The 69406-nt window shown below is 43.2% G+C and overlaps 1 long non-coding RNA gene across 1 annotated transcript; it reads right to left on the bottom strand.

Annotated features, from left to right (window-relative positions):
* Nucleotides 1-27578: 27578 nt before the first annotated feature.
* LOC132868432 (uncharacterized) lies at nucleotides 27579-45110 on the bottom strand. The gene is made up of 2 exons (XR_009650832.1): nucleotides 40335-45110; nucleotides 27579-27704 (listed from the first exon to the last, which is right to left on the bottom strand). It is a non-coding gene; the product is annotated as an uncharacterized LOC132868432 (long non-coding RNA).
* Between the last annotated feature and the right edge of the window lie 24296 nt (nucleotides 45111-69406).

The following is a 69406-nucleotide window of genomic DNA, read 5'->3' as shown; positions in this document are numbered from 1 at the left end:
GTTAGCTTGAACAAGAAACTCAGCGGTATCGCCATTTGTACTGACTTCAGTTTTGCAGTTGTCACTTCGTAATTGTAATCACGACATTGTAAACATTCTAAGAAGCTAGCATGTTAGTAAATATGCTAACCCATACAGTAAGCCAGTGTTAAAATCAACAAGCCAAAACACAAGCTTATTGATCGTAAACTATAGCAAGGTAAATAAAAAAACGCGTATCGATGTCTTGCATAAAGAAACGAGCTTGTTTTAGCCAGATAGTAAGGCTAATGTGATGAACAACAAGATATAACAGTGCAATCGGTTCATTCTTGGACATGTGTACGCCTTCTAAAAATGGCCGTTTCCCTTTTGGTCAAACGAATACTCTATACAATCAAATGTTCAAATTGGAAAAGTGCTCTCACTGTAAATGCCATGAATGTATCACCTTTGTTTTGTTTTTTTATCACTGTGTAACTATTGTTTTTTGTTTTTAATATATTAAAACATTGTTTATGTGAATGACAGTATTGCAGATGACTGTAGTTCAGATTCCTGCTGTACACAGAAACGCACACTATTGCACAAATCGCATGTGATTAGTCTCTTTTACGTTTGTGCCTATATTTCTGTCTTTTAATAACATTCGATTTTACGATAGGAACATTTTTGTATATAAATATATGCGTACTTCCTTCACTAATGTGCGTTGTAGCATTGTTGTAAACTGTACAAACAGTTTGTGTCGATGTACCACACACATCCTAGCTAAAGAGCAAATGATTATTTTTCTGTTTTTTTTTTTTTTTAAGTTTTATGATATAAAAAAAGACGAGGCATTTTCATTAACATTATCACCATTTTATTGTTGCAAAGATGTAGTGATATCAGAGAAAAGCATACCGTAATTCTCTAAAATTCGTGTGTGTGTGTGTGTGTGTGTTTAGGCTGATCTATACAGCAAAGAGGATTTTGTAATTATAGCTGAATCCTTATATATTTAGATGAACAAAAGAGTGCTGTCATGAATTGAACTTATTATAGGCACTTAGAAATAATGTCACATCAGCACATGAGATATTTGCGCAAATGAAGTCCCGTGTTTGCACTAATAACTCAGCACATAGATTAATACAGGTAATTGTGGGGTTTTTTTTAGTTTGTTTTTGTAAATGCCAAACAAAACACACTTTCGCTAACTGATCATTTTAGCAGCGTTTGCTTTTTGTACTGATTTGATAGATGGTTGCTCACCTGTCACTACACGCAGGCTAAACTTTCTTTCGTTTTGGTTATAAAATAGAAAAAAGAAATCAATCAATGTTAATGATCTCGTGACAAACTGCAAATGAAAAACTATAATAAAGCATTTGCATTGGCATGATTTGGCATTTTAATTTTATTGAAGCGTCGTCTTTTTTTTCTATTGATGGTTTGTAAAATGCTGCTTTGTAAAACCTTATACGTTTCAGGTTGATCACAAATGTGTCTTCGGTTTAGAATGAATTGATTCAGATATCGGTAAGTGAATAATTCATTGGCTATGTCTTCTTCAGCATAACATTTCAGGTAAATAAATGTGAATGATCTTATTGGGTTGGACACCAAGTGACTGTCAGTGTTGTAATGTTTAAAACTTACCCTAGGTGGTGCTGCTGAAATATGATCTCTCTCTCTCTCTGGTTGCCACTATCACAAACCCATACATGTCAACCCCAAGTAGGCGTCACCTGTACTACAGTGTCTCAAAATCCTTACTTTCTCTACTCCGTCGTAACTACTCATGTAACCACGCATAAAATAAGGTAATCTTACTTCCATTTGTTTCAGCAATAACTATTAAACTGTGATTTGTTGCACACCTGCATTTAAGCCAAAATGATGTGCGATAAAATTGCAGAACACAACTTTGGATTTCACTACAATGTCACGACCAACTTTACTAGGTGGTTTCTGAGCAAAAAAAATTTACTGGCCACTGATTCCTTCTCTCGGTTACATTTTGCTGATGAAGCTTCAATTTCATATGTTCTTTTAGGTCGATGCCACAACCTTAACGTCCCGATTACAAAGTGAACAATTGGCGTAATCACTTCCTAGTTTCGATGGAAGAATAAGACCATCAAACATTTCCATCCATTCTGGAAGAAAATGACCCCCTGATTTTGTCTTCAATCGTTTCTTTGGTGGAACCTCCGCCATGATTTGCTTGAAAAACTGCGCATGTGTGGACATTCAGATCGATTCGTGTTATTCCGGATAAGCAGATCGAATAATTCTGAATGTAAATGAAGGCGTCTTCTGCGATGTTTGTTTGTGTACTAAAAGTTTGAAAATCATAATTTCCGTAGTATTTTGCCAACCTAATCTAGGCATCCTTCAGTCTCGAGAGACTATGGAGTTGCGCTCTGGGCGTTGATGCTGGTACAACGCCGGGATTTTGTCAACGCTGCATAGCGAAGCTGGAATGTCCTATCCGGTGCGCAAAGCCTGGGTAGGTTGATATGGAGGACAAGCTGTTACCCATGCAGCAAGTCCCCCCTCTCCATGTCACTAAAATACTCCAATGGAAAGGCGAATGCCAATACACATGGTTCCAGCACCGTCGCAGGAGTTGCCAGAATGTTGCTGCACACAGCCACGGACTGCCTTAGGGACGCCGGCTCTGGATTTTTCCTCAGGGTTGTCTTCCGAAGCTTTTCCCATGAGAGGGTATGGCCGCAAGGCAGCGGAGGTTTGGGATCAGGGTTTTCCTTCCCCTAGATGGATCACCTTCCAAGGCTGACGAGCCCCATCTACCCAAGACTCAGCAACAACAGTATCTGCCGCCAAATATTGGCAGACGCAGAGGTACTGCCGACTAGGCAGCTGCTGGATTCCAGAACAGACGCATACCTAGATTTGGGAGACTAAGAGGGTGCTAGGTACCAGCCTCCCATGGCACCACCCCCAGGCTGTGGTGGGGAGGAGTCGCCTTACTGCTCCTCAGGCTGGGAAACCAACTCCCACTACCCCATTTTTTGCCAATACCCGTATTAATTTCAAATGCCCAAAATCCAAACTAAATATGGATAAACTGTAGGGGTTGACATGTATGCGAACCATAGCCACATTTTCATCAGTCCATCCATAGGTTAAACTTCTTCATACCTCGCACAGGATGAATCTTAGAGAAATAACCAATGACTTACCTAATATTAAATAGATTATTCTAATCTTGATTATACGATAGCACTGATGAATACGCCATTCTGATTGGTCAGAAGATGTAGATTCATTTTCTGTAACAGAACTTCCCTGGTCACATTTCGTGACATTTTAGTCAAAAATTGAGTTTGATTCATTTTGGTACTTACAAGGTTTTGGCCCTTTATTAGCCTCAATAACATTGCAAAACGTCCCACAACATTCCAAGATATTGATCTGAAAGTATCTATTAAGTCACACAGTTTGATACTTCTGGTCAGGAAAAACCTAGTAATTCTTATAAGCCAATCAGGTTGAAGTATTTTGGTCATGTGACCTGCATACAATACAATGGTAGAGTCCATGAGGTACATGGCTATAAGTTTACCTCTGAGAAGTATGAATTATTGCATAAATACTTGCGATATGGATGGAATATTAGTGTAAGAACCTGAATTTGTTTAATTTTTCACTAGAAACTCGATCAAACGCACTGTCTGGGCTTCTGTTGTTAAAAGGTTGAACACTGAATGGATGATTTGGAAGATTTTTGTTTTTCTCACAATGACTAAAATGTGATCTGAGAGTTTTTTTCAGACCAGGGCAAGGCTCTGACAGGAGTTTGGACTGCAAGGTTTATATTAATGTTCTCATTCTGATATCATAGCTGTGGTCTAGCGGATATAAAAGCCTGGACACTCTTGTTAAACTTTTGAGGTTTTTGTAACGCAAGTTTAAAAAAAATCAATCATGTCAGATCTTTAATAACATTTTAGGGAGAAGAAAAGAAAAAACATGCAGCAATCTGGTTGTACAAATGTGCACAATTCTTAAGGAATACTTTGGAAAAGCCCTTTTTGTTTGTATTGTAATGCAGCACTCAGTCTTTTTGAGTATGGATCTACCAGCTTAGCACATCTTGACTTGGAAATTTTGCTCCAATGTTCCTTGCATAAATGCTCAAGATCTATCAAATTGCCAGAGGATTCTCTTGTGCACAGTCCTCTTCAAGTTATTCCACAGGTTTCTGATCGCATTTAGATCTGGGATCTGACTGAGCCGTTCCAAAACATCATCTTCTGAAGCCCTCTATTGGTTTGGATTTGTTATTTGAGTCATTAACATGCTGGATAATAAAAATTTTTTTCATCTTCAGGTGCAGGTTTTTGTGCCAAAATAGATTGGTATTTGGAGCTATTTAATTCAATTCATCCATCCATCCATTATCTGTAGCCGCTTATCCGGTTCTACAGGGTCGCAGGCAAGCTGGAGCCTATCCCAGCTGACTACGGGCGACAGGCAGGGTACACCCTGGACAAGTTGCCAGGTCATCACAGGGCTGACACATAGACACAGACAACCATTCACACTCGCATTCACACCTACGGTCAATTTAGAGTCACCAGTTAACCTAACCTGCATGTCTTTGGACTGTGGGGGAAACCGGAGCACCTGGAGGAAACCGACACAGACACGGGGAGAACATGCAAACTCCGCACAGAAAGGCCCTTACCAGCTACTGGGCTCGAACCCAGGACCTTCTTGCTGTGAGGCGACAGTGCTAACCACTACACCACCGTGCCGCCTAATTCAGTTTAATTTTTATTCGTGTGGTACTTTTAACAATGGACATTGGTACAAAGCAGCATTACAGCATTACAGACATAAAATTTCACCTTAAATTTACCCCTAATGGACAAGCCAGAGGTGATCTTCACTAAGAGCCCTGGTCCCTGGAAGAGAAACAGCCCCTATAACATAATGCTGCCACCACCATGCTTCACCATTCTTTGAGGGACAAGCTATCCTGTTTTTAGGCCTGACTTATCTTGATTTATCCTGGCTGTCATAAAAACCTGCATTTTCAACATGGGTGTGTAGGCTTTTCATGTCCACTGTAACAGTTTACTCACAAGGACTTGTACGGCAGACATCCCACATAAACAGCTCGAAAACAAATTTTTGATTTTGAAACAGTGGCATTTTCTTTGAGGAGGTGTTTATTTAGCATTTATAGAAGAAGTCTCCTTTTTCAGTATTTTGTTTCTCTTTGGCGTATTAACACAGTAGATCAGATTTCAAGTGCATTCTGAGGATTCAAGGGTTCTTCAGCTTGTCCCTCTCAGGGAACCTTGAATAACTGAATAATTAAGCCTCCACGCTGCTGGAGTGGAGGTTCAGCATCTGTTAGAATATGCATGTGACAAGAAAGTTACTGGAAACCCAACAGGCTCTTGTCAAAAAATTCCAGTGCTCATGTCACACCACCCAGTTCAGTCCCCGCAAATCACAACCCCCACCACCACCACTTCACATTTGGGTGTTTTTGGCAAGGATTTTAATCCCCCCCCCCCCCCCCCCCCCCCCCGTTAGCAAGAACACAAATACCAGGATCTGTTTCTGTTTTCAGGTTTGGACTGAAAAACAGATCGCATCCAAATGTCATTCCTCTCCATCCAACCAGAGAAGCAAAACACACACAACCATCCTGTAGTGTGCTCTACTTAGTCTAAAGGCCTAACCCAAGACTAAATATTTGTATATCTTAGCAATACACCTGCAATTTTTATGTTAATTCTTAAAATAATCTTCAATTGACTTCAAGGGAAAATAGACAAGATGTGAAGACAGGCGGGCGTACACAGATGCAAGTGGAAATAAGAGCTCAAAGGCAATTAACATTGTATTTCTCCTTCAGATTTACACATACCACCTATGTTAGACTGAACACGTTTATTCCTCCTTGGATAACTGGATCACATTATTTCGGTCATATTAATTAGAACACAAGCTGAGCTAATCGATTTCATGTTGGAAATTTTTAACTATTCCACTAATAGTAAAAAAGTATTTAAAAAGTGTGTGTGTTGGGAATCAGCCTTGCTTGATGTTTTCACATGAGCTAAAATTCCCCAACACGTTTCTATGAGTCATCATATGGGAAAAGAGAGAGTGTTGGAGCCATGCCTGGTCAGAATGGAGTTCCCCTTTACACACACACACACACACACACTGACAAAGGCACTATAGACTGTGCAGAAGGAAATCAGCAGAGCAGAGAGAACATTATTAACTGCGATCCAGAATCGGATGACGTTTGGCTTTCCCATGTAAACCCCAGAGGCACAGTAACAAAATCGAGCTGACATTTGAGGTGTCACCACTTCACTGCAGCCTTAAACAAGCGAACTACTTTAAGAGCGACTACTGTGCATGTGTGAAGTCATGCTGCTTCATTGAGGCTGCCGTTCAAGCCAGACTACCTCAAGACAAATAAAGGAGTGTGTTATTATAGCAGTGAGCTGAGCCGTATCGTCGATTTAAAACTAACCAGCATGAATTATCCTTTAAACCCTATTGAACTCCTAAAGTGTCAAATAAATCACAATTGCTGTTTTGAAGGATCTCTTGGCTTAAATGTGTCACAAATTCCCTTCGTTTGAGGTGTCATACTTGGGCCAGATTGAAATGAACTTAAATTCAAAAACAAAACATTAAAGCAATTGTAAAACCGTTCACTAAGCCTAACTAGCTTGTGCTAGCTTGCTATCTATTGTTACAGCATATACTCTCGTTGGAGTATGTTTGCTAAATATACATAGATAGCTCAAAAGTAAGGTATTAAATAGAGCTGGCTGGCTAGAGTTACACCAAATGGTCTTCATTTGGCCTTTTAAACATGGACAGCTTAATAGCTAGCTAGCTTGAGTTACACCAAGAGGCTATCACTATGTACAGCAGCGAAACATTAATTATGTAACCTAGATAGCATGATAATAACTCCTTAAAATATCATAAGCTATATAGATAACTGGTTTGTCATTGCAGGGAATTGTCACTGAAGTATTTACACATAAATAGCTAAACAGGTAGCTAGCTTTGTACTTTAACCTACGATCTATCTACTATCTAGTTAATGTCAATATGTAAATTATTAAGCAAAATATGGTATTAAATTAGGTATTATTATTATGTGCTGGCGCAAATTATTACTCTCACTCAGGATCTTTTGAATTTCTTCTTCTATTTCTTCTCTTTCTTCTTTTTATTTTTATTATTCTTGTAACATTTTTTGGGGATGCTATTTCTCCCTCAGTTTTCAACCAGTCATCACCAAATTTCACATGAGGAATACGTCTGGGCTGAATTATGTTGCTATGACTTGTGGTACTGATCTGGATCACTGAACCGGAATGGTCCATGAAAAACAGGCTTTTTTTTCCCAATCACTTTTACAACTCTGTCAATTTTCATGATTTTTTTCAATCACTTTTTTTTTATTTTGTGCAGGGCAGCCAGGCTCAACTTTTGGAACAAAGTATCCATTCTCTATCTTACTGTTCCGGATCTATAGGGTACGATGACCAGACGTCCCGGTTTGGAACAGCTAGGGCAAATTACTGTGACTTTAGCGACAATCTCTATCTTATTATTAGGGCCCGAGCCCTATGGGCGAAGGCCCTATTGTTCTTGTAAGAGTTCACTATTATTATTCTTCCGTCTTCTTCTTCTTCTTCTTCTTCTTCTTCTTCCGTCTTCTTCTTCTTCTTTATTTTTCTCCGCTGTTGGGCCATTTTCGGGGCGCTTGCCATGGGCGAAAACGCACGAAATTTGGCACCAGTTCCGAGAATTGCCACCGCTACTCAGAACCAGAAGCCCAAACTTGGCCGGAGCTCAGGGCCTCCATAGCGCCCCCTAAGTCGTTGTGATTTTGGCCTCCCGCATTAAGGTGCCTGGTTGCCTTATAGTTTGTAGTATTGGCATGCAATTTGGTACGCATATGTATCTCACTAAGCCAGACAAAAATGTAATGCCAATGCATTAGCCACGCCCAACAGGAAGTGAGGTAATTTCACTTTTGTGTGAAATGCATGGCCACGAAGATGGCGCAACTCCTCCTAGACCGTTCATAGGAATGTCACCAAAATTGATACACATCATCTACAGACATGGCTGACAAAAGTTACTAAATACGTTTCACGTACGATTAACCGTTCAGAAGTTATACGTCAATCAATTTTCGATGCAAAATTTTACATGCTTAAAAATTCATAACAAATCTTCTGATTGCTCAAAACTGCTCATACTTCACACGCAAATCACTCATTGGGCTTCTGACATGTTACCCAGTTTCTGTGATATTTCGCCACTGGGGGCGCTATTTTTGGGCAAAAACTCCAATCTTTCCTCAATTTTGGTCAAACTTCACGGCCACCCTCTTACTACCTCCCATGTCATGTATACCACGTTTTGGAAATTTTCGTCCATGGGGGGCGCTCTTTTTGGCCGACGCAATTGCTCCAAAACGGGTTTTTGGTAAATAATTCCATAATGCTTTTCCTTCACACCACTTCCTTGTGATAGTACGTTGCTGTTGTAGACACTTATTTTTCCAACTCATAATCGCTCATGTACAGCATAGCGCCACCTACTGACATGGGAAAAACCAAAAAATTTATTCTTCAAAAATCTATATCTCATCTTCTATTTAATCAATTGTCATCAAACTTCATACGCAAACTCTTCATAGCTCACCTGACGTCTACGCCAAATTTTGTGCACTTTCGCCCCTGGGGGTGCTGGTTATGGCAAAAATGATATTGCTGCTTCTGATTTGTCAAACTTGGCAAGCAAACTCTTTACAAGACCCTTATTGGGGCGCTTGCCATGGTCGACAACGCACGAAATTTGGCTCCTTTTTCTTAGACTGCCACCGCTACTGAGAACCTGAAGCCCAGATCCAGGCGGGCCTCAGGGCCTCTATAGCGCCCCCTAACTCGTTGTGATTTTGGCCTCCCGCATTAAGGTGCCTGGTTGCCATGTAGTTTGTACTAGTGGCATGCAATTTGGTACGCATATGTATCTCACTAAGCCGGACAAAAATGTACTGCCAATGCATTAGCCACGCCCAACAGGAAGTGAGGTAATTTCACTTTTGTGCGAAATGCATGGCCACGAAGGCGGCGCAACTCCTCCTAGACCGTTCATAGGAATGTCACCAAAATTGATACACATCATCTACAGACATGGCTGACAAAAGTTACTACATAGGTTTCACGTAGCATAAACTGTTCAGAAGTTTTACGTCAATCAATTTTCAATGCAACATTTTACATGCTTAAAAATTCATAACAAATCTTCTACTTGCTCAAAACTGCTCATACTTCACACGCAGATCACTCATTGGGCTTCTGACATGTTACCCACTTTCTGTGATATTTCGCCACTGGGGGCGCTATTTTTGGGCAAAAATTCCAGTCTTTCCTCAAATTTGGTCAAACTTCACGGCCACCCTCTTCCTACCTCCCATGTCATGTATACCACATTTTGGGAATTTTCGTCCTTGGGGGGCGCTGTTTTTGGCCGACGCAATTGCTCCAAAACGGGTTTTTGGTAAATAATTCCATAATGCTTTTCCTTCACACCACTACCTTGTGATAGTGCGTTGCTGTTGTAGACACTTATTTTGCCAACTCATAATCACTCATGTACAGCATAGCGCCACCTACTGACATGGGAAAAACCAAAAATTTTATTCTTCAAAAATCTATATCTCATCTTCTATTTACTCAATTGTCATCAAACTTCATACGCAAACTCTTCATAGCTCACCTGACATGTACGCCTAATTTTGTGCACTTTCGCCCCTGGGGGTGCTGGTTATGGCAAAAATGATATTGCAGCTTCTGATTTGTCAAACTTGGCTAGCAAACTCTTTACAAGACCCTTATTCGGGCGCTATTATTATTAGGGCCCGAGCACCGTACAGTGCGAGACCCTATCGTTGCCATGTGTCCAATTCTGTTCTTTGTCGCCATTGCGGGAGTAATGTCTCTTGCCGAAGAAGCTGTGGAAGGTATTTCGCGGGGACGCATGCCCCCGCCCCCCTTGGCCGCTGGCGCGAGGGCCCGTCGAGGCCGCTTGCGGCTTTAATTATTATTATTATTATTATTACAGTAGCTAAATCCTAGCTCAAGACTGCATCTTGGATTGGAGCAATGGAGAACCTTAAACGCCCTTGGCCATTTTAGAAGTAAGTCCAATTTCAAATGAAAATAGAAAAAGTAAATCTGAACCTTAAAGCTTTTTCACTGGCACCTTCAAGGCTTTTTCAAATTTGGCACTAGTCATGGTAGTTCAAATGATTTATTTAGAAGTGTATCCTTCGAAGTGAACTCTCACTGGCCACTTTGTTAGAAACACCCAGCCACCTGCTGTTTTATGCAGTTATCTCATCTGCAAATCCCTTGACAGCAGTACAATGCATAAAATCATACAGACACAAATCAAGAGCTTCAGTTAATGTTCACTTCAAACATCAGAATGGGGAAAATTGTGACCTCAAAGTGTAACTTTCACTGTGGCATGGGTGTTGGTTTGAGCCAGATGGACTGGTTAGAGTATTTCAGAAACTGCTGATCACCTGGGGTTTTCACACACAACAGTCTCTAGAGTTTACACAGAATGGTGCAAAAATACAAAAAAAATTAAGCTGAGTGAGTGACAGTTCTGTGGGTGGAAGCATTTTGTTGATAAGAGAGGTCAGAGGAAAATGGCCAGGTTGGTACGAGCTGCCAGGAAGGATATAGTAACTCATAGCAACTCTTTACAACCGCGGTGAGCAGAAAAGCATCTCAGCATGCAACAGCAGAAGACCACATTGGGTTCCACTCCTGCCAGCCAAGAACAGGGATCTTAGAATCAAGAACAACTTCCTATTAAAGTGGCCGGTCAGTGTATAACTTGTTTGTTCTTCGACTTTGGTCCTAATTACAAAACGTGTAAACTTGATCATGCCTGCAAAGAAAGTGCAAGCTGATTTACTAACTGGCTCCACAGATGATTACGTCTTGTCTGTTTTGAATGTGCAGTTTGGGCTGTTTATCCTAGAGGTGTGAAACACAGGGCTGTCACCTGAATAAGTAGGAACAGTGTACATACATATTGCAGGGCTGCAGTTGACTTGCTGACTTTGAGACTGCGGTTGTCGTGAACGGTTTTGCGCTCGGGTTTCCTTCAGTGGGGGGTTTATAGCATCAACGAAGCTGACTTTATATTAGGACTGTTAGTGTTATAGTCATGTTGTCCGTTGTTGCCCAAATGAGGATGGGTTCCCTTTTGAGTCTGGTTCCTCTCAAGGTTTCTTCCTCATGTCGTCTGAGGGAGTTTTTCCTTGCCACCGTCGCTGCAGGCTTGCTCATTGGGGATAGATTAGAGATAAAATTAGCTCATATTTTAAGTCGTTCAAATTCTGTAAAGCTGCTTTGCGACAACGTTTATTGTTAAAAGCGCTGTACAAATAAATGCGATTTGAAACTTGACTTGAGGGCTGTCAATGTGAACCGATTCATTTTGCATGGGTAAACTGAGCAGCCATTCCATGTGCAAATAAGGACATTTGCAGAGCATGTATTAAATTCGCAGCAGACAGCTGAAGACCAAATTACACTGTTCATGTTCACACCTCAGATGCCAACAGCGTTTAAACAAAGGCTTCGAAAAAGGTTTTCATTCACATTTCCCTCCTTAACATAAAATACAAATCATATCTACACCCTTTTATCATATTTTGAACAGCTTTTCTAATCTCATTGCCTTTAGTTGGCACTGTACTTGAAATTTCATGTTCAGTTTATGGCTATTGAAAACAAACCTTGTCAAATACATTACTAAAATATTGTTTCCTTGCCCTGTTTTCATCCTTTAAAAGAGTCATTTACAAAAGAATAAATTGTTCACAAACCCTCAGTCACTGTCGTGTTTCCTGTGCAACCACATGAGCTCCCAAAACCACAGACTAAAATGGCAGCCATAAATCAGAGCCCCAAGGATCCATTTTCGCCTTGGGCACTTATGAGGGAAACCCAACGCTGCTCTCCCGAGGATGGTTTCCTCATTCTGAAAATATTTATATGTATAAGAACATATTAGAAAAACGGTTGAATCAGCACGGGTCCGTTTACATCCTGATGGCACATCACTTGTAGAGGAAGGAAATAAACATAGAAGCAACAAGGCGATGTCATCCAGACATACAATGACGGGCTACATCCTAAACCGCATACTACTGTTTTGGCAGGAAAAGTCTCAAAAACTTTCAAAACAGTTTTGTTTTTGGTTTGACTAATATACAGTGTCCTGAAAAAAGGGCTGACTCAAAGATGAGGTTTGTAACAGCAAAGGATAGTAAAAATAACTTCTTCAGAAAGGGAAGAGGACAATGGAGGTTGATTTCCCACTTGTTGGACAATGAAAAACCTGAAATGAACAGTCATTCACGTTCACCTGTACCGTATAAGAGGATAGCATTCAGTTCACCAGTCGGAATCTGTGAAGAAAATCTACAGATGGCAGTTTTTCGCATGGCTTGGGAGGGGCTTATCGGAGAATTGTGTTGGGGGGAAAAAACGTACAGGTACAATTCAGAGTTTGACGTGCATGAACCAGCATGTTTCCTTATATACAGTAATGAAGAAATTTAGTGTGTTAGATCATACAGCTGTTCTGTCATTAGCACAAAAATGTATCGCTGACACAACTGGTCAAGTGTATATTTAAGCAATATTGCGTGAGCAAGAGCGCAGTTATACTGAATATCAGCTTGGCTGTGTTTTGCCGCAGTAAGTCGTCCGTATATGTCATAACCACATGATTATGCGTGTGATGTTGCTTTTATAGAACCGTTCTAAAAACAAGAAATGAATATTGAGTAAGTGGTCCGCTAGTGCTATTGCTCCGCTAGTGGAAACAGATCCCGAAGAAGCCATACTCACTTTATAGCCTATTGGATAGCTTGATAGCTAGCTCACATTGATTTTTACATTCCAGTGCTTCTGGGAAAAATTGACATTCCCTTCTTCCTTTTCATCTTCATTCCATGTACTTAGCAGACACACTTATCCAGAGCAATGTACAACATACCCAGAGCAGCCTGGAGAGCAGGTGCCTTGCTCAAGGGCACTTCAGCCATTCCTGCTGGTCCAGGGAATCAAACCAACAACCTTGTAGTCCCAAAGCTGATTCTCTAACCATTAGGCCACAGCAAAACTGCCATCTGTAGATTTTCTTCACAGATTCTGCTTGGTGAACTGAAGGCTGTTCTCTTACACAGGTGGGAGTGAATGACTATTCATTTAAAGTGCCATTCCACCATTGGATGTATTCTTTGGCATAAAATACAATATATTTTATGACAACATGACTAGACAGAGAAATCTTTTAGCTTCAAAATGATATATCAAACATAATTTTTTGACAACGACAAGTATATTAATTTTGCGACCAAAGTCACCTACCCTTTTAATTTCCGCGTGGTAGTGAAACGTGATGTCATCGGCAGGTTCCCCTTCTTGTGTACGCACAGATTATCAGCAATGGCGGATAGAACGCGATTTCCACTTGTCGATTGCTGTGCCGATATTCACCATCGACCGTCTCCTTTGGGCATCACTTGCTATTTTCCTTCGCTTCTTTTCTGAAGCTGACAATCGCGTTCTATCCGCCATTGCTGATAATCTGTGCCACGTCACACGTGACGTGGTACACAAGAAGGGGAACCTGTCGATGACATCACATTTCACTACCGCGCGGAAATTAAAAGGGTAGGTGACTTTGGTCGCAAAATTAATATACTCGTCGTTGTCAAAAAATTATATTTGATATATCATTTTGAAGCTAAAAGATTTCTCTGTCTAGTCATGTTGTCATAAAATATATTGTATTTTATGCCAAAAAAATACATCCAATGGTGGAATGGCACTTTAAGGCCTTTGGTTGTCCAACAAGTGGGAAATCAATTCATTTGGCAAGCTTTCATATTTTAAGCCAAAAGTTTTATTCCTGAAAATATCATTTGCCATGTCTGCTGATGATGTGACTATGTCTACTGTAGTCATGATTTCGAATGAGGAAGTGGAATTTTACATTGCGAACACAGAAGAGCAGAGTGATACAGTGATGCAGTGAAGTGTCCCAGTGCTGTTGTAAGAAATATAAGCACTTTGGGAACCAATCAAATCTTGACCAATCAAATTAGTGGATCGGAACTAACTGGCGTATCATAAAATATTAATCATGAAGAATGAAAATAATATCAAAAGTTTGTACCTTTCATTCTGAATGTAATGTACCGTATGTAATTTTTCACATCTTGTATGCCATGTTATCCCAGTGTCAGCGTGGGATTCCTTTGGGTTTTCTGGTTTCACAAAAACATGCCACTACACTAAGTGTGAATGTGTCTGTACTTGTGGACTGGTGTGAATCCTCCTGTCTTGCACCCAGTGTTCCCAAGGTAGGTTTCAGATCCATCCTGAGCTTGAAAATATTCGTGTTTATGAAAAATAAATAAATTATGCCGACCCTTAACTGCTTCCAACCTCATTTATAACCTCTGAGCTTTTACTTAGCAATATTCAACCCATGTGTAGGTGCAGAGTGGACACGTGTTCCAAGAAAGACTTTGCTAACTAGCATTGTACCACAACATTTGAATTCTCAATTCTGATTGGTCAGAAGGTGAAGGTTAATTTTCAAACTGCATCTCTGGCAGTGGCGGCACGGTGGTGTAGTGGTTAGCACTGTCGCCTCACAGCAAGAAGGTCTGGGTTCGAGCCCCGTGGCCGGCGAGGGCCTTTCTGTGCGGAGTTTGCATGTTCTCCCCGTGTCCGTGTGGGTTTCCTCCGGGTGCTCCGGTTTCCCCCACAGTCCAAAGACATGCAGGTTAGGTTAACTGGTGACTCTAAATTGACCGTAGGTGTGAATGCGAGTGTGAATGGTTGTCTGTGTCTATGTGTCAGCCCTGTGATGACCTGGCGACTTGTCCAGGGTGTACCCCGCCTTTCGCCCGTAGTCAGCTGGGATAGGCTCCAGCTTGCCTGCGACCCTGTAGAAGGATAAAGCGGCTAGAGATAATGAGATGAGATCTCTGGCAGTAGTTCTGGCTTTACTTCAAATCACAAGCTTATATTAATGCACTCATTGTAATATATTATTGTTTCGATAGTAACAACTTCAACAGGGATGCCATATTATCTAAGGCTAATAATAAATGGATTTTTTAAAAAATGTGAAAAACCTACAGTCATTGATATGGTGATATTTTATGTCAGAAGACATTTATTTAACATTTATTGACATTTTCTGCCCTGGGAAAGTCTTCGGCTCAGAGGACTTTGTGCTTCTGCTTTCTTGATAACATGATGAGCTGGATTTTTTTTTTTGTCTTATTTACTTTAATACAGAAAAAGAAAGAGAGCCTGGAGCGGGAACAATAATTATAGGTGTGAGCTTGTTTCAAGGACAGTCAATAACATTGAAGTTTGTGCCGTTCAATTAATAAATTGGAAATTGTAACTGTTGGCAAACTTCTGTGGTATAAGAGGAATGAAACACTTTGGGATGAATTACACCGTCATGTTGTTAATTATTTTCCGATAACAGCATGCTCTGTCGTGTTTTCTTCCTTACTTATAATATACAGACGAAGACATGAACTACCAATATTTGAACAAAGATCAAGAGACCCCCATGTCTGTCTCTTGAATTTTCAGGTGTTCTGCATTGTCCAAACCCACTTCAGGGAAGAGGAGGATAAATAAAGGAAAAGCAAAAGAGCAAAATTCCTTACTTTTGTTCAGTTAAACTTCAGGTGGCCCACATACAACTGAAAAAAGAGAGCAAGAGTCAAGATCGATATCTCTCTCTCTCTCTGAGCAGCCTGCCTTTGTCTCTGTTTGAGATTGCATATGTTGGAGAAACATCATTTGGTATTAGTTTACGATAAGCACAAATTTATATATATGACGGAATGACTTCCTCTTGGGATCCTGAGAACAACAAATGGACAAACCACACAATCATTAAGTTTTATGGAGAGTCCTTGTTCATATTCCAAGATTTGCTCATGTCTGGAAACACTCTGCTTTCTGGCACTCAGCCTGTTCACCCACTCACACACTCCACAACAACGAGACTCATAAGATAGGTTTCCATCCAAAAGTGTCTCAAATGTTAAGTACATTTATGAAAAATCGATAAATATGAAGGACAGAATTCTTCCATAGAGCAGCAGAGCAAACGCTAGCTTGATCTTGATTTCACAGACCGTGAGAGCGGGGCTTCACGATCCTTCTGACTTTTTGGGTTTTAAATGTCAGCTCCTGTTCTGTTGAATGTTCTGAAGAGGAATACAAAGAGGAGATCGTTACAGTCATTATACAAGCTCATCTCATCTCATTATCTCTAGCCGCTTTATCCTGTTCTACAGGGTCGCAGGCAAGCTGGAGCCTATCCCAGCTGACTACGGGCAAAAGGCGGGGTACACCCTGGACAAGTCGCCAGGTCATCACAGGGCTGACACATAGACACAGACAACCATTCACACCTACGGTCAATTTAGAGTCACCAGTTAACCTAACCTGCATGTCTTTGGACTGTGGGGGAAACCGGAGCACCCGGAGGAAACCCACGCGGACAACATGCAAACTCCACACAGAAAGGCCCTCGCCGGCCCCGGGGCTCGAACCCGGACCTTCTTGCTGTGAGGCGACAGCGCTAACCACTACACCATCGTGCCGCCCCATTATACAGGCTGTGTTTCGAAATTCATATACTGTGATCTAACACTTTAAAGTTAAAAGATGAGCAATTTAACATAGGCTTAGCTAAAGGCTTTCAAAATGATGGATGAATGAGTGAGTGATGACAGGATACTCAACATCAGTGTGCATGATAACATGCGAAAAATTGCACAGGCTGTAACTTTCAAAAATCCCTTCAGTTGTCAGCAACTTTGAAATGAAACATTAATAAAGAATTGAACATCATGAGCATTGAGTATCTAGTTACCTTAAAGTGCATATTCTGGACCAATTTCAGGGTTTTTTTATATGAAAGAATGTCCCTCTACACACTCATCCAGAAGGGTAATTTTGCACAAGGCCATCTGTCTCCAGCAGAAAAAAACAAAAAAAACAAAACACGTCTGGAAAAATCCCAAGGGAGTCTGGAGCCAGATTCGTGACATTATCTGCGGAAGCGCCAGCAGGCTGAGAGAGCTTTGCACGTTTTCAGTGCACAGCCCGTGTAGACCAAGCGCTCCCATTTCTCTCTCATTGTCCGGTCTTTTGGGAAACGATGAGTACGAATCCCATCATGATTGGTGTTGCTACACCCTCCTACGCTACATCTGTTAACCATTTTAATAATTACGTGATAACGTTGAAGAAATTTGCAAAAAACCACCAGGTCGTTTTCTCATAAACAAACCAGCGCTGACGTAGGATTCAGAGGGAGGCGTCCCACACGCGACGTCACGGAAATCAATGTTTGCTGGGAAATCCAAATGGCAATTTTTTTCAGAGGCGGACCAATTCAACTCAAATGGCTTGATTTCAACTGAATTTTTCTGGCATTGCACAAAATGCAAAATGTGACAGGTTTTTAACCAAAGTTTAATATAAAATAGGAGAATTACATTGATCTTGCTCCTGAATTTATGCACTTTAAGACCAGGTTTTGCAAACACTAAATCCTAAACAATAACTTGTCGATTTGATCTTGTACATTTTAGCTAATCAATGATCAAAGCTGTAGCTAATCATACGGTATATATGCAGAGGTTGGCTGAAGAATGGCTATCATACAGTAATACTTGTATGTATCTGTGTGGAACTGTAACACCAGCATTTCTCTCACCCATATACTTTCCTGCAGCACCAGGAGTGTGCATGCATGATACTTCCCTCACATACTGCTCCGCCCTCAAACATGCGTCCTGCTAAACCTATTTTCCGACAGCATACACAGCAGACGTTTTTGCCAGCATCTTAAAATAGCATCTTTAGCACACAGGGGGTCAGGTGGTTTTGAAATCCGTGACAAATGTCTCGGGTGTTTACAGTTCAAGCAGCGTGGGGGTGGGGAGAGATTACAAGAGCAATTTCACACAATCAGATAATGAGAGAGAGAGAGAAAGAGAGATGTGGAAATCACCTGCACACTTCTGATTAGGAAACACCACAAGTGCACTTATGGTCTGTGTACGCTTAGTGAGGGAGTGACAGAGTGGGGAAAAGATGGATGACCCAGGCCTGACAAATCATACATACTGCATCGACCTTTTTTTTGTTTTGACATTATCAGGATATTGTCATCCATGTTTGCCTTTAGCTGTACATATCAGATGACATTTTCAGCATTAACAAAAAACGACTGTATCTATTTTGGAATACACAACATACACTGCTTTCTGACGCGGGGATAAAATTAGCTCAAGTTTAAAGTCTTCAATTTTCTGTAAAGCTGCTTTGCGACAATGTCTGTTGTTGAAAGCGCTGTACAAATAAACATGACTTGACTTGACACTCACCGGCCGCTTTAATAGGAACTTGTTCTTGATTCTAAGATTCCTGTTCTTGGCTGCAGGAGTGGAACCCAATGTGGTCTTCTGCTGTTGCATGCTGAGATGCTTTTCTGCTCACCACGGTTGTAAAGAGTGATTATATGAATTACTATATCCTTCTGGCAGCTTGAACCAAACTGGCCATTTTCCTCTAACCTCGCTTATCAACAAGATGTTTCCACCCACAGAACTGTCGCTCACTCATTCAGTGTTTGTTTGTTTGTTTGTTTTTAGCACCATTTTGTGTAAACTCTAGAGACTGTTGTGTGTGAAAACCCCAGAAGATCAGCAGTTTCTGAAATACTCCAACCAGTCCATCTGGCTTAAACCAACACCCATGCCACAGTAAAAGAAAGTCACACTTTGAGATCACAATTTTCCCCATTCTGATGTTTGAAGTGAACGTTAACTGAAGCTCTTGATTCGTGTCTGTATGATTTTATGCATCGTGCTGCTGTCAAAAGATTGGCTGATTAGAGAACTGCATAAAACAGCAGGTGGATGGGTGTTCCTAATAAAGTGGCCAGTGATTGTATATTTTCTTCGAGCTCAAATACACAGCGAGGCTAAAGAGTTAGCTCTTACAGCAAATATTGAGCTGGCTAACTTCAGATAGCAAATGAATACTAGAGAGTAATTTATGCTTGATATACTGTATTAGCTGCTGTAGCAGGGGCGGCACGGTGGTGTAGTGGTTAGCGCTGTCGCCTCACAGCAAGAAGGTCCGGGTTCGAGCCCCGTGGCCGGCGAGGGCCTTTCTGCACGGAGTTTGCATGTTCTCCCCATGTCTGCGTGGGTTTCCTCTGGGTGCTCCGGTTTCCCCCACAGTCCAAAGACATGCAGGTTACGGTAGGTTAACTGGTGACTCTAAATTGACCGTAGGTGTGAATGTGAGTGTGAATGGTTGTCTGTGTCTATGTGTCAGCCCTGTGATGACCTGGCGACTTGTCCAGGGTGTACACCGCCTTTTCGCCCGTAGTCAGCTGGGATAGGCTCCAGCTTGCCTGCGACCCTGTAGAACAGGATAAAGCGGCTACAGATAATGAGAGAGATGAGATGAGCTGCTGTAGCGAAGACAATAGTAAGCTCGCTACCAGTGCTGCATATCTGGGAGTGTTACATTAGCTATCTAAACAGCTGAAGAGCTAAACTGACTGAAACACTTATCTGGGTGATCCCATGACTTAAATAAATCCTGCAAGAAATCAACTTTTTGCGATTTATTCATGAAAACTCAATCTGCGACAAGTGCCACACAAACACTTGATCAAGTCCTGCTAAATTGTACTAAATACAATGAGTGATTAATTCCTTGATTATTTCAGAACATGTAATAGAAATGTCATCACTTGTCATAACATATGATGTATTGCACTGCTATAATGATCTTAAGTGGCTGACCACTTCTGTCATGCATGGAGTTGTTTTGGAAAGATATCATTTTCTAACCTGATCAAAAGATATGTTCTTTTGATTCGACTTTTGGTGTCTGTCCACCAAGTATGAGGTGTGTGTGTGTGTGTGTGTGACCTGTGCTGAACTTCTCCACGTGTTTTCACTGGTCTTTAAGATAATTTGCTGTAATCTCAGTCTGCCATGTCAGCGGTTTTCTTATCGACTGCTCCCTATGGAGTTGTCTGTTCTACTGATATCCTACTTTGTTAAATCATCAATCCTCCATCACTGAGATATACACTGGATTATCAGGTCTGCTTAGGACACAAACGAGACCGTCAATGACGGCATAGCTCACTCCGGCCCCGTCTAGTCCAGAAGGAACGAGCTAAAGTGGGCCACCTTGTGCAATAAATGTTGCAAGCTACATACACTATATACAAGCTACTGTATATATAGAAGCTATATACACCCTAGGAATACCGATCTATTTGCCAGAAAGAATCCAGAATGGTGAAGAATTGGCAGAGAAGAAGTGATTTTTGTTGAAATGCCCAGTAAGGCTTAATTAGTCCATAACTTCATTAATAATTGTAATTAAGCAAATCTGGGTAGAAGTTATATGCACCCTAGGTACCCCTACCTTCATCAAAATCGGTGAAGAATTGAGGGAGAAGAAGCAATTTGTGTGGAAACTGCTCATTTGGGCTTAATTACTCCATATCTTCATTATTAATTGCAATTATGCAAATTTGGGTAGAAGCTATATGCACCCCAGGCAGACCTACCTTCCTGCCAAAAAGAATAAAAATCGGTGAAGAATTGAGAGAGAAGAAGCGATTTTTGTGAAATGTTGATGACAACGGACAGACGACGGACAACACATGATGGCATAAGCTCATCGCCTGTCGGTCAGATGAGCTAATAATGAAAATTCAAATGAATTCTGGAGCCAACACACACAGCCACTGAGTCATAATGAATAATGGGACGTCTGTGGTTTCTGGCACTGCATGACACACTTATCTACAAAAGATGAGCAAAGGACATCCACATTGCTGAAAACGTGTAATCTATAATGACATTCATTCAGTCAGTCAGTCATTCAGTCATTCATTCATTCATCTTCAGTAACTGCTTTATCCCTTTATTCAAATTTCAAACCCTTTGTACTTTGACATTTTGTACTTTTCAACAACTACAGGGTTTCTTGGACTGACATGTTTCCCATTCAAATGATTCTCAATCAGAAGTAAAGTTCTAGCATTTTAAAAGTCTACTTTCTCTGAAAAGTGACTGGACAGAAAATTACATTTAGATTTCTTTCCGTTTCATTGAAAGACACCACTACACCAACTGTCTAAAAGCTACTATTTATTGATTTCACTGGCATTTAAGGTAATATGCAATAAATCAGATACTGTGTCATGTAACTATCCACATCATGGCCGCCATGTACGCCAACCCCCATCGTCCATGTTCAAGTTTACCTGATTACTAATCACAGTCGCCTGCACTCAATTATACACCTACACAATTGAAAGACTCTCTCATCCATTCACAAACAGCAACAGATATGGATTCAAGTGCAGGGTAAGACAGCTTTATTAGAAAAGCTCAACAGCAAATCCAAATCTTCAGAGAAAACGATAAACAATGAATAAGCGAGGGTCAAGCGGTCAGCAAACAACATTAAGAAGAAGAACAATTTTATTTATCACTTAAGCACAGTGAAATTCCTCTCTGCCCTTAACCCATCTGAAACAGTGAACACACACATGAGCAATGAGCACAGACACATACCCAGAGCAGTGGGCAGCTATTCTACAGTGCCCGGAGAGCAATTGGAGGTTAGGTGCCTTGCTCAAGGACACTTCAGCCCAAGGTCGCCCCATGTTAACCTAACTGCCTGTCTTTGGACTGTGGGGGAAATCGGAGCACCTGGAGGAAACCCACGCAGACACAGGGAGAACATGCAAACTCCACACAGAAAGGCCCCCGTCGGTCACTGGGCTCGAACCCAGAACCTTCTTGCTGTGAGGCGACAGTGCTAACCACTACACCACTGTGCCACCCCATGAACAAAGTATCGACAATAAACAATGTTGTTATAAACCATGTAATCTAAAACAGAGTGAAAGGCTTGGCAATGACGGGTACAAAACCCAGAGCATATACCTGACAGTTTATGAATGGATGTGAGAGTCTTGACTTTGAGTCCAAGTGACTGTGATCAGTAATCAGATGATGGCGTTGGAGCCCTTGGCGACCGTGTTTGTAGGCTGTATTGTGTTAAAGGATGTGGAGTTTAACACCGTATCCAGTGTAGACATAACACACAACATGAAATAAAAACATTCCCAATGCAATTTTATGAAATAAGCTAATATTGGTCAAAACACGACTTTTTGTCATTTTTGATTTGACGTGAATTCACCCACAGCAACATCCACCAGATATATACACCTTGATCAGCATGCCCCCCCACACACACAGAGACACACACACAGTGCAGCTTATCCACCTACAGATTTCATTCATATGTCATAAGTTTTAAACTTTATATTTAGACTTTGAGGGCGGCACGGTGGTGTAGTGGTTAGCGCTGTCGCCTCACAGCAAGAAGGTCCGGGTTCGAGCCCCGTGGCCGGTGAGGGCCTTTCTGTGTGGAGTTTGCATGTTCTCCCCGTGTCCGCGTGGGTTTCCTCCGGGTGCTCCGGTTTCCCCCACAGTCCAAAGACATGCAGGTTAGGTTAACTGGTGACTCTAAATTGACCATAGGTGTGAATGGTTGTCTGTGTCTATGTGTCAGCCCTGTGATGACCTGGCGACTTGTCCAGGGTGTACCCCGCCTTTCGCCCGTAGTCAGCTGGGATAGGCTCCAGCTTGCCTGCGACCCTGTAGAACAGGATAAAGCGGCTAGAGATAATGAGATGAGATTTAGACTTTGACATTTGTTTGTTAGCATGAAATTTGTTAACCAAGTTAGCTTTGTAGCACCAGTGCAAAATGAACTAGAAGGGCATTTGGTAAAGTGTGTACCTCCGCCAAACCATGTACCGTATTTGGATTTGAATCAACATCTAATTAATTCTTCCTTGGCCCATGGTCCAACTTTTCTCAAAATTTCATCAAAATCCATTTACTACTTTTTGAGTTACGCTGCGAACAAACAAACAAATGGAGGCAAAAAACATAACCTCCTCCAGCAAAGTTGGTAGAGGTGAAGAAAGTTAGGAGGAAAAAAGATGATATCATTTGAATATTAATAATATTAATATTCCATCCATCCATCCATAGGCACTTATCCTGTACAGGGTCACAGGTAAACTGGAGCTGACTATGGGTGAGAGGCGGGATACACCCTGGACAAGTCGCCAGGTCATTGCAGGGCTGACACAGAGAGACAAACAACCATTCACACCTACGGTCAATCTAGAGCCACCAATGAACCTAACCCGCATGTCTTTGGACTGTGGGAGAAACCGGAGCACCCAGAGGAAACCCACGCAGACACATGCAAACTCCACACAGAAAGGCCCTCATCGACTGCTGGGCTCGAACCCAGGACCTTCTTGCTATGAGGTGACAGTGCTAACCACTATACCACCGTGCCGCCCAATATTATTATTATTCAATATAATAAATGTTAAAAATCAATATAAAAATGAACTGTTAAATTTGGCAAAATTTAATATTTCATTTGATTGTAAATATACAAGCCCCATTGACATTATATATAGCCAGTCTGATGACTACAATAATCTATACATTTAGATTATGTCTCAACAGATTGGCTAAATACAGTATAATACAATAAAGCTAATGGGCTCGAAAAGGCTTCTTTTTTATCTTTCCCCACTTCTCATGCAGTATTTGTGTTCACATGTATCTGTGTCTCTTCCTTTCCATTTTTTTCTAATTCTGTTTCTGCTTCTCTGACTTTCTCTGATATTCTTCCTCCCTCCCTTTACATCTATAATTCTCTCTCTTCCTCTTCTGTCTTACCCTATAAACTCTTGCTTCCCACCATTTTCATACTTGGCCCGATTGCTAGTCCTGCTTCTTCTTCTTCTTGACACTGATCAACAGTTTGGATGAATGAAGCCTTTCAGTCAAACCTACTTTCCTATACACAAAATTAATTCACTGTTGGAGTCATAATCACTTGCTCGTGAATCATTTCTTTTCACTCAATATATCTATTTTACCTCCACAATCCCTTTCTACACCATTGTGAAACTGTGGCTCTGGTATTGGATTCCTTTAACACATGGTGCTTTCACACGAATGCACTTACAATCAATCCCAGCCGGTCGTCTTTAGGTGGACTAGAGATATGTTCCTGATGACCTGCACTACACAATTCTTGGTGCAAACAACCTCAGACAAAAAAAAGGGGAAAAAAGAAAAAAAGGTGTAAAAATGCTTATAATCTGCAGACAAATATTAATATATAAACACATTCACAATCCTACAGATCATATTTATAGCAGATATCCGTAACATTAGCAGCAGTGCTTATGAGTAACAGGAATCATTAAATTGCCTGGCTTTAGTATAAATAAATAATTATTAGTTAATTTAAAAAAAATTACTGTCCACTGAGCAGCAGTTGTGTGTGTGTGTGTGTGTGTGTGTAAATGCCTTGATGAGAGTTTTGAAAGCGTTCTGGCTACAAGAACTCAAATAACAACCCCTTACAACTATGGTAAGCAGTAAAACATCTCAGAATGCACAAGCTGAACTTTTTCAACTCATTAAAAAGCAAAACATTGCCTGATCTTCCCACTATAGCCTCAGATTCTTGTTCTTGGCTGACAGGAGTGGAGCCTGATCTGGTCTTGTGCTGTTGTAACTCATCCATCTCAAGGTTTGACATGTTGTGTATTTTGAGATGCATTTCTGCTCACCATGGTTGTACAAGAGTGCTTATTGGAGTTAGCATATGCTATTCTCTTCTGAACCTCTCTCATCAACAAGGTGTTTCCGTCCACAGAACTGCCACTCACTTTTTTGGTTTTCGCACCATTCTTTGTAAACTGTAGAGGGGTGTGTGTGTGTGTGTGAGAGAGAGAGAGAGAGAGAGAGAGAATCCCAAGAGATCAGCAGTTTCTGAAATAGTGTTTGCCCATTCTGGTGTTGGATGTGAACTGAAACGCTTGACTTATATCTGTATGATTATTTTAAACATCACACTTGCTCATTCAGCAGAGTGCAGGTGTTTGTGAATGTGTAGTGTATATATATATATATATATATATATATATATATATATATATATATATATATATATATATATTACACATAAAAGATCTTTGAAATATCAAGTAAACCCAGTTTAGGATTGAGCCATATTAACACCCTTACCACACTCATTCTACATATTAATTGAATAAATACATCTAACACATGTACAAAATCCTTTTAATTTGTCTATGTAGTTAAAATGTCTTTTCCTTTTCTTTTACATTCCTTTATACTTTCTAAATCTAATGTTGGCTTCTGAAGTAAATGAGAGCACACATTTAAAGCTTGGGTAGGTAATTTATTTTAGAAGCATTTTTTGTTGTCTCATTATCTCTAGCCGCTTTATCCTTCTACAGGGTCGCAGGCAAGCTGGAGCCTATCCCAGCTGACTACGGGCGAAAGGCGGGGTTTTTTGTTGTATTTCTTGAAAATTTGCTTTACATCCCGACAGCAATGAATAAATCAAATGCATGGACAAAAGAAAGAAGAAAAAAATCTGTCATCTCTGACAATCACAGGGCTGTAAAAAGCCTATCTGTCTGTGTACCTATCTACCTAAGCACACTCTGCCCATGCACTCGTTGCACATGACCGGAGTCTTCCACAAGGTTAGGCAGACATACTGCTAAAGCTAGCAAGCTAGTTGACAGCTGTGAGTACCAACAATAGCCATGTTTGTTGTTTACATTCATTGTGATCTGTGTTTTCTTACTTGTGAATGAGACATGTAAGACGTTTCTCTCCCCAATGCACACTCTCTCAAGGACTCATCCTCCAGCAGTAGTCAGGCAGTGCGCGTTCATGCGTTTGGAGGAGTGGCTTCGGAGGAAGGCCTGAAGCAGGGGGTTGATTTTTCGGTTGGACACTTTCAAAATCTCTTGCAGGTTACTTTAAAATTACCTACCCTGGCTTTAAATTACACCATGGGCAAAATGTACAGTTTGTTAGCACCTAACAGTGTTATCATCTGTCGTCTGAAACAGCACCAGAAAAGTTTAGTTTATTATGCCTGTTCATGTATAAAAATATGATTTCTATCTCATAAGCTACTCGTAAATGATCATCTGCAGTCTTTGAGCATGTAAGCAAAAATAATAGGGTCATCCAAAATGCCATAAATCACAATCACAATTTATTTTTTTCATCTACACTAACACTAGTGTGTATTCTGAGAATGACTTTTGTGTGTGTGTGTGTGTGTGTGTGTGTGCGCGCGCGCGTGAGTGAGTGTGTGTATGTGTGTGTAAAACAAGTGCAGGAAGGCCTGATGTTCCTGTGTGGGTGTTGTGGAGCTCAAACATATGCCAGCAATTGTTCTCACAACTGCACCTTTATTGTTAATGTCACTGAAAGAACAATAAAACAGATGCAATACTGAACAAGCCTCCGCTGCACCCCACACCTGTTAGGGCTTTTAAGGCAGAAAGTAAAATTTATATAAGCTCCTATAGAGTCTATGTGTATAGGCTACGTATCTGCACAGACAATAACAAGAGCTCAGGATTAAACTCTTAACTAAAATTTTTACCTTAATCAATAATTTCTAAGATATACCATAGATAGATAGATAGATAGATAGATAGATAGATAGATAGATAGATAGATAGATAGACAGACAGATAGATAGATCATAATGTACCATAGATAGTTGGATAGCTAGCTTTCTTGTTGGTTAAAAAAGATACATTTGGAGTATCCTAGCTAGCAAAGCTAATACAAGAAATTGAACCATTTACTTTCGTGATGAAAAACAAACTTCACCAAACTGCACCAAAAAGACCATTAAAGGACATCGTTTCTTTTTCAATAACACTAATAACACTGTGCAAACCAAAAGTACTTGACTCCTCCTCAATGCATGAAAAGTTACTTTGTAAGACACTTTTCTAGGCTCTGAGAAAAGTGATATTTGTGTGTTCGTAAATGTTAGCAGCTGTGGAAACAGAGCATTTCAAATAAATAATAAAATTGACATACAGTATCATCAAAAAAAGTACACAATACTTCATGAGGTACAAGACAAACATTTGTCTATAGTGTATAATGTTAGAAGGAAAGAACTTTTTGGACAGCTACTAAGCAGGGCTGTTACTAACAATGGAACTTTCTTGAACTTTGGAACTCATATGGAACTTTCATATTAGGACATGCTTCCATGCAGTGAAGCTAACTTTGCACTGTATCTGACTCCAGACACTTGATCTACCTCCCCAGTTTCCAACGGACTATTGGCTCAGGGGTCTTTAGGATAAGATTTATTGAGACATCACATTTAGAAATAGTTCTTCACCATCTCAATATCACTTCATAAAATGCTTGTCGCATTCTTGTGGGTTAGGGAATGAGAAACTGGGAGACAGGCTTGAGAAGTCAAGATGCATTTTATTCTTTGGTTGCTTTCACTTTTGAGTGACTTTAATGCACGCACGCACACACACAACCATGGCGCTCGGCAGCTTAGTTCTCTCTCTCTCTGGCTACTGGCCATCTGAAAGACACAAAGAGACACATATTAATAGACAGCCAATAATTAGATATAGGTGTAACTCATCACAGGTTACCTGCTGGTTCAACCTGACTCCTTGCTGTTCAACAGCCAACACTCAACAACACTCTTACTGCCACATAACCCCATTGCCTGACTCAGGCTGAGGAGCCATCTGGCCTGCAGCTGACTCCCCCCTGGCAGGAAAGGTAATCCACCAGCACCATCTGTGTCCCTGGCTTGTGAACCACCTCAAACTTGAAGTGCTAAAGAGCTAGATACCAACAAGTGATCCATGTGTTGGCATCCTTCATGTGGTGGAGCCACTGGAGTGGGGCACGATTGGATTAGAGGGTGAAAGGGCATCCTAGCAGGTAGTACCAGAGAGTGAGGACCATCCACTTGATGGCCAGACACTCCTCTATGGTTCTGTGCTTACTCTCTCACATCGAGAGCTTGCAGCTAATGTACAGCACTGGGTGCTCCTCCCCCTCAACCACCTGGAACAAACTGCCTCCAGCCTTCTGTCCACAAAACCACTTTAACCTGAGCAAAAGCCCATTCGCATGGCTCCATCCACTGGACCAAATCTGGTGCCCCCTTTTTAATGAGGTCAGTCAGTGGGCTGGTGACATCCAAGAAATTAGGCATGAACCTAGGATGCACCTGCCCATGACTCAAGTGAAAGCCCAGATATTGTACTTTCACCTGTTCAATTGCACACTTCCTTGGGTGTGCCATGAGTCCCGCGTGCCTCAGTGATCTCAGGACAGCCTTCAGATGCTGTTAATGCCACTTCCAGTAATTACTATAAATAATGATGTCATTGAAATAGGCAGCAGCATATGCACTGTGGGGATGGAGGATTCTGTCCATGAGATCCTGAAATGTTGCTGGGGCCCCAAACAACCCAAACAGAAAGGGGACAAATTGGTGTAACCCAAATGGAGTGGGAAAGGCTGTTTTTTTCACCGGATAATGGAGTCAGGGGAATCTGTCAATATCCCTTAGTCAAATCCAGTGTCGAATAAAAGCTAACCGCACCTAACTGATTGAGCAGTTCATCAATGCAAGGCATCAAATATGTGTCAAATATAGACACTGCATTGACTTTTCCATAGAACTGGATCATCCCATCGGTCTTGGGAACTAAGACCACCAGGCTGCTCAAGTCCCTGTGCAACTCCTCAATTACCCTTATGTCAGGCATTGCCTTGAGTTCATCCCAAATCACATTTTTCTTGTGCTCGTGGAGCTGATACAGGCGGCTACGCACCACAGTCCCTGGCGGAGTCCCTATGTGGTGCTCTATGAGGTCAGTGCAACCGGGAAGGGGCAAAAACACATCACAGAATCCCTCCTGCAGCCTGATAACCTGTGCTGTCTGTAACGGTAAGAGGTCACACTTTTTGGACATACCTCCGGTCTCAGCTCTACCCTCTTGGAAACTACCATTGCCAGATCCACAGGAACCTCCTCTCTCCAAGGTTTCAGGAGATTGAGTTGGTAAATTTGACATGCATCACCCTTATCTGTGCACCCAGCCTTATAGTTGACTTCCCCAATTTGCCGTGTGACCTCAGAGGGCCCTTGCCACTTGGCAAATAATTTTGAGCTCGACATGGTCAGTAAAATGAGCACTTTATCTCTGGTGCAAATTCACTGAGCTGTGTCCCTCTGTTGTACAGGTGGCATTGATGTTCTTGCACCTGCAGCAAATTCTCCTACAATATGTGACTCAGCGCCTGGAGTTTTGCTCTCAGGTCAAGAGGGTACTGAATAGCATTTGTGCTTTTAGAAGGCCCTCCTCCCAGTTTTCTCTAATGATGTCAAAGATGCCACAAGGCTTGCGCCCATATAACAATTCAAACAGGAAAAACACGGTGGAGGCTTGTGGAACCTCACGCATTGCAACAATGTCTAACCACTTATCCTGGTTTCTTGCCTCCCCATGAATGAACTTATGAATCATGTTTTTCAATGTTTAATTAAATCATTCATCCAGCCCATCCATTTGCAGATGGTAAACACTGGTACGAATCAATTTAATCCCCTTTAATTCGTACAGTTCAGGTAGTATACATGACATGAAAGAAGTACCTTGATCAGTCAGGGTTTCAAATCAAATCAAGTTTATTTGTATAGCGCTTTTAACAATAAACATTGTCGCAAAGCAGCTTTACAGAATTTGAACGACTTAAAACATGAGCTAATTTTATCCCTAATCTATCCCCAATGAGCAAGCCTGTGGCGATGGTGGCAAGGAAAAACTCCCTCAGACGACATGAGGAAGAAACCTCGAGAGGAACCAGACTCAAAAGGGAACCCATCCTCATTTGGGCAACAACAGACAGCCTGACTATAATATTAACAGTTTTAACAGGTATAGCCCTCAACTGTCCTCATGGGGCCGTCCTTCACAGGAGCGGTGCGATAAAACTCCGACCAGACACAGGGCACCAGGATGGATCAAGCAGGTCTGAGGGGCAGAAGAGGCCAGCATCTCAATCCCAGGATCAACATGTAACTCAGAGGGACAGATTGGGGGGGGGGGGGGGGGGAAGAGAAAGAAAACACAGGTTGTTAGGTATGCCCTAAAAATGACAAGTATTAAATCTGTGTGGTAGGCTCGCAGAGACGAGAGTCTTTACATCAGGCATAACACACAACAATGGCATGTTAATATGGTAAAAAATATATCATGACCTGCTCTGGCTGGATGCTTGATTGGGTGATGGGAGCACACTCCTCAGCAATGATGAGATGCAGATGGGACCCTTAGGGCTGGCCAAGACAATTCAGTTACATTTCACCGGGTCTGGGACATGCGACAGAATGTCTGACGGCCGATTCCCTGCAGGCTACGATAGCCAGTCAAGGTCTCCACCCTCTCCACCAAAAGATTTCCTGTTGACTCCATGTAACTCAGAGGGACAGATTTGGGGTGGAGGGGAGGGAAAGAAAACACAGGTTGTAAGGTATGCCCAATGTCACCTGAATAAGTAGGAGCAGTATACATATTGCACCGAGTACAAGCAGGGACTCCGGCAACTAACTATGACAGCATAACTAAAAGGAGAGAGCCAGAAGGTAACACAGGCATGAGGGAGCCCCGGGACATAAAGCAGCCAGCCACTACACCATCAACAAACTCGAGCGAGCAAGCGAGTGGGGACTGACAGCATCCATACATCCCAGTTTACCAAAACACTATGTCTGAGGACCCTCCAGATCTACTCCTTTACCTCATAAACACCATTAACAAAAGGCTTGACTAAACATATGTTTTCAGCCTAGACTTAAATGCTGAGACTGTGTCTGATTCCCGAACATTACTTGGAAGGCTGTTCCATAACTGTGGGGCTTTGTAAGAAAAGGCTCCGCCCCCTGATGTAGCCTTCACTATACGAGGTACCAGCAGATAGCCTGCACCTTTTGATCTAAGTAGGCGTGGCGGGTCATAGAGGAGCAGAAGTTCACTCAGGTACTGTGGTGCGAGACCATTTAGTGCTTTAAAGGTCAATAGTAGTATTTTATAATCAATACGAAATTTGATTGGGAGCCAATGCAGTGTGGATAAGACAGGCGTGATGTGGTCATATTTTCTAGTTCTAGTAAGGACTCTTGCTGCTGCATTTTGAACTAACTGGAGCTTGTTTATGCACTTATTGGAACATCCAGACAGTAAGGCATTACAGTAATCCAACCTGGAGGTAACGAAAGCATGGACTAGTTTTTCTGCATCATGCAATGACATTAAATTTCTTATCTTTGCAATATTTCTGAGATGAAAGAAAGCTATCCGGGTGATGTTATCAATGTGAGTTTCGAATAAAAGACTGGGGTCAATAATCACTCCGAGGTCTTTTACTGCTGCACGTGAAGAAACAGAAAGGCCATCCAGAGTCACTGTGTAATCAGAAAACTTACTTCTAGCTGTATGTGGTCCTAGCACAAGTACTTCAGTCTTGTCAGAGTTAAGCAGAAGGAAATTAATAAGCATCCAGTGTCTAATGTCCTTAACACATTCCTCAATTCTATTAAGCTGGTGTCTCTCATCAGGTTTTGCAGAGACATACAACTGTGTGTCATCAGCATAACAGTGGAAACTAATACAATGTTTACGAATAATATCGCCCAGAGGTAACATATATAGAGAAAAAAGCAGTGGACCCAAGACAGAACCTTGTGGAACACCAAACTTTACCTCGGTACGTCTAGAAATATCACCATTTATATCAACATACTGATAACGATCAGTTAGATAAGACCTGAGCCAGGAGAGGGCCATTCCCTTAACTCCCACAACATTTTCTAGTCTATCCAGAAGAATGGAATGATCAGTGGTATCAAATGCTGCACTAAGGTCAAGCAACACAAGTAGCGAGACACAGCCCTGATCAGACGCCAACAGTAGGTCGTTTACTACTTTAACCAGTGCTGTCTCTGTGCTATGATGAGGTCTAAATCCTGACTGATACATTTCATGGATGTTATTCCTATGTAAATATGAGCATAACTGCTGTGCCACAGCTTTTTCAAGGATCTTGGAGATAAAGGGGAGGTTTGATATTGGCCGATAATTGGACAGCTGACAGGGATCAAGGTCAGGTTTTTTAATCAGGGGTTTGATAACTGCTAGTTTAAAGGATTTGGGTACATAGCCAATCATAAGAGAAGAATTTATTATTTTTAGAAGCGGTTCAATTACTCCAGGCATTATCTGTTTGAATAGATGTGTAGGTAAGGGATCTAGTACGCAAGTTGAGGCTTTTGATGTAGAGATTAATGAAAGTAATTCAGTTTCTTTTAGGGGAGTAAAACATTCTAACTGATGATCTGATACAGTTATATTGTTAACTACAAGGTCACTTTCATTGTCTAACCTTAAATTAGTAGTTTTAATTTTTTGTCGGATATTCTCAATTTTGTCATTAAAAAAATTCATGAAGTTGTTGCTACTACATACTGCAGGTGTGCATGTGTTGATAGTGGACTTATTCCTGGTTAATTTTGCTACAGTATTAAATAGGAATCTAGGATTATTTTTGTTATCTTCTATTAGGGAGGAGAAATATGTTGATCTCGCAGCACTAAGAGCTTTTCTATACTTCAGGAAGCTCTCCTTCCAATCTAATTTGAACACTACCAATTTTGTTTGACGCCATTTACGTTCCAATTTTTGAGTGGTCTGTTTTAATGTGCGAGTGTCATCATTATACCAGGGTGCTAATTTTTTGTCTCTGACCATTTTCCTTTTTAGAGGAGCTACATTATCTAAAGTATGGCGGAATGCTGACTCTAAGCATTCAGTTGCCTGATCAAGTTCTGCAGGGGCTGACAGTGACCCAATCAAAGTTGACAGCTCTGGGAGATCATTTATAAAGCTCTGTGCAGTAGTTGACGTGAAAGTACATTTAATACAGTAGCGTGGTGAGGTGCATATATTATTACTCAGACATAGTTTGAATGAGATGAGACAATGATCTGAGATAACTTCAGACTGTGGAAGTATGACTATATTGTCTACGTTTAATCTGAATGTTAGTATTAGATCAAGGGTGTGACCACCATTATGGGTCGGTCCTATGACATTCTGCTTAATCCCGACTGAATCTAAGATGGACACAAACGCTGTTTTTCAAGGGTCTTCTGGGTTATCGAAGTGAATATTAAAATCTCCGACAACTAAAGCTTTGTCTAAGCAAATAACCAGATCTGAGATAAAATCTGCAAATTCAGAAAGAAACTCAGAATATGGCCCCGGGGGCCTGTAAATAATAAGCAATGGAATTAACTGGGTAGACTTATTTTTCGAGGCTACATACATTATATGGGTATGAAGAACTTCAAATGTATTAAATTTATAACCAGGTTTTGTGTTACACCTAGATAATCGTTATAAATAACCGCGATGCCTCCTCCTCTGCCAGTTAGACGAGGCTGGTGTATATAACTGTATCCAGGAGGACTCGCTTCATTTAATGCTATATATTCATTTGGCTTAATCCATGTTTCTGTTAAACACAGTACATTAAACTCCTGATCAGTAATAAGTTCATTAACCATTAGCGCTTTAGATGTAAGAGATCTAATATTTAATAGCCCGACCTTTAGATCAAAGGTGCTGGCAGCAGCTGTACAGTCAGTATGATCTAATTTTATATTGATTAGGTTACTGGAACAAACTCTCTGAAAATGTCTACCTTTTTGTTGAGCTCGGGGAACAGACACAGTCTTGATGTAGTGGACCCTGAGTGACGACTCTGTGCAGCTAGCAGACAGTTGGTTTAGCCTGTTCGTCTGCTCCCTGGCCTTGGCTCTGGATTGTCAGAAATTAACTAGACCTGTTCTGAGACTATGACCTATGCTGCAGGAAATGAGAGCAGCACCTTCCCGAGTGGGATGGATACCGTCCCACCCTAACAGGCCAGCAGTGCCCTCAAAATTAGCCCAATTATCTATAAAGCCCACACTGTTTTCAGAGCACCACCTGGACAGCCAGCAGTTCAGCGACCATAGCCTGCTGTAAGCTACATCGCCACGCCGCATTGGGATGGGGCCAGAGCATACTACAGCATCGGACATCGCCTTCGCTAATTTAAACACCTCTACAAAGTTACTCTTAGTAACCTCAGACTGACAAAGGCGTATATCATTAGCTCCTGCATGGATAACTATCTTTGAGAACCTGTGCTTGCCTAGGACCCTAAGATTACCTGCTATGTCCGGCACCCTGGCTCCCGGTATACACCTGACTAAAGCTGCTGGTGCCCCTAAAGGCTGAGCTAATTTCACGTGCCGTATGATAGAGTCCCCTATAACCAGAGCTCTTTCAGGTTTCTCAGTGGGTGCATCACTAAGGAGAGCAAACCTGTTTGACACGTGACGCGGAGAGGAGTGGTGCTCCCGTGAGCGAGCCTCAGCGGTAGCTTTGGCTCTACGCTTATGCCGCCGAGCCGTCACCCATTCGCCCCGCTGTAAGGGCTCTAATGCCGGAGTTGGGGGATTACTAACTCCACCTAGGGCGTCCAGACTTTCCCCTACAGAAACTACACTGTTCTCACGCTCACTAACCTGCTCTAAAGCCTGGACACGCGCTTCTAGCACTGTAATCTTCTCCGTCAGAGAGCTAACTAATCTGCACTTATCACAAATAAAGCTAATAAAGCTATCGCTAGCGATGGAGGAAGAATGACTAAACATCCTGCACTCAGCACACTGAGCAAGCTGAAGGTGTGCCATGATGAAAAGATTCACGTACCTTAAATGAAGATCTGTTGATATTAAAGCAGATCCGATGTGGATGGCCTCCGCTTGTGGTCTTTACACAGGAGGAGAGAAAAAGAAAGCTTCTGGTCTCGACGTTCTTCCGAAAAAAGAAAGAAAAAAAAACGGGAAAAAAAACCCGGAAAAAGGAAAGCGAAAGTGAAAAGTACAAAAATGAAAGCGACAGTACAATAAAAATGAAGAGGATACTGGAAATTTATTTGTAGAAAAAAAGTTAAAAAAGGATTAGTAATTAACGCCGGCACTCGCGGGAAAAAAGGACTCGGCGCGAACAACTCAGGAAGCAGGAAGTACGTAAAGGGTTTCTTTTTGAATCACAACTGGGGAGATAATGCGGAAGAGTGTCTCTGCAACACTACGTGCAGAGGTATTGTGAAGAGTAGGGCATCGTGTTGTATAATCCACTTTGACTAACCCAAAGTAATGCCCTCATTAAGATCGATCTAATGACCTGATGAGATCCATGCCAATTCTTTTGAAGGAGATCTCGATTAATGGTAATGGGTGCAATGGCATTTTATAGGGGTGGCATGGTGGTGTAGTGGTTAGCACTATCGCCTCACAGCAAAAAGGTCCTAGGTTTGAGCCCAGCGGCTGAGGAGGGCCTTTCAGTGTGGAGTTTGCATGTTCTCCCTGTGTCTGCATGGGTTTCCTCCAGGTGCTCCAGTTTCCCCCACAGTCCAAAGACATGCAGGTAAGGCTAATTGATGGCTCTAAATTGACCGTAGATGTGAGTATACTGTGCAAGATGGCGCCGCGGACGGTTGCCTTGGTACTTCGCTCTCTCATACTTTCTATGTTTTTGTGTATTTGTTGTGTTTCTTGCGCTTCTTCTCTGGTCACATACTCCAGAGAAGAACTCAAACATTGGAATAACCACCAGTAACGTTTTTTCATCGGTTTTCATCGATCCGGAAGGTTTTCCAGAGCTACTTGTTGGAGGAGCAGCAGCTCTCTATGGTCTCCGCCGAGGACACCGGAGACACTGGGGGAAGCGAGCCGGCGCGCTCGTCAGGTTGAGGCAGCGGGGGTTTCGCACTGTACTCCCGTCTATTCACCTGGCTAACGTCCGCTCTCTGGCCAACAAGATGGACGAACTGCTGCTCCTCAACACAATCAACATGGATTTTAACAGATCTGCTGCCTTGTGCTTCACCGAAACCTGGCTCGGTGAGCACATCCCGGACACTTCTCTCCACCTGCCTGGATTTCACCTGCACCGAGCGGACCGCGAAACGGAGCTCATGGGGAAAACAAGGGGAGGCGGAGTCTGCTTTTACATTAACGAAGGTTGGTGTACTAATGTCACAGTTCTAAACAAATCATGCAGTCCTCATCTGGAGACATTATTCATAAACTGCAAACCGTTTTATGCTCCGCGAGAGTCTTCCTCGTTTATTCTGGTTGGAGTCTACATCCCTCTTCAGGCTTGTGTTACTGAGGCATTACAACACCTGGCTGACCAGATAAACAATGTGGAGGAAAAACACCCGGACTCTTTGCTCATTGTTTTGGGGGACTTTAACAGAGCAAACCTCAGCCACAAACTGCCAAAATATAAACAGCACATTAAGTGTCCCACCAGGGACACTAACACTCTGGACCATTGTTGCACTGTTTTAAAGGACTCATACCACTCTGTCCCCCGTGCAGCCTTGGGACTATCTGATCACTGCATTGTTCATCTTATCCCGACCTACAGGCAGAAGCTGAAATCTGCTAAGCCAGTAGTCAAGACGGTGAGGAGATGGTCTGATAAGGCCAAAGTGGAACTACAAGCCTGCTTTGACTGCACTGACTGGAGTGTTTTTGAGGCTGCAGCTTCAGACCTGCATGAACTGACTGATACCGTGACATCTTACATCAATTTTTGTGAGGATATGTTTGTGCCCACCAAGACCTTCCACACATACAACAACAAACCCTGGTCCACTGCAAAACTTAGCCAGCTTCGCCAGGCCAAGGAGGAGGCCTACAGAAGTGGGGACAGAGTCCTGTACAAACAGGCCAGAAACACACTGACAAAAAAGGTGAAAGCAGCTAAGAGGAGCTATGCTGAAAGGATCAAAAACAGCCTTTCTGCCAACGATCCGGCGTCAGTGTGGAGAGGCCTAAAGAACATCACCAACTACAGGAGACCATCCCCCAGCACTGCAATGAACCATCAACTGGCTGAGGAGTTGAATGTGTTCTACTGCAGATTTGACACATTCACACCTCTCCCCCCCTCAGACATTAAAGACCCATTTACACCCCCTGCTATTCTGCCTCCTCTCACCTCTGACCCCACATCAGCACTCAAGATCTGTGAAGAGGATGTTTGCCAGCTTTTTCACAGACAGAAGATCAGGAAGGCACCCGGCCCAGACAGTGTGTCACCCTCCTGTCTGAAAGTCTGTGCTGATCGGCTGGCCCCCATCTTCACCCAGCTCTTCAATAGATCCCTGGAGCTGTGTGAAGTCCCCTCATGCTTCAAACGCTCCACAATAATTCCAGTTCCCAAGAAAACCACCATCACAGGACTGAATGACTACAGGCCTGTAGCCCTCACATCTGTAGTCATGAAGTCCTTCGAGAGACTGGTGTTGTCACACCTGAAGGACATCACAGACCCCCTGCTGGACCCCCTGCAGTTTGCCTACCAGGCAAACAGGTCAGCGGATGATGCAATCAATATGGGACTGCACTACATCCTGCAACACCTTGACTCTGCAGGGACGTATGCCAGGATCCTGTTCGTGGACTTCAGTTCGGCGTTCAACACCATCGTTCCAGACATCCTCCACACCAAGCTCACCCAGCTCACTGTGCCCTCCTCCACCTGTCAGTGGATTATAAACTTCCTGACTGACAGGAAGCAGCAGGTGAGGCTGGGGAGCATCACATCCAGCACCCGGACTATCAGCACTGGCGCCCCCCAGGGGTGTGTGCTCTCCCCACTGCTATTCTCCCTTTACACCAATGACTGCACCTCAAGAGACCTGTCTGTTAAACTCCTGAAATTTGCAGACGACACAATGGTCATCGGCCTCATCCGAGATGGTGACGAGTCTGCATACAGACGGAAGGTTGAACAGCTGGTCTGTTGGTGCGGTCAGAACAATCTGGAGCTGAACATGCTCAAAACTGTGGAGATGACAGTGGACTTTAGGAGGAGCCCCCCCCACTCTGCTGCCAATCACCATCACCAACAACACTGTGACTGCTGTTGAAACCTTCAGGTTTCTGGGCTCCACAATCTCCCGGGACCTGAAGTGGGAGACCAACACAGTCACCATCATCAAAAAGGCCCAGCAGAGGTTATACTTTCTGCGCCAGCTCAGGAAGCTCAACCTGTCTAAGGAGCTGCTGACACAATTCTACTCTGCCATCATTCAGTCTGTTCTCTGCTCTTCCATCACTGTTTGGTTTGGATCGGTCATCAAGCAGGACAAGAACAGACTGCAACGGACAATAAGGTCTGCAGAGAAAATTATTGGTGTCAGCCTGCCCTCCATCCAAGACCTGTACCTGTCCAGAGTCAGGAAATGGGCAGGTAACATCTCTGCAGACCCATCATACCCTGGTCACAAATTGTTTAAACTTCTCCCCTCTGGAAGACACTACAGATCATTGTACGCAAAAACAACCAGACACAAGAACAGTTTTTTCCCTCAGGCTGTCTCTGTGATGAACAGCTAAAACCGGACTCAAATATCAGTAACATCAACTGTGAAATATCTGCACACTCATACTGTCATTCTGTGCACACTGTATATTTATATTTACTAAGTTATCCTTGCACTATGCACCATTTTGCACCAAAAGATTCTACATGTACATAGCTTTTTGTTTTGTTTTTTGCAGAGCATTTTTTAACATAGTTACTGGGAGACCAAATGGTCTCCCAGTGGCCAGATTTGGTCTCCTAGTCAATGCCAGACCAGCTTCACTGGGAAACCAAATTTTAAACCAAGTTATGTCTTATCATTTGGTTCAATCAGTTGCAATTAATTAACCAAGTACCATGTAAGTATACATTTAACAAGGAAAACTTGGCACTGCATTAACTATGTTGATATTATGCTGGCTGAAACGAGGATTCGTAATGCGGCAATTTGCATCACAGAATATGCCGCAGCGGTGCAGCCACATGGACTCTGGGGCCTGTGATTGTATTGCCCAGACCAGTTGGTCTCCTAGTGGAAAATCCTTAAAAAATGCTCTGGTTTTTTGTCTATGCGTTTTTTTTTAATTTTATCTGTTTGTACTAAGAGAGCTAAGTGAAACCAGAGTCAAATTCTTCGTGTGTGTTCACATACCTGGCAATAAAAGTGATTCTGATTCTGAGTATGAATGGTTGTTTGTCTCTATGTGTCAGCCCTGTGATGACCTGGTGACTTGTCCAGGGTGTACCCCTCTTGCCCATAGTCAGTTGGGATAGGCTCCAGCTTGCTTGCAACCCTGTATACGATAAGCAGCTACAGATGATGGATGGATGGATGGCATTTTTTTGAGTGGCCGCTGGGTTCACCAGATGGCATTCACAACAAGCCTCACACCACCTGCGGACATAGGTGCGAATCCCTGGCCAACAGAAGCAGGCCATGAGATGCTTTAGTGTCTTATGCTGACCTAAATGCCCAGCCATAAGATTATGATAAGCCACATGGAATAAAAGTTCCCTCCGGCTCTTTGGGACTAACAACTGTGTCACATTTTCTTTAATTGGAGTGTCCTGTATCACTTGATATAGTCTATCCTTAATCACTGCAAAATACGGGTCGGAAAGTGCAACATTAGGTTGGAGGTTTTGACCATTGATTACTTTCACTTGGTCAAACGTGCGTCTCAGAGTCTCGTCTCACATCTGCTCCAGCAAGAAATCCTCAAGAGAATTCTTCAGAGAGTGAGAAGAGGTGGGGATGCAGAGCTGACATGGATGGCCCTGGGACTGCCTCCCCAGCCAACATTGCAGCGGAATTCCCCCATGATGTACTACTACAGGACCCATCCACTACTACCTGTTTTATTAATTTTCTAAACTCTGGGCAATCTGTGCCCAGGATTAGTGGATGGGTGAGGTTCTGCTGCCTTCCCACTATGCTTTTCTCCCTGGAAATGAATAGTGATGGGCATTAGTGGATATGTGTGAACATGCCAATGCACCCACCTCACCTTCACCAACTGTGCATTTCCCAGCGCCCTGCATTGAATCAGACTTTGATGCATGGAGGTCTGATTACAGCCAGAATCCACCAAAGCCTGATGTGTACCCCCTTGAATACTCACAGCTACCCAGTACATTCCTGCTCGATCGAGGGAGGCACAAGGCAAGTCAGGAATGCCAATCAGAATCCCCACCTATTTGCGGAAGTGCTGATACTGGAACCGTCCAGCCTTCTTGTCGTGCCTATGGACCTTCCCAGGCTTCCCCCTGTTCTGGAGAGCAGAGATGGGTCCACCTGTGGAGAGAGGGGGTTAGCAGTCACACAGACACAGAAGAAGAGGGGGTTGTAAAGACACAAGGAGAGATATGGGTTTGGGGAGCAGATTTTGAGGTAGTTCACCCCCATTTCCATGGGGCTGGGGTAGGGGAGGAGCTAAGAGAGAGATAAGGAGAGGGTAAGGGATAAAGAGAGAGAGAAAGGAGCACTTGCTCCCCGAAACCCCATCAGGTGATCTTTTGCCAGCCAAACCACCTCTTCCAATGACACAGCACAGTGACACTGGATCCATGAAAAGGTTTCAATCGCCAGCTGTGCAATGAACTGCTCCAGTGCCACTCAATTGACAATGTTCTTGGCATAGCACTCACCAGTCATCAACCACCATCTGCAGGCATCTCAGAACCATTGAGTGAAAGCAAACGAGTGGCAGACTCTGCTGTATGCAATCGCATGGAAGTGCTGGCAATGCTCTTCCGGTGCATGGCCAACCTGCTGCAGTAGGCCACTTCAGATGTAGTAGAACCTGCTTCAGGTCCAGGTACTTCAGCATGCTGGTGATTGGAAGCTGCCAGGCCCCAAGCTGGGCTTCCCCTGACAGGAGTGGCAATAGACGGGCCACCCACTGTGAGGTCCGCGACATGCTCAAACAGCTCAACATAGGCTTCTGGGTTATCCTGCAGCCCCATCTTGACCAGCTGGATGGGAACACTGGCTGCAAGAGCGACTGCTAGAGTACATGCTGACTGGACCAGTCTCTCTCTCTCTCTCTTTGTCTCTATTGCTCTCTCTCTCTTTTTCTTCACCCCTTTCCTTCCCCAGCCCCACTGAAATGGGGGCCAACTCCCCAAAATCCACTCCCTGAACCTGTGTCTCTCCTTGTGTCTGTCAGGATTTGGAACTTTTTCAGATGTTGCAGTACCTTTCTTCCACCACTAGATGTACCCATTTTGCCCATTTGTTTTCTCCTTGTATATTGGTGCCTTCATTTGTGTCTATTCTGCTAATTGCTTACACCTGTGTCTAGTTAGCATGGAGGTATATATTGTGTGCCTAGCCTTGTGCTCCTTGCTGAGTTCAACAGTCTGCTGTGCTCCTGAGAATGTAAGCCTTGAGTTTGAGACCTTTTGACTGCTATTTTGACACTGTGCCTAAGTTTCTTAGTGCTCCTTTTGCTGCTCTCAGTTTCTGGAATCTTGTCTGTCTTTTTTTTTATCTTCTGTGTATTTGCCTTTGGCCTGTTTTTCCTGCAAAGTGCTCTTTGGACTGGTTAACGTGTTGCCTGTTTCGACTTCCTTTTGTGAATTTTTCTGTTACTGACCTCATATGGGACCTGTTTGGTGCAAAACCTGCATTATTTGGAATTTGCCAGATCTAAAGTAAAGTTCTGCAGCTACCTTCTTGTGATTGTGTGTCTCTCTGCAATTGGGGCCAGTTCATCCATTGTGGTGGCTCAGGTTCCCCTATATCTGGCTGCCTTTGCTGTGGAGAATGGCCCTGAGCAGATGCAAGTGGGGGGGGCCACACGGCTTTCCCAGACTGAACGTGACAGATGGATGAGGGAACGTTGCTGCCTCTACTGCGGTGCACCAGGCCATGTCCGAAGTTACTGCCCAGAGTTAGTGGGAAAAGCCAAACCCCATCCAGCATTAGGAGGGCTGTGACAGGGGTGACTTCCTCTCCTCATCTACCTGTTGCCAGTCTCTTCCTTACAATTTCCATTGCCTGGGGTGGTCAGGAGCACTCTCTTAGAGCTTTTGTGGATTCAGGGGCAGCAGGTAATTTTATGAACTCTTCCCTTGCTGAGCATCTGTCAATCCCCACCACCAGCCTGGATTCTTCCCTTTCTGGACCAGCCTTGGTTGGTTGACCCCTGGGTGATGGTTGTGTTCATCGGAGAACTGTTACACTGAGAGTCCTGATTGATAACATTGTGAAGAGATGTCCTTCCACCTCATCCAGTCTCCAGGGTATTCAATGGTGTTAGGGTTTCCTTGGTTAAAGCTCTATAACCCACACCTAGACTGGTCTACATGTTTTGTAATCAAGTGGGGCCCTGCCTGTCACACTCCCTGCCTCTAACGTCAACCTGTTCAGTGTTCCGAGCCCTTGTCACCTCCCAAATTATCCCAAGTCCCCTCTCAGTACCATGACTTGCAGGAAGTGTTCATCAAGAAGAAAGCAACGGCCCTCCCACCTCATAGGCCCTACAGCTGTGCCATTGACCTGCTGCCAGGTACCTCACTTACAAGAGGCCGCATCTTTTCTTTGTCTGCCCCTGAACGACAGGCTATGGACAGTTACATCAAGGAGGCTCTGGCATCAGGTTTCATCCATCCCTCATCTTCACCTGCTGGGGCTGGCTTCTTCATAGGGAAGAAAGATGAAGGTCTTCAGCCTTGCATAGATTATTGAGGTCTAAACAAGATCACTATCTGGAACCGATACTCGCTACCCCTCATGGCCTCTGCTTTTGAACTTCTTGAAGGTGCCACCATCTTTACAAAGTTGGACTTGCGAAAGGCCTACCATCTGTTATCAATCTGACAAGGTGATGAATGGAAGACAGCCTTTAACACGTCTCCCAGGCACTATGAATGCCAGGTTATGCCCTTTGGCCTCACCAACACACCAGCTGTCTTCCAGGCTCTTATGAATGATGTCCTTAGGGACAAGTTAAATCAATACGTCTTTGTGTACCTTGAGAATTTGATCTTTTCCAAGAACTTACATGAGTATGTCCAACATGTTCGCCAGGTTTTGAGCCATCTATTGAAGAATGGTCTATTTGTAATGCCAGAGAAATATGACTTTCATGTCGAGGAGGTGGCCTTCCTTGAGTTCATCATTTCTGAAGGTAGCGTTCAGATGGATCCTGGGAAAGTCCAAGCTGTTTGAGACTGGCCAAGCCCGAGTTCAGTTAAGGAAACCCAAAGGTTCCTGGGCCTTGCAAATTTTTATCATTGTTTTATTCTGGGTTTTAGTTCCATTGCTGCTCCAATTTCTGCTTTGACATGAAAAGATAAGGTGCCCTTTTCTTGGTCCCCTGAGGCAGACAAGGCCTTTAATATCCTCAAACAAAAATTCACCACAGCTTCCATTCTCTGTCTGCCCGAGCCAGATCGACCCTTCATTGTGGAGGTGGATGCTTCTGATGTGGGAGTAGGAGCAGTTCTGTTACAGACTGCAAGTGATGGGAAACTACATCCCTGTGCATTCTTCTCCCGCAAGCTTACAGCCACGGAGAGAAATTACGATATAGGGAACTAGGAATTACTGGCTCTAAAATTGGTGCTTGAGGAGTGGAGTCATCAGTTGGAAGAAGCTGAACATCCTTTCTTAGTCTGGACTGATCACAGGAATCTGGAATACATCCAACAGGCCAAACGGCTCAGTCCAAGGCATGCTGGGCTCTGTTCTTCAACAGGTTTGACTTTACCCTTTCTTACCATCCAGGGATCAAGAATCAGAAGCCCAATGACCTATCCCAACAGTTTCTCTCAGATTCTCCTGAGATCCAGCCCGAGCCCATTCTACCCAGCTCCAGAGTCGTGGCACCAGTCCGTTGGGGCATTTTTACGGCAGTACTGTGAGCCCTTAAGAATGAGCCTGGTCCAAGTTCTGGGCCCACCAACTGGTTTTATATCCCTAAGTCTATTCGAGCTAAGGTTCTCCAGTGGGGTCACGCTTCACAACTAACAGCGCATCCAGGATCCTTATGAACTCTGGAGTTTCTCCAACACCAGTTCTGGTGGCCCAGCATGGAGAAGGATGTTAAAACATTTGTGGCAGCTTGTTCAGTTTATGCCCGGAGCAACGATCCACATCAGAGTACTCCGGGCATCCTCCATCCCTTACTGATCCCTTGAAGACCATGGCCACACATCTCCTTGGACTTCATTACGAGCTTATCTCCATCCCAAGGTAACACAGTTATTCTTGTTGTAATAGACAGATTCTCTAAAACCTGACATTTTCTGCCCCTACCCAAGCTTCCCTCTGCTGCCAAAACTGCTAGACTAATGTGTGAACATGTCTGAGTTTTTTATCTTCCCCAGGACATCGTCTCTGATCGTGGACCCCAGTTCACCTCCAGCTTCTGGCAGGCATTCTGCAAGCTCATTGACGCCACCGTCAGTCAATCATCCGGCTTTCACCCACAGTCGAATGGGCAGACAGAAAGACTGAATCAAGACCTGGAGGCCACCCTGAAATGTCTAGTGTCAGCTAATCCAGCCTCCTGGAGTACCCACCTTCCATGGGCAGAATATGCCCACAACACTCTCAGGTGCAGCTCCACTGGTATGTCTCCATTTGAATGTCTGTTTGGTTATAAGCCTCTCTTGTTTCCTAAGCAGGAGGAGGATTCTAGTGTCCCTTCAGCCCTGAGTTTTGCACGGAGGTGTAAGCGGACTTGGAGAAGGGCCCGACAAGCTCTGCTCGGAGCCTCCAAGAGGGACCAGGTCCAGGTGAACTGACGGCACAGACCTGCTCCATCTTTCCGCCCTGAGCAGAGGGTTTGGCTGTCTGCCAATGACCTTCCCTTGAGAGTGGAGAACCAGAAGCTGGTGCCTTGCTTTGTGGGTTCATTCAAAGTGGAGAGGCGGGTCAATCCAGTCTTGAATCGTCTATAGCTGCCCCGGTACATGAGGGTCAACCCCACCTTCCACATGTCCCGGTTGCGGCCAGTTATTGCCTCACTGCTGGCCCCTGCCCCCAAACCCCCTCCTTCCCCTCGAGTCATTGACGGACAGCCAGTTTTCACCATCCACAGGCTCCTGAGTTCTTGCCTGTTTCGGGGTGGGATTCAATACCTGGTGGATTGGGAGGGATATGGGCCAGAGTAATGGACTTGGGTTCCAGCCTGGGACATTCTTGACCGTGACCTCATAAGGGACTTTCATTGGGCACACGTGGATTGCCCTGGGAGTGTCAGGAGATGCTCCTAGGGAGGGGGGTCCTGTCAGGATTTGGGACTTTTTCATACATTGCAGTACCTTTCTTCCAACACTAGATGTACCCATTTTGCCCATTTGTTTTCTCCTTGTATGTTGGTGCCTTCATTTGTGCCTTTTTTGCTAATTGCTTACACCTGTGTCTAGTTAGCATGGAGGTATATATTGTGTGCCTAGCCTTGTGCTCCTTGCTGAGTTCTACAGTCTGCTGTGCACCTGAGAATGTAAGCCTTGATTTTGAGACTTTTTAATTGCTATTTTATCACTGTGCCTAAGTTTCTTAGTGCTCCTTTTGCTGCTCTCAGTTTTTGGAATCTCGTCTGTCTTTTTTTTTTATCTTCTGTGTATTTGCCTTTGACCTGTTTTTCCTGGAAAGTGCTCTTTGAACTGGTTAAAGAGGAGGTGGTGGTGTTTCTGGATATTGTTAATATGGTTTTAACTTGCATTTGTGGATGCAGTAATTAACTGTTTCCACAGACGATGGTTTTCTGAAGTGTTCCTGAGCCCGTACAGTGATTTCCACTCCAGACACGTGTGTGCTTTTAATGCAGTGTCGCCTGAGGGCCTGAAGATCACAGGCATCCAATGTCAGTTTTCAGCCTTGTCTCTTGCATACAGAGATTTCTCCAAATTCTCTGAATCTTTTAATGATATTATGTACCATAGATGATGTGATCCCCAAATTCTTTGCAATTTTACATTGAGGATCGTTATTCTTAAATTGTTGCACTGTTTGCCCACGCAGTCTTTCACAGAGCAGTGAACCCCTCCCCATCTTTACTTCTGAGAGACTCCGCCTCTCCGGGATGCTCTTTTTATACCCAATCATGTTACTGACCTGTTGCCAATTAACCAAATTTGTATTTTTTAGCATTACACAACTTTTTCAGTCTTTTGTTGCCCCGTCCCAACTTTTCTGAAACGTATTACTGACATCAAATTCAAAATGAGTATATATTTTTCAAAACACAATAAAATTTCTCAGTTTTCAACATTTGATATGTTCTCTGAAATATAGGGTTGCCAAGATTTGCAAATCTTCACATGCTGTTTTTATTTATGCTTTACACAGTGTATTTAAAATAAAGTACTTTTTAATGAATAAAAATAAAGAAAACCAATTGAGTTCAAAGGCTTGTCCAAACTTTTGACTGGTAGATAAGATTGACTGACTGGTACTCGTACAACCTGACTGGTCTACACAGAGCTCTGAGCTCATCCCCACTGAATGCCACACCCCAGGCCTTCTCCCCTGGCATCAGTGCCCGACGTCTCTAAAACTCTTGTGGCTGAATGGGCACAAATCCTTCCAACCACATTCCAAAAACAGGTGGAAAGCAGCAAAGAAGGGACCAACTCTATATTAATGACCATGATTTTGGAATGGGATTTTCAAGAAGCACATAGGGGCGAGATAGTCAGCTGTCCACATATTTTTGGCTAAATAGTGTATGAATGAGCGTGTGTGTGTGCACACACGCACGAGTGAGATGCCCAGCGATAGACTGCCATCCCAAGTCTATTCTTGCATTATGCTCAGGGATCCTGAGATAAACTCTGCCTTCACTGCAACCTCAACCAGGAGAAAGTATTAGTGAAAATGAATGAATGAATAATGTCTAATACAAAAATGTAGAATGTGGTATGGTGCTGCAGGACTTCACAGGTCCAGGGTCCCTGGTTCAATCCTGACCGCAAGGCTACTGTCTGGGTTACTCTTGTGTCTTCTGGGTGTCTTTCTTTTTCCTTCCCACGTTCCAAAAACCTGAAGGTAGTGTGTGAATGTGTATGAATGAGTGTGTAGTGCCCTGCAATGGACTGGCATCCTATCCAGGGTGTATTCCCAGAGTGTGCTCCAGGGATAGGCTCCGGATTCAGTGCAGCCCTGTAGCAGGTTACAGACAATAAATAAATACAAGAACAAAAATGTAGAGTTTACAAAATATGTTGCCAGATTAGTTTGCCACTATTAGTCAGCTTGCTCTTTTCTAGAATAATTATCTGTATTAAACAAACATTGTGCAGTTGTTTCTAAAATACAATAAGCTTTACAATACAATATCATAATATTACAACTGCTGAACCTTTTTCAATAGTTTACAGTACTAATATAAATCATGCTAAAAGGTTAGACAATTGAAATATAAAACTTTCATATCAGCTTGTGTCTCTGGCTGTGAATTCGTGCCAACATTTCTGGCTGCAGACAGCTAATCTGCTTCTCAGTATGGATTTCAGCATACAGTAGAGTTTTGTGAGGCTTGTACAGTTATGGGTGCGGAAAATAGCACGGAAATATATCCACTACACTTACCTTTAGCAATGTGGAAAAAGTTGTGTGTGTGTGTGTGTGTGTGTGTGTGTGTATGTGTGTAAGAGAGAGAGAGAGAGTTTAGACCATTCTTTCACTCTGACACTAATACCTGTTAGACCACTACAGTTATGATTCCATTCATAACATTAGGCATGTTAGGCAAGGTTGCCAGTGCACACATGTACACATGCATGCCTTATGATGACATATGATGTATTTGCAATTAATACCATGGACATATACCTCCTTTTTCCATGGAGGCTTCTTGCCAACTTCTCGCTGAGTCGGTCTGGGTTCTGAATTACCCATTCAAAAAGGATTCACAAAACCAGAGTTACATACAGAACTAATGTTCTATTTCAACCCTACTAACCACCAGAAGTGGTGAGAATTGCATGGAGAACATATGCCACAATGTCATGAGGAGCCAACTCACCACTGAACTGTTAATATCTTGGGAGATTAACTATTTTTACACTACTGGGAGGGGCAAATGATCTTCCCACATGTACCTTTAGTGTAAATGGGCACTTGCTACTGTCAAGTCATCACTGAACGAAAGTTTTTCAAGAATTAAGCAGTGCATCAGATCTAGTCAGTGAGCTGCACACCATTCAACGTACAGCTTCCAGCTTGTGTTGTACAAGGCCCATGTACAACGGGCTCTTGCAATCAGGAATGTTTCCTGAACTACTAGTTTGCAATCCTGACCTGGCTGGGAGTGCCAAACTTTTCTGTTTATTTGCAAATCTGCTTGGGGAGGAAGCTACCAGCGTCTTCCAAACACTATCAAAATTAGCAGTGGGAGCCAAGGCCTTGCTAGCTTTCTCAGAGCCACAAGTAGAACTCAGTAGCCTAGCCTAGTTGCTGATTTCTGTACAACATGAGCCAGTCATGGGCAAGTGCTTCTGCTAGGGAGAACCATGATCAATTAGTTGACTTGAAATCAGTGAAAACGTCCACCTGCACTTTCCCAAAAGTGTCAAGAACTGGGACACTTCTTGTTCAGTCTAGCCAGCAAGCTAGAGCCTGTGCCCCTCTCATGAAGATGAAGACATGTCTCTGCCTGTGGTATTTGGGATCCAGCTGCAGGCCAATGACCCAATTCTCAAAGTTATTTATTTCCAGCAAGCCAAACCAAACTGCCGCTGTGGCTGCCATCAGCAATCCTAGCATCCTCAGTAGGAGCTGGTGCCGCACGTAGTGACCTGGCTGAATCAGATTAGCAAATACAATAATGTCTCCCATGCATTGCGTCATAGGATGACTAGCATTTTTAGTAAATCTAGCTCCAAGCAATATTTTGTATGGAAATTGCCTCAATGCAAGCCACCACTCTTCATGGGCATACTCTAAAAGTCCCTTTTGTGATGGGTAGGTACTGCTTTTAGCTTGCCCCACAGGGTGAATGCAAGTACTTTTGCATTTTCAAGAAGCCTCAGAATATAACTCACTCTGTTAAAGGTTCACACAAGGCCAATAAACCCTTTGTGGACATTGGAAGTCTGGGAAGATGGAATGTGCTGCATATTTCTCATCGTGCATAAGCCAAATTGATGGAGAGCCTCTCTGTATCCTGGCCTAGGTGTCCCACTGCATGAAGCAACATTTGTTCCAACGCTAGCAGGAGAATGGCTACCATATTGCCTGTTTGTGTCATACATGGCGAAATATTTTTAGTACTCTATAGTAATCATCAGTGTACATCTTGGCATTGAGCTCGACCAATGATGCAAAGCAGGCATCAATGTAGAATTGCCTTTTCATGCTAAAACTGGACACCCCTGTGCTCGAACACACATTTAAGCTATCCATTAGACTCACCCATAATGTTTCTTCCAGCTATACTTTGTATTTGACCCTGCTGCTGTTAGCAGTGGTTTGTTCTTCAAAACAAGCTTATAGAAGTCAGCAGCACATGACAATCCAAAATTAAATCAAATGCAGATTCTGCCTTGACTTTGAATTTATTTCTTCCATTGCTCCAAAGATTGCCCCAAGACTGAAGACCTGCTTCATATATGCATTGTTTACAGGAATTGCAGAGCATGTTCAACAATTTTGTGGTGGTTTAGTGAGTCACATAAAATGAAGACCCTTTCTTTTCCATTACTTGGATCAAGGGAGTACCTTTGATCCAAGTAGGTACAAGATCCAAGGGAGAGTAAAAGCTGTTTCCCATTAACACAGTCCACTTTGAGTCTATCTTGAATGTCTGATAACGTGCTAAAGAAAAATCCTGAGACTGAGCACTGAAATATTCTTCAAGATATAGTCTGATCCATAATCAGCAAACCATGCACAATGAAGATATAATACTCACGAATAGAAAACTCTATGTCTGGGCTCAGGTCATCTTCTTATGGTTTTAATAAATCCCATATTATTCATGGATAGTTGTCTTCGGCTTTTAAGATGAAACTCGTATTCCCTGCTGCAAACAGGGAAAGCACGGGCACAACATGACACAGTACCTTATATCCAGTTTCTAAAATTTCAAAACAGGCCTTCAGCTTACATGTTTCGCAAGACAAGAAAACTCATTGTATATATTAACTAATAATTCAAAATCATAAGAGTTTCTGACGGCTATGTAGCATTGCGTAGTAAATGTCAAATGCAATCTGCAGCAAGAAGACTGGAATTCTTCTTTCTCGGTGAATACAGACTATGTCTTCCCTAATTCACAGCAGCACCATATGCAACTATCTGAAAGTCAATTCCACAGTTGTTGAGCAATTGACCTAGTTGTGTCCAAATGCCATCAGAGGTTTGCATCCTCACAGAAATCAATCACTCCATTCTGAATGTCATTCTCTTTGCACCAGTAATGTAGTAATGGCACCAGGGAACATTTTGTGATCTCCAATGTTGGAAGCATGTACAGGAAGTAAAGATAGAGAAAATAGGGGACGTTTCAGTGGACTTAAGCTACACTATACAATGTGTGCAATAATTTTATTGTTGAACAAATACAGTGCTCTCAGTCAATCCAAATTGTTAATAAACCTAAAACCCGAATGTTTAACAAAGGAAAAGGGAGTTTAGGCTTCCTCAGGGGAATATACAAGTGTGCACAATTATTCGGCAACATTTAGTGTGCAGAATTATTATGCAACTAAATGAAAAGCTAAAATTTTCCCATCTCACTTGTTTATTTTAACTTTTAAAGTGTAACAAATAAATACTTTTGTCATTCCAAAAATATTCAGTGACCAATATGGCCACCCTTCTTTTCAATAACTGCCATGAGCCTTCCATTTATGGAGTCTGTTACTATAGTTTTTTTATTTGCTGACGATCAACTTTGTGCAGCAACAACCACGGCCTCCCAAATGCTGTTCAGAGCAGTGTCTTGTCTCCCCTCACTGTAAATTTCACGTTTAAGAAGGGCCCACAAGTTCTTAATAGGGTTTAAGTCAGGTGAGAAAGGGGGCCATGTCATTATTCTGTCATCTTTAAGGCCTTTACTGGCTAGTTAGGCAGTGGAGTACTAGGATGCATGTGATGGTGCACTGTCCTGCATAAAAATCATGGCCTTCTTAAATGACGCAGGCTTCTTCCTGTACCACTGCTTGAAGAATGCATCTTCTAGAAACTGGCAGTAGGTTTAGGAGTTGATTTTAAATCCATCTTCAACCTGAAATGGCCCAACTAGCTCATCCTTAATAATAGCAGCCCATACCAGTATCCCTCCTCCACCTTGCTGGCGTCTGAATCGAAGTGGTGCCCTGTGTCCATTAGTTATCCAACCACAGGCCCATCCATCTGGTCCATCAAGAGTCACTCTCATTTCATCCGTCCAATGAACCTTTGAAAAAAATCTGTCTTCAGATATTTCTTGGCCCAATCTTGACTTTTCAACTGATGAGTCTTCTTTAGTGGTGGTCATGTTTCAGCCTTCCTTACCTTGGCCATGTCTCAGAGCACTGAACACCTTGCACTTCTAGACACTCCAGGTAGGTTGCAGTTCTGGAATATAGTGGCACTGGAGGATAATGGGTTCCTGGTAGCTTCATGTTTAATCCTTCTCAAGTCTTTTGCAGTTAGTTTGCGTCTTTTCTTCTCCATACTTTTTTGCGGCCCTGTTGACTATTTGCAACAAAACGTTTGATTGTCCTGTGGTCAAGTTTCAGTAGCTTAGCTATTTCAAGAGTGCTGCATCCCTCTGATAGGCATTTTACAATGTTTGTCTTTTCAGTGTCTGTTAAATCTCCTTTTTGGCCCATTTTGCCTGAGATAAAGAAGCTGCCTAATAATTATGCACACCTTAATAGAGGGTGTTAATGACTTTAGGCGGCACCCTCTCTCAGTGCACAAATAAATACCACCTGAGAAAGCTTAAATCCAATTAGCATTCAAGTGTATATAGCTTGGGGTTGGAAAACATGCACAGAAATAATGGTAGGGTCAAGACTACTCACTTGCCTAATAACTGTGCACACAGTGTAGTCTTTGTGGACTATGTCATTGAGTATCCCAAAGCAGTGCCTTTGTGAACGATTTCAGCGAGAGTGTGATTGAGGCACTGTTCCATGTAATCTCAGAGTTGGGATCGTGAAAGAGATCCGAACTGATCAGGGCACTTTATTTATGTCATGTACACTATCCAAGCTTTACACATTGAAAGGAATTAAAACCACTGAGTAAGAGAAATTCTTTAATAAAGTGCTTAAGGTTATGATATGTTAAGTCATACACAGTGATAGCTGGAACTGGGATAAATTATTGTAAATCATACTATTTGCAGTTCATAGGTTTTCTCCTTTTAAGCTGTTATATGGGAAGAAGCCATGGGGTGTTAAACATAATTAAAGAAAGCTGGTAGGATGGTTCAACACCCAGCAAAAATGTTCAGTCCGTCTTAGGCCTGTGATTAAAACACACTTATCACAGGACAATCTGCCCCAGGCCCAAGACAGTGGCTTTATTCTCGGTGAGACAATTTGCACTGAGATAATATCCTCATATTACTCTAGTTCTAAATACTACCATCTAGTTCAAAATTACTTGCCAATTGGCAAGGACCATTCAAGGTCACACTGTGGTTTGGGCACTCTCTCTCAAATTTACCACCTTACTGTAAAAGTGTCAATCTCGATACACAAATACAGCTCTGGAAAAAATTAAGAGACCTCTGCAAAATGATCAGTTTCTCTGGTTTTTCTATTTATAGGTATGTGTTTGAGCAGCATTACAAACTTACGTTTTTAAGTTACTGACAAAACTTCACCCAAATTCCACATAAAAATATTGTCACTTAGAGCATTTAATTGCATAAAATAACAACTCAAAATAACAAAAAAGATGAATTGTTTTCAGATCTTGAATAATGCATGGAAATCCAGATCATATTCAACATTAAACAACACAGTACTAATGTATGAAATTAGGATGAGTTCAGAAACCAATATTTGGTGGAATAACCCTGATATTTAATCACGGCTTTCATGCGTCTTGGCATGTTCTCCACAAGTCTTTCACGTTGCTCTTGGGTGACCTTATTCTACTCCTGGCACAAAAATTCAATCAGCTCAGCTTTGTTTGATGGCTTGTGACCATCCATCGACCTCTTGATCACATTCCAGAGGTTTTCAATGGGGTTCAGGTCTGGAGATTGGGCTGGCCATGACAGGGTCTTGATCTTGTGGTCCTCCATCCACACCTGGCTGTGAGGCATGGAGCACTGCCCTGCTGGAAAACCCAATCCTCAGAGTTAGGGAACATTGTCAGAGCAGAAGGAAGCAAGTTTTCTTCCAGGATAACCTTGTACATGGCTTGATTCATGTGTCCTTCACAAGCACAAATCTACCCCTAGCCTTGCATGACTTCAACCCCACCTGGTGAAGCCTGTTTCAAACCATCCTTGCAGTGCACTTAACCCCAGCTGTCATTTGCCATTCTTTTTGTAGGTCACTTGATGTCATCCCATGGTTGTTGAGTGACATTTGAAGGGATTGACGATCATCCCAGTCAGTGGAGAGTCGTTTTTGCCCTCTGCCAGTATGTAACTTTGTTGTCCCCAAGGTCTGCTGACCTTTTCCTTATGAACTGCCATCTTTTAAATTTTAAGGATGGAAGCAACCTGACACTTACTGTATTCCTCTGCCAGTAAAGCCAGAACCGAACCCTTCTTTTTCTCACTTTTCTTTTTAATTCTTTTGGCTTGATGAATAGACATTTTTCTATTTCAAATAAATTTAAGGTACTACTTGTACTGTTTTTGACATCCAAACTGGTCCTACTGCAAGAGGATAGTGATGACCACAGCAGTGTTTTTTTTTTTTTTATTATACTTTTTCTCATTAAATAAAATTTGGTTCAGGTGATCAACTAATCAGTACCTCATTAAGTAAAAGCAGGTGTGCTTGTGTTGGAATTCCAGCACAGACACTGGAATGAAATGACTGCCATATACATGGAGATGCTCATTTAAGAAAAAAATTGAAGTGGTCTCTTAATTTTTTCCAGAGCTGTATAATCTATCATCAAAGTTTATTTATTGTATTCAACTTTTTTAAAACAATTGCGTCTGTAAGTATTTGGCCAATGACACAATTTTTGTAATTTTGCCTCTGTACCCCACCACGGTGGATTTGAAATCAACCAGTCAAGATGTCATTGAAGTGTAGACTTTCAGCTTTATATACAAAAAATATATTGCATGAACTGTTTAGGAATCACAGTCTCTCCATTTTCACAGGCTCAACGGCATTTGGACAAACTAACAATTATAAATATAAGGATTATTTTTGGATGCAAATTCTTTGCAGTCAGTGACTGCCTTAAGTCTGAAACCCATGGACATCACTAAATGTGAAGTTTCCTCCCTTGAGATGCTTTGCTGGGATTTTGCTGCAGCCACCTTCAGCTGCTGCTTTTTTGTGGGTCTTTCTGCCTTTGGTTTTGTCTTCAGTGCATTCACCGAATCATGCTCAGTTGGGTTAAGGTCAGGTGACTGACTCAGCCATTGAAGAACATTTTATTTCTTTGCCTAAAGAAGCCCTCGGGTTACTTTTGCAGTATGTTTTGGGTCATTATCTATCTGTACTGTGAAGCGCTGTCCTGTCAATTTTGCAGCATTTGACTGAATTTGAGCAGAAAGTAAAGCTATATATACTTTAGAATTTTTTTCTGCTACTTCTATCAGCAGTCACATCATCAATAAAGAGCTCACCAATCCATTCCTTTTTTTATGAATCTACCAAATTGTTGATCTGGCCATTAATAAAGTTTCTGCTATCTTTCTGATGGCCTCCTTCACTTCTATCAATTCGTCTCTGGATCACATATTGAGAGTTCCCATGAACAGCTACAAAATGCAGAAGTGGACAGTAACGAAGTACATTTACTTGAGTACTGTACTTAAGTACACTTTTTGAGTATCTATACTTTACTTAAGTATTTTTTTTGGAAACTTATGACTTTAACTTCACTACATTTGAAAGACAAATATTGTACTTTTCACTCCACTACATTTCTATCAAGGTCCTCGTTACTCGTTACTATGAAGCAGCTTTGAAAGTGGGTGGTTTTTTTTTTTTCTTTTCTAAAATATGAGTGTTTTTTTCATAGGTGACACTGAGACAGCCTATCAGTAATCACTAGGGTCACGTCATGTCCATAGACTGTATAAAATCAAGTTCAATGATTTCTCTGCAGCATTATTTAACACAATCAGTTGATGGCAGAATGGAAGGAGGTGGTTCTTCTTGGGAATGCACCCACCCACGGCCATACCTAGAACCCATGTTTCAGTTTTCTGAGAGGATTAAAGATACATTTTGTTTTAAATGTTTGCCGAAAACAAACCACATCACGGCCTACAAAAACTCGCCATCCAACCTGAGGAAGCATATGGTATGTAAACGTTTTATTCCAAGTGAAAGCTTGCAACAAAGTTGTCTGTGCTTTTAGAGCTAGTGATAACATTGCAATAGCTATGCAGTCTGGTTAGTCAAATGACTTTTTCTATGGATTTGCCCTCCAAGTTGCCATAGCCTTGTCCACAGCTAACGTTTACACATAGCTAGTTAACTTGGACACCGTTAGTTAGCATGTAAAAACGGAATTGCGCTAACATGAATAACGTTAACTTATCTGAAGTCCTTTCAGAAATATGTTTTAGCATAATCTTGCCAAATAAACAGAATGTAGAAATCTTTCTTTTCTAGTAACATTAGCGACCCAGTATGATTTCGAGTTTTAAAAGAGTTTGCTAGCATATCAGGTGGAGTTTCACTGACTAGCTAGTTTAACGTTAAACCACTATGATGGCACAGCATTCGTTCATTTTGTGAATTCACATTTCTGTCTTTGGTAACGGCATTAGGTTTTGTAAGCGTTGTGACAATAATATAACAATGCGTTGACAGAAAATGTACTTTTAATACTTAAGTATTTTTAAAAGCAAGCACTTCAGTACTTTAACTTCAGTAAAAATTTGACTGGACAACTTTCACTTCTATCAGAGTAACATTTGACCAGTGGGACCTGTACTTTGACTTAAGTAATGAAATTGGGTACTCTGTCCACCTCTGACAAAATGTAAATTGAACACTTGGAATCAACTCCAGATTTTTTTATCCTCTTGTCATTAAATAATAAGGAAACAGGCCACACCCGGCCATGAAGCTGCTTATCAGTCGATTGTCCAATTACTTTTGAGTCTGTGAAAATGGAGGGACTATGAAAAAAAAAGTCTGTAATTCCTAAATAGTCAATGCAATATTTCTGTAAAACATCTTGAGTTAAAGCTGAAAGTCTACACTCCAATCATATTTTGATTGCTTAATTTTAAATCCATTGTTTTGGTGTACAGAAGCAAAATTCCAAAAATTGTACCACTGTCCAAATACTTATGGACCCGACTACATTTCACAGTGTGGACATGTCAGACACTTATGCATACTTTGACATCAGCTAATATAATACAAAAGTATGCAAAATGATATTCCATGTTCATCCTCCTTTATCATGTATTCTCTTTAGTCTTTAGCCATCCCCTGCCAGTCAAACGTTTGTGCACATCTGATTAAATTCTGTTTTAGATTAGCCCAGGGAGTGAAGGAAACGCAGCCTAGAAGTGCTCAGCAGTAGGAACTCCTTCAAGACTGTTGGAAAGGCATCCAAGGCAAACTTGGATGGAACCTTACTTAGATTCAAGAAAGCAGTGTACAAGAATTATGGACACATGCTCTCCCCTATCTAATAGCACCATTGGAGTCCCCCAGGGATCGATTTTAGGACCGATTTTATTTAGTCTATATATTAATGACTTACCTCTGATATGCCCAGAAGTTTACATTCAGATGTATGCAGATGACACAGTTATTTATACACATACCAAAATGAGTGAACAAGCTGCAATACAACTTACTGCAGCTTTAACCCTTTGATGCAAAACATATGCACACCCCTTCTAATGCACATGGGTCAAAAAAGACCCGCATTCATTTTCCAGGTTATTTCATGCTGACTGAGTTTTTCTTTGCTCTATCTTTTGAAATCAGTTTATTTTATGATTGAATATTCCAAGTATTCTTTAAATATCTTGTTTTTAATTACCACAAATCATTAATTTAATTTTTTTCTTTCCTACTTTATGAACAAAAATACTTTTTATTAGTGCTGTCAAAAATGTCGCGTTATTAACGCGTTAACTTGACTCAATTTTAACGGCGATAATTTTTTTATTGCGAGATTAACGCTCTGTGACATGATGTAGGTTTTTCATAAGCTTTTGAAACTGCCAGGAACTTGGAACAGAGACTTTGCTTAGAAAAATGATAGCAGCTAGACTGTAATGCCACGCCCCGCACAGCCAGAGTCCTCTGCCCTCCCCCGAAGAGCCACGGTGCTCGGCTTAGGTTTCGTTTTCCCATCGGCGGCTCCAGCCCCACTTTGCAGTGGCTGTGACAAGACATGTTATGCTCTGCAATAAAAAAAAAAAAAAAACCATTGGTACAACCAGTGTTCGAACTATGCCGATATTTTCGGGGGGTCCCTTTTTTTCCCTTGGGGGGGTGCTTGCGCTTGTCTCAGAGCGCGGATCTCCATCGCACGCTCACTTCGGATATGCAAATGCTTCCTGTTACACACGATTGCTATGTCAATAAACATCATTTTGCCAATATTTTAGAGACCCCCCCAACATTTCCCAAATCATGTTTTCAAGGGATCTCATGTCTGTTTCAGGGGATCTCGGATCCCCCGAGTACCCCCGTAGTTCGAACGGTGACCAAGCCCATTCACTTTTTTATGCTGATGAGAGAATTACATGGTTTTTCATGTGACAAAAATGTGTGATTAAATTGCGATTAATCGCGAGTTAACTATGACAGTCGCGACATTAATCGCGATTAAATATTTTAATCGCTTGACAGCACTACTTTTTATATTACTACACATGGGTCATCCAAGTGTGATTTAAAATTAAATGTCTTAATACTATAATAATAATTTGTTTCAAGTAATTACTTTAGCAGTCAATGGAGCCAGTTATTTATTTATTAACTACTGGTATGTAGTTAGCTAAGCTAACTACAATAAAATTAGCTAACTAAAGTAGAATATGTCAACAGCTCAGTAGCTAATAGTAATTACTTGTAACTTTCTGACAAGTAATCGACTCACTCTCAAGGTAACCTAAACAATCAATTTTTTCTAAGGTAATGTTAGAACAATTGAAAAACATTACTTACATGTATTAGATGGGCAAAGGGCGCTGTGCTGAGCTGTGAAATGTCTGACACAAGCACAATTCACAGTTCCCACCAAACGCTGTAGTAAATGCATGCGGGTCGTTTCTGACCCATGTGTGTAAACTTGATGTAGAATTACAAAAGCTGTGTTTGTTCATAACTTAAGAAAGGAAAAATAAAAATGATGATTTGTGCTTGTGGCAGCGGGGGCATGGTCAAGCGCCGGTCTGTGACAGGAGGGCGGAGTCAGGGAAGGTGAGTGGCAGAATCACTACACCTGACGGCAATTAACCTGTGTTTGTGTGTCTTCCCAGTAACTGCGCCCTATTTAAGGAGGCAGAGGGAGAGCAGAGGAAGAGCTTCCCCGGACGAGACTACAGTGTGTGTGTGTTTGTCTCTGGCTCCTGTTTGAAATTGTCTACTGAAAAGTGTGGCAATAAAGCCCGAGTTGAACCCTGATCTCTGTCCTGCCGTCCTCTGTGCTCCACCCACCCATAGGGAACTTACTACAGTGGTGCCGAAACCCGGGACAGTGGAGCACCAACCCAGCAGCCCCATGGAATCCTCCCCGTTCGCCGACCTGGTGCACGCCCTCGCCACGGCTCAGTAAAGCCAGCACCAGGTGCTCATCACACTCCGAAAGGAACAAGAGCGGCGCTTCGAAGCCCTGGTGCTGGCCCAGCAGGAAGATCGCGAGGCGTTCCGGCATCTCCTCACGTCGGCGGGGTCCACCAGCGCTCCGGCTGCGGGCCCGTCTCCCCTCACTGTCACCAAGATGGGCCCGCAGGACGACCCCGAGGCGTTCCTCACGTTGTTTGAACAGGTCGCCGAAGCCTCGGGGTGGCCGATGGAGCAGCGTGCGGCGCGCCTCCTCCCCCTGCTAATGGGAGAGGCACAGCTGGCCGCGCTACAGCTCCCCGCCGACCGCCGGCTGGCCTACGCGGACCTCCGCCGGGCCGTCCTCCAGCGCGTGGGGCGCACACCGGAACAACAGCGCCAGCGCTTCGAGGAAGTCGGCTGGCCATTTGCGTTCAGCCAGCAGCTCCGGGACGCCTGCTGGCGGTGGTTGAGGGCCAACGATCGCGACGCCGAGGGAATCGTCGACCAGGTGGTACTGGAACAGTTCATCGCCTGCTTACCAGCCGGAACCGCGGAGTGGGTCCAGTGCCACCGCCCGGCGTCGCTGGATCAGGCAGTCGAGCTGGCGGAGGATCATCTGGCGGCTGTCCCAGCGGCAGGACAGCAGATGGCATCTTCTCTTCTCTCCTCTTCTCTCTCCCTCTCCCCCTCCTCCTGTGTCCCGTCCTCGCCCCATTCCCCCACCGCGGAGGCGGGGGCCGGCACCACCCCAGCCGGCCCACCGCACCCGTGGTGCCCTCCCGTTTCTCCCTTCTGTGTCTGTCTCTCCCCCACCTCAGGTGAGTGAGCCCCAGATCACCGGTGCAGAGGGAAAGCCCGGGCTGGTTTGCTGGTGCTGCGGGGAGCCGGGCCACCTTCAACAGTAGTGCACAGCAATGGAAGTGGGCGCAGTGGTTCGGATCCCCGACGCGCCAGAGGCCGCCCTCGATCGGGCCGGAGCGTATCGCATACCGGTGAGTATCCAAGGGGCTACATATCAGGCGTTGGTGGATTCTGGTTGTAATCAGACCTCAATTCGCCAAAGCCTGGTTCAAAACGAGGCATTGGGGGGAGCACAAGGGGTGAAGGTGTTGTGTGTGCACGGGGATGTTCACCGCTACCCTTTGGTGTCGGTCCACATTATTTTCAGAGGGGAAAAATTTATAGTGAAGGCGGCGGTTAATCCTCGCCTTACCCACTCTTTAATTTTGGGGACTGATTGGCCGGGATTTCAGGGTTTAATGACGCACCTAGTAGAGAGTGGGTCCTGCCATTTGACAGGGGGAGGTCCCGGTGTCGCTTTGGCGGGAGCAGCTGTCACAGAGCCGTCTACGTCATCTCTGCGTCAGAGTGAGGAGCCACCGGCTCCTCCTCTCTCTATTGGGGAATCCCTCGCGGATTTCCCATTAGAGCAGTCGCGAGACGAGACTCTGCGGCATGCGTTTGGCCAAGTGAGAGTAATCGATGGTCAAACGCTCCAGCCGAACGCCACCCCGTCCTTCCCCTACTTCGCGATTATGAAGGACAGATTATACCGAGTGACGCAGGACACTCAAACTAAAGAGCGAGTCACGCAGCTTTTAATTCCGAAGAGCCGCCAGGAATTGGTATTCCAGGCGGCTCACTTTAATCCCATGGCTGGACACTTGGGGCAGGATAAAACACTAGCCCGAATAATGGCCTGATTCTATTGGCCGGGGATTCACGGCGATGTCCGTAGGTGGTGTACAGCATGCCACGAATGCCAGTTAGTAAATCCAGTGGCCATTCCAAAAGCGCCTTTGCGCCCTCTACCGTTAATCGAGACCCATTATTATTATTATCGTCGGGCCATTAGATCGGTCAGCACGAGGGTACCGCTTTATATTACTTCTGGTGGACTATGTAACGCGATACCCGGAAGCAGTGCCTCTGCGCAATATCTCAGCACACAGTATTGCAGAGGCACTCTTCCGCGTCATCTCCCAAGTTGGAATCCCGAAAGAGATTCTGACTGATCAAGGCACCTCGTTTATGTCACGTACACTGAACGAACTGTATGGGTTGTTGGGGATTAAGCCAATCCGCACCAGTGTGTATCACCCACAAACGGACGGTTTAGTAGAACGGTTCAACCGCACCCTCAAAAATATTATTAAAAAATTCGTGAGTGAGGACGCACGTAATTGGGATAAGTGGCTTGAACCCTTGCTGTTCTCAGTGCGAGAGGTCCCCCAAGCCTCCACGGGGTTCTCCCCGTTTGAATTATTATATGGGCGTAAGCCGCGGGGCATCCTAGATGTGCTGCGGGAAAATTGGGAGGAGGGACCTTCACAAAGTAAAAACGAAATTCAGTACGTTATGGACCTGCGCACAAAACTCCACACGCTCACCCACCTAACTCAGGAGAATTTGTGGTAGGCCCAAGAACAGCAAGCCCGCCTGTACAACAAGGGTACGCGCCTTAGAGAGTTCACTCCGGGAGATAAGCTACTCGTACTGTTGCCCACATCGAGCTCCAAATTGATCGCCAATTGGCAAGGACCCTTTGAGGTCACACGGCGAGTCGGGGACATTGACTATGAGGTGAGGCGAACGGACAGGGGTGGGGCGCTACAGATTTACCACCTCAATCTGCTTAAACTCTGGAACGAGGAGGTCCCCGTGGCATTGGTGTCGGTAGTTCCGGAGAAGGTGGAGCTGGGGCCGGAGGTTCAAAAAGGGACATTGGCATCACGTACCTCTCTGGTCCCCTGTGGAGACCACCTCTCCCCAACCCAACTCACGGAGGTCGCCCAGTTTCAGACCGAGTTTTCAGATGTGTTCTTGCCCCTGCCCGGTCGCACTAACCTCATAGAGCACCACATAGAGACGCCCCCGGGGGTGGTAGTGCGTAGCCGCCCTTACAGACTACCCGAACACAAAAAAAAAGGTGGTTCGGGAAGAACTTCAGACCATGCTAGAAATGGGCATCGTTGAGGAGTCCCACAGTGACTGGAGCAGCCCGGTGGTCTTGGTACCCAAGGCTGACGGGTCGGTCCGGTTCTGTGTGGACTATAGAAAAGTCAACGCGGTGTCTAAATTCGACGCGTACCCAATGCCTCGTATTGACGAGCTGCTCGATCGACTAGGCACGGCTCGCTTTTATTCGACACTGGATTTGACGAAGGGATATTGGCAGATCCCCTTGACTCCATTATTCCGGGAAAAAACGGCCTTTTCCACACCGTTCGGCTTGCACCAATTCGTCACACTTCCTTTTGGGCTGTTTGGAGCGCCTGCTACGTTTCAGCGGCTGATGGACAGGGTCCTCCGCCCCCACGCCACCTATGCGGCCGCATACCTGGATGATATAATCATTTATAGTAACCACTGGCAGCGGCACTTACAACACCTGAGGGCCGTCCTTAGGTCACTGAGGTGAGCGGGTCTCACTGCCAACCTGAAGAAGTGTGCGATTGGGCGGGTGGAAGTACGGTATCTGGGCTTCCACTTGGGCAACGGGCAGCTGCGTCCCCAAATTAACAAGACAGCAGCAATTGCGGCCTGCCCGAGGCCCAAGACCAAAAAGGGGGTGAGACAGTTCCTGGGGCTGGCTGGCTACTATCGTAGGTTTATACCTAATTATTCGGACATCACCAGCCCGCTGACTGATCTGACTAAAAAGGGGGCACCAGATCCGGTCCAGTGGACGGAGCAGTGCCAGCGGGCTTTCTCTGAGGTAAAGGCTGCACTGTGTGGGGGGCCACTATTACACTCCCCTGACTTTTCTCTCCCTTTTGTGTTGCAGACCGACGCGTCGGACAGAGGGCTGGGGGCGGTGTTGTCCCAGGAGGTGGAGGGGGAGGACCACCCCATCCTGTACATCAGCAGGAAGCTGTCGGTGCGTGAGGGGCGCTACAGCACCATAGAAAAAGAATGTCTAGCGATTAAGTGGGCGGTCCTCGCCCTCCGGTACTACCTGCTGGGGCGCCCTTTCACCCTCTGTTCAGACCACGCGCCCCTCCAGTGGCTCCACCGCATGAAAGATGCCAACGCGCGGATCACCCGTTGGTATCTGGCACTCCAACCCTTCAATTTCAAGGTGGTCCACAGGCCGGGGGCGCAGATGGTCGTGGCGGACTTCCTCTCCCGTCAAGGCGGGGGGGGGGGGGGGGGGGGGGAGTCGGCTGCAGGCCGGACAGCCACCCGGCCTGAGTCGGGCGGTGGGGGTATGTGGCAGCGAGGGCGTGGTCAAGTGCCGGTCTGTGACAGGAGGGCGGAGTCAGGGAAGGTGAGTGGCAGAATCACTACACCTGATGGCAATTAACCTGTGTTTGTGTGTCTTCCCAGTAACCGCGCCCTATTTAAGGAGGCAGAGGGAGAGCAGAGGAAGAGCTTCCCCGGACGAGACTACAGTGTGTGTGTGTTTGTCTCTGTCTCCTGTTTGAAATTGTCTACTGAAAAGTGTGGCAATAAAGCCCGAGTTGAACCCTGATCTCTGTCCTGCCATCCTCTGTGCTCCACCCACCCATAGGGAACTTACTACAGTGCTAAACAAAAAGAAGATATTTACTGCATATTTGGAAAAGTAAATGACAAAATGAATTTATTTCAAAAGTATATCATAAAAACACTCAGCCATACATGAAATAACCTGGAAAATGAATGCAGGTCGTTTTTGACCCATGTTGTGCATTAGAAGGGTAGTGATACAAAAAGGGTTTTTATTCAAAAAGTAAGAAAGGTAAAAATAAAATAAGGATGTATGATGATCAAAAACAAGTTAATTGAGGAATACCTTGAATACTGAATGATGGAATTAATTTATTGCAAAGATATAGAAGATAAAAACTCAGCCGGGTCACTTTTGACCCATGTTTTGCATCAAAGGGTTAAATAAAGTGTCTGATTGGCCGACAGTTAACTGTCTTACTCTTAATGTGAGCAAAACAGTAGCCATGTATTTTTCCATCAAGAGGCATGACCCAAAACAACAACCTAATATCCTTGTTAAGGGAGAGGTGATAAATACTGTTGATAATTTTAAGTATCTGGGTGTTATCATTGATTCTAACTTAACTTTTAAAAAGCATATAAAAAAGATATCCAAAAGTGTCAGAGCTAGTCTAGCTAATTTTAGGCATATTAGGCACCAATTGCCCTTACCCGCTGCTAAACTGTTTTTACATTCTATGATTTTTTCACATCTATCTTACTGCTCTACAAGTTGGTCCCAGGCAGGGGTGACTATCTTACAACCTTTAGCCACCCTCTACAAACAGGCTATAAAAGTTATTGATAAAAAAACAAGAAATTACCATCATTGTGCCATTATAACAAAACACAACTTACTAACCTTTGAGAGTTTTATCTGTTTTGCTGATATGTGCTTGATGTATAAACTCATCCATGATTTTGCACCGCCACCTCTCAAGCAATACATATCACTTTGCAGAGACATATCTGTGACGAATCTCAGTCATCCAGGTACATAGTAATCTGTGGTTGGTTGAAGAGAGCAACTGGACTTGTTTGAAGATTCTTGAAAATGTTTCGCCTCTCATCCTAAAGGCATCCTCAGTTCTGTCTGACTAATAGGGAGTATCCACTGGATCATCATAGAATCCGAATCAGAATGCTGATGGCTGCATTGTAGGTGGCTGATCAAAGATGTCATAGACCCCCACCTCTGTTCAATGATGGTCGTTCCAGGTTTACCACAGATTACTATGTACCTGGATGACTGAGATTCGTCACAGATATGTTTCTACGCACTTTGGGATGAGATCCCTATGAGAGGACTTCCAGAAAACTGGCGGACATCTTAGCCAGAGAGGATCGTTCATTTTTGTCAACCTGGAACGACCATCACTGAACAGAGGTGGGTGTCTATGACATCTTTGATCAGCCACCTACAATGCAGCCATCAGCATTCTGATTCGGATTTTATGATGATCCATGAGAGGATAAATACTGGATACTCCCTATTAGTCAGACAGAACTGAGGATGCCTTTAGGATGAGAGGCGAAACGTTTTCAAGAATCTTCAAACAAGTCCAGCTGCTCTCTTCAACCAACCACAGATCACTTTGCAGAGATAAATTAAGGGTCTCTAGGTCTTCAGTGAGAGGTGATTGTTATGGGAGTTTCAGGAAGACTTCCTTTGGCCGGTCAGCTTTCTCGATCAGTGCAGTAGAAAAATGGAACTCAATTCCAGTTCATATTAGGGACTGTACAAGTTTCAGCCAATTTAAAAAATCCTTAAAGATGTGGCTGAAGGCTTATCAAAGATGTGATCATTAATTTATTATTTTGTGTTGTGTGCTGCCTTATGTGTTGTCATTTGTGTATTGACGGTAGTGTTCTGTGTAGGTGTGTTGTTCTTGTGTCATTGTTACATGTTGTGATGTTGTGTTGTCCTAGTATGATGTTGCTGTTTTTAGTGTATATTTAGTTGTAGTGGCAATAGTAGTGTATGTATTGTCTATATTGTTTGTTTGTTTGTTTTAAGTTCCCTGCCCAGGGACCACAGATGAAAATTAGCTGTATAGCTAACTCTGGTATGGGACTTGTTCTGTACATGGCCCCTGTTAAATAAACTAACTAACTAACTAACTAACTAACTAACTAACTAACTAATGAAGATGACGGAGATCATCTTAAGAGTTTGCAAAGGCAAAAGGCTACTTTGAAGAATCTAAAACAATAAGATGGTTTAGTTTTGAGTTATTCAATACTTTTTTTTTGGGGGGGGGGGACACAACATAATTCACAAAAGTTACTGTATGGTTTTGATGTCTGCATGATGCCCTGGAATAAACTGCCATCCCATCCATGCTGTATTCTTGCTTTGAACCATGTGTTCCTGGGATCGGCTCAAGAGCCATCCATTCAGATCTGATTATTATCTTCACTATTATTTTTAAAAGATTGGAAATAAATGGAAAAACCATCTCTGTTACTAGGCATGTCCAAACATTTGAATTATAATGTACATTGGGGCGGCACAGTGGTGTAGTGGTTAGCACTGTCGCCTCACAGCAAGAAGGTCCTGGGTTCGAGCCCAGCAGCCGACGGAAGCCTTTCTGTGTGGAGTTTGCATGTTCTCCCTGTGTCTGCGTGGGTTTCTTCCAGGTGCTCTGGTTTCCCCCACAGTCCAAAGACATGCAGGTTAGGTTAACTGGTGACTCTAAATTGACCGTAGGTGTGAATGTGAGTGTGAATGGTTGTTTGTCTCTATGTGTCAGCCCTGCGATGACCTGGTGACTTGTCCAGGGTGTACCCCACCTCCCGCCCATAATCAGCTGGGATAGGTTCCAGTTTGCCTGCGACCCTGTACAGGATAAGCGGCTACAGACAACGGATGGATGGATGGATGTACATTAGCTCAAGAGACAGGACATCAGTGGCTAAGAGCTGAGTGTGCTGCAGTTTCCATTATGCACCGATTACAGGTATACATTGCTAATCAGCTAAATACTCTCTCTTGATCTCGCTTTAATTTGAATTGTCTTGCCTCTTCTCTCTACCATCTTCAGGGTTTGGATTATGGGAAGTCTCAGGCCACCTTAGTTCCAGCTAGAGCTTCCCCAATCTTCTCCAGATTCAGGCTGAGAGGGGCCCAATCAAGTTTATTTATCATTTGCACAGTATGTCAATATATATGTACACTGACATGCCAATGGTGATATATATATAAAACACGCACAAATGAAGGAAGACAAAGGATATAAATCTGTACACAAGACAACGTATTGCACTAGCTCTTGCCAATGCAGCCATGTTGTAGTGCACCGGGAATGTGAAGTGTGTAAAACACTTTGTAAATAATATTATTTTGCACTATATATAGCACACTAAGTTATAGAGTACACATATAAATCATCTCTCTCTCTCTCTCTCTCTCTCCTTTCTGTATTGTTTCCTCTGACTGCTAACAGCTGAGAATTCATCACTGTCCATGATACCTTTATTGGGAAGCAGCTCCAGATGTATGACTGGCTAATCAGTTAGATGTTAGGTTTAGCTATGTTTGGCTACGTTATGACTGCTGTTTATTCTCACAGTAAGGTCAGAGAGTCTGTAGTCACACACTGATGAGAACTGGAGGATTTTACTAACGTGTGTGTGTGTGCATGCATGTGTGTGTTCATAAACAGAGGAGTGTTAATCCCATGGTACATATTACTGAGGCTGTAGGGACTGTGACCGATACTGAAAATGTTTGTCTATATTAAGCAACCTGATTCATCCCTACATCCTTCTCTCTTTCTCCTTCTCACTATCACACTCTTAATCTCTCTCACTCTTTTTCATCTCTGAGTAAACAGGGCCCTTTCCATTCCCATTGCCCCCAATTACTAAATCCCAGCACTGCCAAGCTGCCACTGTTAGAAGTAGTCTTTATTTATATATCACATATACATTACAATACAGTGAAATTATTTTCTTCACATATTCCAGCTTGTTAGGAAGCTGAGGTCAGAGTGTAGGTGAAGCCATGATTTGGTGTCCCTGGAGCAGACAGGGTTAAGGGCCTTGCTCAAGGACCCAACAGCGGCAGCTTGAACCCCCAGCCTTCTAATCAGTAACCCAGAGCCTTAACCATTCAACCACCACTGCCCAGGGGGTTGAGGACATACCAAGCTGGGACTATTCAGAAGGCATGGATGCTTGGAAAGGTGCAGCAACTCACCTGTTTATAGTGAGACCACTTTTGGACCCTTAACCATCTCTGCTTCAGGGGCACCATATCATGGCTGACCTGCACTTGGATCCCAACATCCTAACAACTTGAGATATGTTTAGATAATAATTTCACTGTACTGGATTGTATATGTGACAAATAAAGGCTTCTTCTTTTATTTAAGTTTCTTTCTTTCTTTCTTTCTTTCTTTCTTTTGAGGCTGCTTTAAGGCCTGACTGTCATTCTATAATGTCGTATAACTGTCATGAACAAAGTATACATACCGTATAAAACAGTCATATAAAAGCAGAACAACAAATCAGTGTTTAAAACAAAATAGTCGAGTCACTAAACCTTGAGTCCGAGTCCAGTCTTGAGTCCCCAGTGTTCAAGTCCGAGTCAAGTCCAAATCATTAAAAAAAAATCCGAGTCGAGTCCACTATTGATCCAAGTTGAGTCCGAGAACAAGACCCCAACCGCACCATTTGACGGTGGCTATTGCTGCCTTTATGTGAAACCGTCTCTGCTACTGTGTTGGACTAACGTTACTGCTCGACTGCGCCATTTTAGTTAATAGGCTACAGATAAAAAGCTTGTTCATTGCTCAGCAAGCCCTGCCCACTATCAACAGGGCAAATAACATGAGAGAGGGTTAACACTAGCGAGTTCATCGCTCAGCAAGCAAGCCCCGCTATCAACAGAGCAATGAACATAGCATGTCACTTCCTTCTCTGGGTGGAGTCTTGCCAAATGATGATTGAAGTTCGAGGTCGTCGTCTCCTCGATAGTTCTTCTACAACCCCGATTCCAAAAAAGTTGGGACAAAGTACAAATTGTAAATAAAAATGGAATGCAATAATTTACAAATCTCAAAAACTGATATTGTATTCACAATAGAACATAGACAACATATCAAATGTCGAAAGTGAGACATTTTGAAATTTCATGCCAAATATTGGCTCATTTGAAATTTCATGACAGCAACACATCTCAAAAAAGTTGGGACAGGGGCAATAAGAGGCTGGAAAAGTTAAAGGTACAAAAAAGGAACAGCTGGAGGACCAAATTGCAACTCATTAGGTCAATTGGCAATAGGTCATTAACATGACTGGGTATAAAAAGAGCATCTTGGAGTGGCAGCGGCTCTCAGAAGTAAAGATGGGAAGAGGATCATCAATCCCCCTAATTCTGCGCCGACAAATAGTGGAGCAATATCAGAAAGGAGTTCGACAGTGTAAAATTGCAAAGAGTTTGAACATATCATCATCTACAGTGCATAATATCATCAAAAGATTCAGGGAATCTGGAAGAATCTCTGCACGTAAGGGTCAAGGCCGGAAAACCATACTGGGTGCCCATGATCTTCGGGCCCTTAGACGGCACTGCATCACATACAGGCATGCTTCTGTATTGGAAATCACAAAATGGGCTCAGGAATATTTCCAGAGAACATTATCTGTGAACACAATTCACCGTGCCATCCGCCGTTGCCAGATAAAACTCTATAGTTCAAAGAAGAAGCCGTATCTAAACACAATCCAGAAGCACAGATGTCTTCTCTGGGCCAAGGCTCATTTAAAATGGACTGTGGCAAAGTGGAAAACTGTTCTGTGGTCAGACGAATCAAAATTTGAAGTTCTTTATGGAAATCAGGGACGCCGTGTCATTCGGACTAAAGAGGAGAAGGATGACCCAAGTTGTTATCAGCGTGTCTGTGAAGATTCTCAATCATCCAGGTCATAGTAAACTGTG

The sequence above is a fragment of the Neoarius graeffei genome, chromosome 20 (genome assembly GCF_027579695.1).
Source record: "Neoarius graeffei isolate fNeoGra1 chromosome 20, fNeoGra1.pri, whole genome shotgun sequence".
Classification (NCBI taxonomy): Eukaryota; Metazoa; Chordata; class Actinopteri; order Siluriformes; family Ariidae; genus Neoarius; species Neoarius graeffei.
Note: the sequence above shows the minus strand (reverse complement) of the source record. Positions and strands in the feature narration are given on the sequence as shown.